The 72,089-nt window shown below is 45.8% G+C and overlaps 1 protein-coding gene across 1 annotated transcript; it reads right to left on the bottom strand.

Moving 5' to 3' along the window:
• Nucleotides 1–17,035: 17,035 nt before the first annotated feature.
• LOC144153245 (uncharacterized) lies at nt 17,036–68,845 on the bottom strand. Its single transcript, XM_077684893.1, has 2 exons — nt 67,449–68,845; nt 17,036–17,154 (listed from the first exon to the last, which is right to left on the bottom strand). Exons 1-2 carry the CDS (start codon nt 68,473–68,475, stop codon nt 17,036–17,038), a joined length of 1,146 nt encoding a protein of 381 aa, XP_077541019.1. The 5' UTR covers nt 68,476–68,845.
• Nucleotides 68,846–72,089: the final 3,244 nt, after the last annotated feature.

The following is a 72,089-nucleotide window of genomic DNA, read 5'->3' as shown; positions in this document are numbered from 1 at the left end:
ACACGCTTGTGAATGTAGAATATGACTTTATATGACTTTATCTTTATTTTGTTAGTTTGTATACTGTATCTACCTCCAAGTAAAGGTCGCTCCACAGAAGCGGTGCACAAGCGCACATGCGACGCTTCGCTGAGTGGCACGATAGTAGAAAAATGGAACGCCACTTGAAGGCGGGAAAAGAGGCAGCGAAGTCAATATAGGTACTAAGTAAATAAAATCAGCTGATACTTTTACCGTGCAGCGTAAAACAAAGGAGCACGCAGCATTTTTTTTGCGCTGGGAGAACAAGCGTAGCGGTCAGCAGCACGCCCAGACATCTGCGAACACTTTTCCGTCCAAGAAATGCAATTCCTAGACGTGAGATATTGTGGTAATTTGGGGGCCGCTTACTGCACGTGCGATATACAACAAATAGTCACCTGAGCTACTTGAAATGCTAGAACTAAATAAAAGTGTATTCTGGCTATACATTGTATACCATATGTTGCCAACGTGGCCGATAGGTCTCGAGTGCTAGGAATGTTATTTTGCAAGTCACAAGTTCGAATCCCCGAGAGTACATGGCTTTTTTTTTAAAGGTGACTTTTTCATTTTTCGGCTGATGTCTTCTGTGCTGAGTTTACCATTTTTGGGCCGTAACGTTCACTGCTCTACGAACTAGTTCACAGAACACGTGCAGGCTGACACTGACGCGCTAGCGAGTTCTCGTTGGCATGCCGTTGCCATAAGCACCGACTGCTTGCAGGCAGTGGGCGCATGCCGGAATCAACAGACCCTTGGCCTGATGTGAACACGCTTTTTACGATACAGGCATAGAGTGAGGCAAGCTACAAATATGTGGGAAAATCGCACGGCATTTGAGCGTCTAAGGTGACGCGGAGGGCGTTAATCCACTGCGTAGGTCTCAGCTAGAGATTAGTACGATTCCAAGCTGTCCCGGGAGTCTTATCTTAGGCATTTTACAGCCAACAACTAGCCAGAAGCGCGGTACGACGATTACTGAGATATCGAGCATGCCCATCCAACGATGCCTTCGGATGTCAGGTATGTTGTTTTATAGAACCGAAACGGAAATTTGTTTGAATGCTAACATTGGACACCGTCCAATCATGGTACATCTCCTGTCGTCACAGCCTTTAGTTGGTGCGGCCGCCGTAAACCGCGCATGGCAGTTTTACATGCCAGGCATCTTTTGCTCGGGGCTATGTCGGGCGTCCGTCTCTTGTCCCCACCTTTCCCCCTACACTATATAAAAAAGAAGTACCGTAACTACCCGATTCTAACGCGCATTTTGTTCCGGAAAAATAGGCCGGAAAATCGTATGCGCGTTAGAATCGGATATGAAACCGAAACTGCTGAAACACCGGAAATTTCGTCCCACCCATCGCCATCGCCATCTCAAGATGGCGCCAGAGCTTTTTTTGCTTTTAGCAACGATTTATCTGACGCAGGAAGCATAGACACCTAGGCTTTTCTATCGGAGATCACACAAGTCGTCCCATCGTTCCACTTGTGCACTTGATAACAGCAATGGCAGCAACGGCTGTCACGCGTTCAAAACGGGCGGTCGGCTGAAGTGTGTGCCTCTGGAGAAGCTCGCGGGATGGGCGTGAGAGGCGTGGGCCACGATCTCATCGACCATGGTTGAACGTTCGTTCAGAAGTGTGGCATCGCGAACGCGCTTGACGACACCGAGGACGAGATGTGGTCAACGGAGAGCGACGAGGACTGAGATGAGTGAGATTAGTTCGGGAAATAAATCGCCCGTTTCTCTCGCATTCGTTTTTCTTGCTCACAAAGTTCCGTGCGGGTTACAATCAGGGGTGCAAGTCCTTTTGTTTTGTTTTTTTTTTTTGCCAGGAAAATCGGGTGCGCTTTAGAATCGGGGGCACGTTAGAATCGGGTGATTGTGGTAGTTAGCGGCGCCCAGTTTCGATCCCACGACTCTCTGGCCGCAACGGGAGGTACGCGGTACTCTTGCCGCTACACTACAAAACCGGAACAGGAGCAAGTACTACGAACGCGCCTTATGTACTTGACTCATTCAAACTACGTTAAGAAGCTACTGATACAACGAAGGCGCGCGAAGCTGAGCGTCCACAGAAACTACGAAGTGAAAACTTTAGAGGAGGATGTTGAATTTCCCGTGGCAAAGCTGTGGCGGGAAACGCCACGCGCCTTGCAGCTCAACCAGCCCCGTCCGCAGCGCCTCTGTTGCCGACTGTGGCAGGATGCCCCTAGGGATTGGCCAACCAAAGAATCCATCACGAGACGAGGCGGCCACATACATTAGAAAACCACGTGTGGTTCAAAGCACCTGGGTACCAAATGGCGTTTCCAGCATGAACTTGATCAAAGGACACTTTAATTCTGTTGATTTATTTACGAGTGCATGTTAACCATACCCAAAGTCCCCATAACATAGTACTCACGTGTAGTGCTCAATATTGCGAAAGCAAAAGTGAAGAGCAACGATAGCACACCCAGACTACGCCTTTCGATATTGCTTCATTGCCTGGCCTCCGGGAAAAAATGCATTAGTAAGCATGTTGGTTAGCCTGTGTGGCTTCCAGCAAAAAATACAAATACCGCACGTGGGGGTGAAGCAAGCCTTTTCATCTATCTTTTCGACTGCGAAAAAGTTGAGCTGCATTAAACATCCCGGTTCTCGCTGTCTCCCGAGAGTACTGTACCTTTCGCTCGATGGAATACAGCTGGACACTGCGGCCAGGGCCATTTTCACGTAGTCTGCTAAAACTCTACAGAGATCATCGTATCTAACGGTCCGCCGTGGCCACTAAAAGAAAGGCTACGGCGTCATCATACGAAGGTTCATACCCCTATTAAAAGTTAGAAAATGCACAACAAAAAATGTACAAGGTATTTACAACTCAACCTTTTTATACCTTTTGCTGTTTTTTGTATTTATCACCAGTATCGGAATTTTGTTGCGTTCATGGTTCTTCTATACTGTTTCTGCCATTGTAGATTTCCACGCGTAGAAGTGGCAACGAACTCGTCGAGAGCAAGTTTCAGACGATGGAATTGAGCCACCACCGCTTCGATTTATCGTCTGTCTAGCAGCAGCGCAAGCAAAGCCCTAGCGCCGCCAGTTCGGGCATTGCCTTGGCTGACATCACCTCTTTCGCATGTAGTAGGTGGTTCTCGGCCCTATGCCGCTCTCTGTCCACGGCGCTAGGCTGATGAAATTCCCAAAAATTAACGGCATGTGGTCACTCATATAATTAAACTCACCTAGTTTCCCGTTTTGACTTTCTGGTAAACGGGTGGGCTAGTTGTAGGGAAGCGAATAATGGATGCCTTCTACGCTGACGCTGAATACCTAGAACCAGCAGCAAGATCTTTTATTGAGCGTGGTGGTTCCTACACTGCGTTTTTGTATAACGAGGGATAATGGAGAGTAGAATGCGCCAAATTTATCTAACAAACAACCCACCAGTCTTCTTCAAAGTCCTCATTCCGAAACAATTATTAGCAGGAGGTCCTCGGGTTTGTTAATGGATTTGGCTAAATGAAAGCCAAAATTACAAAAAAAGCACTTACATATTCCTGCGGTTAGCCTTCTCAAAAGAAAATCATGCGTGGCGCTTGATATCAGGTTCCAACTGACGTAAATCAGGATGGCCGTCGGAAATATGAGGATTGTCGAGCGCAACGTCAATATGACTGAGTGGAGGTCATCCCAAATCATAAAAGACCATTAGATCTGCGAAGAAGGCCAGTAGGCGTAAGAAAGAAGGCACAAAGTCATTCTGTCGGAGCCCCTCCGCTTGCACAGATAGAACTATCGTTTACTTTAGGAAACCCAGCCAACAGATAGCTTCATAAGCAAAGTGGACGCCGCTTTACACTTACCCAGAAATACTGCCACATTACAGACAGGCTCGTCGAAAATACCGAGCTCTGGACCATCGACTTACCAAAGAAGACCCCACCAGCTGCGAAGGATTCAAACCAATTATACTCACGACATCATACTTCACGAGATATACCCGCACAATATGCTGCCAACCGCAAATACTACCCGCAGACAGGCACCCTATACGACATAGTTTTGTAGTGCCACCACACGCCGGAAATCACACCAAATCCCAATCTTTCCTTTCAGCAGTGGACGGAGATGCTAGCCAGCTATGACCTCTCCTAGAAGAAAACGTTGAGTGAAGAGAGCGTAGTGGGCCGGTAGACTCCAAGCTTTCAGCGGCATCTTTACCTTCAAGTTTTAACCCAGCATCCCGGCTAATTCTGGGACTAGCGCCAAATACCACGTGGTGGTAATGGGCAGGCGAAAGTTAGTTGTAAAAGCCCATTGCACCTTCGCCGCCATCTCGTGCGTGGAAAGCGTTACAATTTTTGTGGCAGCACTGTGAGGAGACCCAGACCGGGGTGGTGAGAGGGCAGTTGACGACTTCGTCCCCTCGTTTCTTCATGCTGCTGCGTTGCTAGCCTCGCGCGCTAGGTATCACCGAAACGGGCGCGGGCATGCAGACGTATGCCACTGAGATAGTAAACCTGCAGCCGAAATCAGAGTTCCACACTTTATTGATGCTACGCCGATGCGACCGAGGGCGAACGCGACGAGTGGAGAAAAATATGACATAGAAAAACTTGACATAAAGCATGGTACACGTAGTTTTCAAGCGATTTAAGCGACACCAGCCACATTGTTCACCTTGATTTCACTCTGAAAGAAGCAGTGTGTCAGCTTTTTGATAACACGAAGCAAAAATACTTTTTGCTGCGATAAGTCTCTTGATGGGGCATCCTCTCTTTGCTGGTCCTCAGAGCGCTCATGCGAGATTTCGCCAGCTCTACGAAGTCCGCGCGAGCCCCACCGTCTTCCCTAGCGTACCACTTTTTCTATGGCAGCAGCGGCAACAGTAGTCCTGTTGTTGCGCATGCGCGCCTCTTGTCGCTCGCGAAGAGGCACCGAGGGAAAACCAGTAGAGTAGAAAGAGCGTTTCACTCGCCCATCGGAGCTGCGACTTGAAGCATTTAAATCGGAAAGAACTTGCAAAACGTAACCTCGGACGGCTCCAAGGGGTGCGCCAGATTGAGACTCTACTCAGTGATCGGGTACCCCTGACACCAGCACCTAGGTTCTTAATAAACGTTTTTGCTCCTGCTCAGCCTTCACCTGGCTTTAGTCACCTCTCCGCGTCCTCCTTTTTGATTCTAGCGATCTGTGGCTGCGCCGTCGCTGCACAACAAGAAAGGCATCAGCGCCGTATGGGTGGTCCAAATTTGTAAACGTAACACTTTTTCCCTCTTAATAAGACAACACTTCCTACGGGGAATGGCAATTCTTAGGTTTTCTTGTCCAAATACTACGTGGGAACTTTGGGTGTGGTAGATGAAGCCACCTCATAGTAACTGATTACGTGCACACAACTGTTAGTAGCAGTCACTTCAGCATCTCTGGTACAGCTATTTCCAGGGTAGTCATTGGCAGGCAGAAGGTCCTCACAACGCACGTTGGGACAGCTGGTACCAACATGCGGCGGATGCAATTTAGTGTTAAGAACTCAAGGTACTGTGCGCTGGTGAAGGTGGGACCATTATCACAAACAATCAGGTCGAACCGGCCATGTTGATCGCGTGGTGTTCCAAGGACTCAGATGGTAGCTTCTGCGTACTTACAGGACACAGAGAAAACTTCCATCACTTTGCGAAAGTGTCCACTATCACCAATATTGTGTGTCTCAGAGATGGTCTACCCAAGCCAATGTGAAGCCTTCACCAGATTCTCTTTTGGAAAGGCCACTACGTCTGCTTTACAGGTTGTGCAGCTTGGTGTTAAGTCTGCCACGGCGTGGAATTATCACTTTGTTGGCAGTGTTATTTTCAATGCCTGGCCACGCGCCATGGATCCTGACGATCATCCTGGTCTTCCCAATACCTGAGTGGCTTGCATGAAGAGTTGCAAGTACTTCAGAATGCGTGATTTTGGAATCGCGACTCTTGGTCCCTGGAGTACGCAATCGTAATGGAGACTGAGTGCTGGGATTTTGGTGGAAAAATAGTTTCACTCCGGACCTGCTGGCAGACTTTCTCCTTTCATACCGCAATCAACATGACCCAGTACTAGATTCACTGATTGTAGGGTTACACGGGCCGACGCAGAGCAGGAGTGCCCAGGATTAATTCTGACCACCTGGTGATCTTGAACGTACGCCAAAATCTCGTACACACGGGAATTTTCACTTTGAGCCTCCATCAGAAAAGCGGCAGCCATGGACGGGAATCGAACGAGGAAATGAAGGAGGGCTGAGAATTTGCTCGATCGTGAATAATGGCTTCAGTGAAGCTAGACATATGTTTTCTTCTTTGGCCTTTAAGAGTTTTCTGCTTACCTCGTCAGCATGGGTTGAGAGAGAAAGATTGGTCTTCCAGGCTGTTTAAGAGACGTCTGTATACGCTTTGTTTTTGCCTTTATTCGCTTAAACCTCAGGGTTTGCCAGGAACAGGATCTTCCACATTACGTCTCACGCGGCAGTTTACTACATGCGAGAATTTCTAATAAAGATTTCACATTCGGACGACTCATTTTTTTTTGCTGAATGTCCGACGTTGGTAAAATGGTCAGCATGCAAAAGGTAGCCTGTGAACAAAAACGTGGTATTGGGTGGTCCTCAGCTCTGGGGTTTCTTGGTTAAACTGTTTTAAGAAGAGGTGGAAAACATGTTCCCGCTGCCTTGAGTTGACGGCTAAACATTCACAAACAATATGCTATTTCTGCGCCGCACCTTATGCACGTTAAGGGTATATTACTACAGTTTGCACGATGTTGTCGCAACGTCTGTGTAAATAATATTGGCTTTCGAATTTTCATGAAACAGCTCCCATAACAGTACTTTAACACTTTGGGCCTTATAAGGGATATTTGGGCCGGAACACGAGACAGCTCGGTAAGACGCTTTCCCCAGCCTCTGCCCGTATAAATGCACGAATGGTGTGAAGAAGTTGGATGTCGGAAAATTTTCTGTTTCACAAATAGGGTAGGTAAGAAAAAATTAATCTAGCAAGAAATCGTCATCGAGCGCCAACTAACGGTAGAGGAACTTGTGTTTTCAAACACTCAGAAAACCCACGACTGCCATGTGCGGTAACGCACGCACGCGCGCGCACACATACCGCAGGTGGATGAGCGGCACATTTTCCTGCACCGCAAAATATATATACTGTAATGGACGAACTATACTTGGGTTTCCTCTGTTGTCTCACCTACGGAAATGCTCAATCAGAATACTCGGCGAGGGTCAGCTTCTCTACGGAAGCAGTGCTACTTCTAAAGCTCCAGGGTAGGCCATACGGAAGCTTAACTTTTACCGAAGTACCACTCACCACACCTGAAGTCAAACACAACTTTTAACTGCTCCCTACCAGTAAAATAAAAAGAAATGTTGGGACTAAATACCAGGGTATTATTACCCAGATCTTTGTGTCGCAGTACCACAGACGGAAAGGAAAATGTAAGCATTCATCGAATCCACAAGAAGTTTTTAAAAGCTGAGTTATGGTAACGGCCCTAATTAATAGGCAGGATGTATTAACCCGACGCGCCACGGAGGGCGGTATTAGCGGGCACCGTCATTATCAAGGAAGGTGGTGGCCTCGTTGCCACCTCCCAACCGGAAGGAAGCTGTGGCTGGCGGTGCATAAAGGAGATGACCTCTAGCAGCTTTGTCTATGACACACTTCGGGGCCTGTGACGTACACACACAGAGAAAAATAGGTGGAAGAAGAGAACAGAGAGAGGGGGGGAAGAAGAGAAGAGAGAGGGAAGGCTAATAGCTGGGGGAAGCACGAGCAGGCTTCTGACGGAGCAGGCACATGAAAGACAAGCGAACGTCCGAGCGCCCACAGCGGCCAGCCCCAGCTGGCGGCGTTATTTTAGTGTCGCTCTTACTCTCCCTGCCATTTTAAATACCGCTCGTGGTAATTAGGTTTGCGTGTATAGCTAGAAGAAGCCGAACCACTGCCCTTACCTAAGGTAAGCCTGAGCATGCACTCATCCTAAAGAGTTGGCTGACCTGCCACGAAACTTCCCAGCGAGCGTACTTTTCCGCCTGCCTGTCTGGTGGTCGTCGTTTCACGCGCCAACAATGGGCGGAACACTTTGAGAGCAATAAGAAAACTTGGAGATGGTAAACCCATTCGAGGGAAAGGGAACCTAGAGCGCCGGAGTTGTAGTTCACAGTTAGGGAGGGGAACAGGCAAACACTCTATTATTAGGAGACTGAATGGGGCTGAGGAGAGGCGTGTCGAACACGATCCCTGCCATTGAAATTACGGGCGTAATGGGTCCACCTTACAACATTCAAATGGCGAGCGTGACTGTACTACCAAAAGAAGCGCAAGGAAAAGGGGATTACCGGGAATTTTTATCCTATTCGATGTTGTTCAAAATAAATCATTGCTCTTTTTTTTATTGGGCAAGCACCTTATGAACAAAAATTAGAGGTTACGTACAGTTATTCAGGTTAAAACATAAACAACTATTGTTGGTAAATAAGTTCACCTTGGACTTTTTAATTTGATAAGGAATGTTCTAGACCATACTTCAAACGTTTAGTACTAGTCTGTGAAAGATGGCAAGCAATTCGCGCGCGCTCCACCTTAAATAGCCTTGAGTAAAATACATGGACCTCTAGGCCGAAACTCTTTCTTGGCCTTCCTTATCTGCCAGTGAGACTTCCTGCGGATTACCTCATGCCATTATTGTAGCCCCCGTGTCGAAGTTGACTAACCTTTCCCTATTTGCACCAAGCAGCCCCATTTTAATGAGCTTCTTCATTCATTGCTTCTAGCACGGCGCAAGTGTCTAGCGTTTTATTTTTTTTCGCCTTTATGAGTGTACGGGAGAGGGAGATGTCGGGCCGACACTACACATGGTCTATGATGCGAGCGGTAGTTGTGGGCTGTGAATTGTTTTACCGGTCCGCACCTAAGGTTTACCCTTTTGTTTTTAGTTTTATTTCTCATCTAGTAACACGACTTTTCATCACAATTTATCTGAGCAAGCTGCGCAATTTTCTAAGCGAACGCTCAGTTTTCTTTGTATCCAGAAGTTCAGAACGGAATTACCCGAAACAATAATGATTATTTTTAGTTTTACAAAAAGCGCAGGTTTTCCAGTTTTAGACAATGTTTATACTGTGTCCTAAACGAATTCATTGTAGTTCTGGCCATCATTCAAAAATAATACCAAAGGTTCATGACAATCAGTCTTTCTGATGTTTAAAATGACTATGAGAAAACAGAAACACTCCTGCGTACAAAGACAGAGAGAAAGAGAATCTATGATTTGATTACATGCAGTTTAAAGATTAAACTAGTGCTGCGTGCCCAGCCGGGGCTGTATAGTTATCTTTAAAAAATGGACTCCCGTTAACCGTTTGAATTAGATGTTTGGAAACGCTCTGGCTTCTATGAAAATAGAAATCTATGAGGTTTTGTTGTTCACAACTTGTACAAAAGAGGGAATTTACCCGGTGGCATACGAATGCAATAACAATTACTTCGCCGTATGGGAACAAGTTTGATAGAAAAATATTAACGTTGTAGAACGGCGTTTTTTTGTGTTTTATCCTCCCGCCGCGCCACAAAAAAGCGCTACCTGGAAAGCAAATCTTCTTCGGTGACTCAAACAGGACAGCGCACTTTCCAAATGGGTTCTTTTTAACGCAAGACTTTACTAATATCATACAGCGGTGTCGCTGTGGCGGAGGATTTTACCTTCATTTGACCGCATCTGCGGCGCACGGGACTCGCCGGGCCGAGGTCCGCTGAGAGCGCAGTTCGCTACCCGCCCGGCACCCGCGCCAGAGCTGCAGGGTTGGCGCATGCGCTGTCCGCAGGCTTCGCCGCCTGGCCTCGTGACTCGCCTCCTGCTCGCGTCCTTGGTCGTGAATAAAAGCGGTGCCGGGCCGTCTTCCATTCTCTGAGCACAGCGTGGTATATGGAGGTTTGAGCTGTAAACACAAAGCGGCGTCTGATCAGCCCACGGAAGCTGCTTCATCGGAGGAATGCCAAGCGCGCGAAACTGGCGTCGTACACTAAGGAAGAGGGAGCCGTTCCACTCGGAAAACTACGGAAGCGGGACACCAATGGCAGACAAAGGCAGGCTTTGAGCGAATAGCGTAAAAATACAACTAAATTAAAGGATAAACAAGTGAATCCAAGACTTAGTCGTGCTGAACCAAGCTTTCGCTGTGCATATTCGCGGTTAGCTCAGTTACGCAGCAGCCCTTTTTCTGTAGTGGTGGTCTAGATTTCTCTTAAATAGAAATTGTTTTATTCCACAATACGAGCTAAATTTTCCCACAGTATTGGCGTTTAATTATGGATTATACGGTAGTTGTTCAGAAACCTCAAGGCTTGAGCACACACACTTTAGGCTTAATCTAAAGCTTTTTTTTCGCGGCATGGCTGCTTCAGGCGGAATTGAGCTTTTGCACATGCCTGGGAAAAGTCTTTTTACACAAACATTGTGATTTGTTTCAAGAAAATTGTGTGCGGAATAACTTAATAAGTGCGTTCACCTTTCTTAGTTGTTGATGGTGTAGGATAAATGGCATCCACACGGTGCCTACACGACATAAGTCGATGTGTTTATATCGTAAATTATTTCCCTGCGGCGGACAATGCGCACGAAATAAAACCCAAACATTCTGTCGAAAGATTGCAACAATTATTCGAGAATGAATGTCCTTTTTCGCGAAAAGAATCTCTCGTTCTAAGCTCGGAGGGACTCGCAATTAGTGCAGCGTAGCAATATGTGGTCTAAAATAAATTTTATCGTATTGCCAAGTTCTGCACTCTTCTGGCAAGATATGTGTTATTTTTAGGAATATTTTATGGGATCAAATATACGTTTTCTTCAAAAACTGAATGTTGTTTGGTATATTAAGGGTCAGTTCAGCTTCTGGGCGCCGCATATTACCACGTGTCAGTCACATTCTCCGTCGCGTCAAACAGGGCGGGCTTTGCCTGTATTAGGACGAAAAGCACGTAGCAAAATGTGAAGCACCGAGCGAATTGTTTGATGCACGACGTGGATGTCCGCAATGCGGCTGATGCCCAACCTAGCCTGTGAAGCGATGGAAAATTGAAGCCGACCCTTTAGATTTTGCCTCGACAAGGCAGGTTTATTGTTTTATAGCAAATGTGGTGACGCAGATCGAAAAGCCCCGCGCGCTTACACCACGTTGGTATTACCAAATCACGAGTCTTTATCTTGCAGCGTGTTTTAATGTTACGCTTTGAGATACCTTTAGGTGAAGTTCATTAAACTGAGAGCGTAGTGGTGACTAAATGACCATTTTACTTCACCATAGACTCCGCAAGGCAAGTCAGCAATACTGGATGTTTAGAATGGCGATAATTGCCAGCGCCCAATCACATTAAAAGCTCTACCATCCTTCTCCAGCACAGTCGCATAGGGTATTCCGCCAACATTCAAGAAAAGTCTTTATAGCGGTAATTTTTTCTCCTCGCGTTTGGGCGAGTTCTTTGATGCTGACAAATGATTCGTCAGAATCATCGTGCAGACACACTTTCCTGTACCACGCCATAATGAACAAGGTTTTGGTTTGGTCAACACTCATTACTTTCAATCTGCCCCTCCCTTCTTTTTTGTTGAAGCAAATATTTGGTTGCTCGTTTTCTATTGCCTAAAGTGGAAACAATAAAAACGAGACAACGGAAGGCTGGCAGTTCGATTCTTCTAATCGCCCTCGTTTATGTTGGATAGAATGTGATCATGTCCGTTCTAAGTGAGGCAGATGTTTTTTGAGCAGTGTACAGCACTCCACGAAGCATTGTATTTATATTCACAACGGGTACTGCTTCCTGCCTTCAGGAAAGAAATAAACAAGCTTATGCCTTCTAAAACAGCCCATTGGGGTTTTTAATTCCTTATGTCTGACGGGTTGAAAATTTAAACGTAATAAATTACTAAAAATGTCCCATATTGACGCCATTGCACAAACTCAAGCGGCAATGTTTGTAAATTGGTTTATAGGTTTTATTAAACGTTATCTGCTCTTTAATATAATTTGTGTGTCTTCCCATGCGCCGTTCGTGGCCTTGAATGTACAGTACAATAGTAAACTTGCTGGCTTATTCTGTATTTTTCTAATATCCATGCTAAAAATTCCCACTGTGAAGCGCTATACAGTATATTCTAATCAACTTTGATGGGGGTGTCATCCGTGCTATTTACGTGCAACTACCCCCCTTGAAGTTAACATGTTGTTTGCATGTAAATTACAAGTATTTGTTTCATAGATTAAAATAAAGATAACTCTGTTTTTGTTTTTATTTTCGTGCACCAGCTCCCACTTTCTAGAGATATATATCGCCATATGTCGACAAAAGTGCATGGGGATATCGCCCTTTATTCACGTGGATCTATAGCACAACCAAAGGCCTTTTGTGTGGGTTGTCTGCCTGCATCTTTTTTCTCTCGAAGCGAAAGTTTAAATCAGGCGCAGTTTTTTCTCAACTATTCGGGGCATTACCTCTTCTTTGGCTTCACAAAAAGGCAGTTTCCAAGAAAAAGTTCTTGCTCTTTTCATCACCACGAAAGCCGTTCGTGGCTGCCATTGTTACTACGAGGGCCGTCAGCTCATTCAATGTAAGGTCGAAAGAATCTGCAGCTTTCCCATCTGACAAAACTTGTCCGCGCATACTGTTTCCCTTTGTGATTTAGGATTATCCACTGCTTTTAGTTTATTGCAGAACAATTGAAAGCATGCCGACTGTGGATATTATGCTACGAATACTACGACCTACTTATCGCAAAGAAGTCCTATCTTGCAGCCTTGCTTGTTTATACAGCAAGGAACATCCACCCTTTGTATATAGCCAACAGAAAACCGGCTGGGAGGTATGTAGAATGCAAGCGTTGAAGGCACGCACTTTCACACTTTATGAGATAGCGCCCACTGCTTTCTCTTTTTTGGCTGAGGTGAATATGGCCTGGGATTGCCTTTGAACCATCCCCGTAAGTCCGTATCTTTGAATTGTCAATACATGTGTTGACGTCACCGCCTAAGAAAAATTCCATGCCGAACCACCCTTACTTCCGGAAAAAATGTGCAGAGTGGAATCAACAAAACATTGCACGGTAAAAAAACATACGCATATTGGCAAAAAATTCGTCGCTACTACTGTGAAAACCCAGGCTATCCAAGCCAAAACACTTCGAGATACACTTAAGACTACTAAACCGTACTATAGGGCTGTTCTAGCAGTTTCTCAAAAAAAGTAGGAGAGCTTAAATCGCACGAGCAGGGGCGCTGGGTATCAAGATGAAGAGGTGGGTCTGTGCCTGCAAGGAAACGGAATTTCGCAAGAAAAATGGTCCAGTCGGCCTTAAGTTTCTGACGGCTTCGGTAATCTTCACTGGCATATAACCCAGTAAATGGATTGTTCGGCCGATATTTAGCCCTAAGGTAACGCTGCCTTAAGGTTGCTAAGAAAGGCGGGCCAAGCAACGTTAAAATTACCCTGCGTAAAGCTCGGAGACGCGAGTTATGTCGGTCGACCACTAAAGGTAATCGTAGGGCTGACGTGGAGTTCTGACACTCCTAAAAGTGACGTCAGGCTGCCGTGAACCCCATTAGCCGTCACAGCGAATTGCTGAATTGGCCGTAAGCCCTCGATTGTTGAAGTCACTTTCACTCTAGTGGGCATACGTTGTTAGTCCATCACAGCTGATGGGTATATTAAGTGCAGGTGCTGCGGTAAATTTAGTAATGGTAATTTTTGGACAGGCTCTGGCCATAGGGATCAGGTGCGACGTTCTTTTTGCTGATGGAAGGCAGTATCGTTTAAGAGTTTTAAAAACACTAAAAACAATCAGTTAGGTTTATAGAAATGCCGAAAAGTCCAGATGGAAACAAACCGCCTTGCGATAATGGCCCTCCCACCGGTCTTTTAAAAGGATACGCGTTTTTTTTTAAATATGATTTTGTTTCACATACCATTCAAATAATTTACCAAATTTGGTACAATCTGTTTCCCGGCTTTACAAGCAGATATTGGTGTTGAAGCTAGAGGCTTCGTCCTTCGAACATTATAGAGGCCACTAGGTTGCCTCAACGTCCTTCTATTGGCCTTCATATCTGACTATAAGGTCTTCCGCGCCGACACTGCACAGAGAATGAGGCGCACCGTAGAAGAGGTCTCCCGGCAAATTCGGACATCGTGGGTGTTTGTGTGTTCCGAAACCTCAAAATCTCCATTTTCTCAAGCTATTTAAATTTGTTAATTTTTGTTTCATTGGCTTCATCTCTGTTATTTCGCTTTTCCTCCGCCACCAATCAATACGCATCTTAGTGCTCTCCATGGGCTTGAAATTTAAGCTACCACTTTAAATCCCACAGCCTCAGTTAACAAGCCACTTCACTCGATTGCAGCAGTTTCAAATATCACATCACAAGCGGTAGGGTTCACACAAGGCCAGAAGCATTACGATAGGCAGAGTGTTCCAAATAGCTGTTTAAGAGACCTTATGAGTATGCAACGCTGAGAAATTATTGTAGGCTAATACAAGTGGACTTGCTTTTGCAAACCTTTCCGATCCAATAGTGACTGTTGCGCCAATAGAAGGTCTAGACGAGTCCAGAAACATCTAACAAGTTCGCCTGCAGAGCCTTACACTAGACACCGACAATTTTTATTCGGTCAGTGTTACCTTCCTTGCAAAGGTCTGCAGTTCCAAGTAGAACGTAAACAATACCGAAACTGCGCAGAAGCCTCTAGCTTCTTTCGAAAATCAGGACATGCGCAGACGGACTTTCTTCATCGTTTCGTCATCGTTGGTTGCTGAGCACGTTCATCAGACTCCTGTAGATAATATCTAATGCTTGAAATGAACGCTTTTGCATTTATTGTTTGTATAATTTCTATTATCCTTTACGGCAGTGTCATCTTAACTGAGCCTGTACTATCATGGATCTCTTGTCTGCGTCGCGAGGTACAATGGGCGACGATATAACTTCTGGCCGTACAAAACATATAACCTAAACCTGCGCAACATAAACGAAATCAAGAGTTTTACGTAACAAGTTTGGAGACATAAGAATTATACCATACATGAAACCGTAAAATAGTTATGCCACTATTATATATGCCACAGTCTCGCCGGTTTATGATGTAAACTGGCTCATTCCAGCGTTGCCCAGCCACATTTTCTACTTCCATTGTGTACCTCATCTTCATAGATTGCGTGATCTAACAGGCGGGCGCGGTATATGGCTATCACTAATCTTATTTGTCGCTGGTGAGTTGCCCTGGAGCAGTGAAGCAAATGCAATTTGCAGAGGCCCCCGTAGCAGTGTACATCAGGCTGTAGCGCTCAGAAGGCAGAGCTCGTGCATTGCCGTGACGACGTCTTTTACGCGCTCATTATGTCGTTACCTAATATTCCTTCTGTTCAGTGGGCAATATTTTTATGGGTCTTCGATGCTTCTGTTGGTTTCGAGATGAACTGATGCGACGCCCTCGGGGGGGGGGGGGGATAACAAGAAGGTCACCACACAGGCTTAAAGAACAGAAGAAGAACTAATATAAGGTAATAGTTATGATGCGCTTGTGGAAGAAAGAAATGAAGGAAAGAAAAAAAGGACGTTCCGGCGAAAAGGGCCACACAGAACCATCCGGCACATCCATGGTCACAACCTCCTATTGCTGTAGAGTGTGAAGCGTTTGTGTCTCTTCGTTTCAGTAAAATAACACCAAACTTCTAAAATTCAAATGCATTGCTTTTGCGTGCAAGGGTGGTAGCTCTACAAGCCCATGTTCTGTATTTTATCTTAGGTATATTTAAAAGTGTCGAATATATGAACCACGGCGAAAAATGCATATCCTCTTCTCGGAATACAGAGGGACAGCGTTTCGTGCTTGCTTTTAGTACCGGCCCACAACAACATCATGGTGGTTTCTGACACCTTCGCTCGCCGTCTCGTCACACACTACAAGCTAGGAGCGTCATTGTAGTCCCGAGTAAACCTTACAGATTTAACATCGATCAAGTTATGGGTCGATGTGAGACTACACAAAAGTATTCGTACCCCACAATAAAGTTCAGGAGAGTATTGGTTTGGGCGAGTTGGTACATCTGGCGTATTGAAGCGCAGCAAAGACGAGAACAGGAACACAGACGACGACACACAGGAGCGCTCCTGTGTGTCGTCGTCTGTGTTCCTGTTCTCGTCTTTGCTGCGCTTCAACACGCCAGATGTACCAACTCGCCCAAACCAATACTCTCCTGAACTCGCTCCTGTGTGTCGTCGTCTGTGTTCCTGCCCTTGTCTTTGCTGCGCCTCAATACCCCACAATAAAACCACCTTTCATTGCAGAAAGAAATGTGGTGTGAAGGAGATCTTTCTTTTTTGGCTTCCTGAACAGCTGTAGCTTCATATTGGCAAAACGAGCTTCAGTTATATTTGTCCTTATTTATTCGAACAATACCTTCAAGGCTTTTTAACTGGTAGTGTTACGGACGTTCCTCAGATCTTTTTAGAACGGGTCTTTATGGTAGCAACATAATTGAACGTGGCGGCGCGACAGATTGCAGAACCACAGCGAACGATGATGAACGATCTATTTACAGCTTATTTTTATAAGGACCAAGCCAGAACCCGCGCAGGCCCCGCACCCATAGATATTTGTCGTTCTAGGCTCGGATGACAGAGCCACTCTGCGTTGCCCTCTTTATTGTCTTCTCGTGACATGGCCCCCTGGTTGAAAGCGACCGTCCCGGTCGACGTCACCGAGGTAGGCGATGTTGTGATGACGAAAGGTGAGATAACAATGTACAATTAAGTCCTTGCCGCCACATAGGATCATGATGGTGTGGGCGATGCCTGGTCCCGCGACACGACCTCATCAAGGCACTGACGAAACGTCGAAGGTATCCGGAACCACGTCGGACTACTGAGCTGGGGACACGTCGAAGTGGTCTGGTCACGTCATCGGGTCGTGGCGGTTCTGGATCAGCTCATCACGTGCTGGGGATACGGGGTGGGAGGACGTCGTCGAGTGCTGGTAGCGGCGGGGCTGGGGCTGCCGACGTGGGTAACGTCCTCTCGACGATTGCACCGAGGCCGATGAGGTGCGAAGCTGGGGCCAGGACGTGGAGGGACCCGCACCCTACCAAACCGTATTGTGGCGACTGATGGCCCGAACCATGGGGAAGAATGATGAACGATCTATTTACATCTTCTTTACATGGCGGCCAAGGCAGAGCTCGCAGGCAGCGCGCACCCACAGATCCTTGTCCTCGTAGGCTGGTATGACAGAGCCGCGCTACGTTGCCCTTTTAATCGCCTTCTTGTGAGAATATGTTTGCTTGGGAATTAGCTCAGAAGAGGATGAAAAGAACGATGACAAACAAAAAAAATATTAGAAGAGGTACAGTTTTGCGCAATTCGCCACGTTTAAAACAAGTTTACTTCGCTTGACTCACTGTGTCGGACATCTGCATTTTACGACCCGGATTCTGAGTCTGTAACCCGGAAACAAGTGGTCAAGTCATTTCAAAGGGCACTTTTTTCAGATGTTGCCCAGTATTTGGCGGTTTAATTTAATCGCTCCTTTTGTCAGGGGTGACGGATAACACTGGTGTCCACGTGCGCATTGGGACAACGAAAATAAATCAAACAAATTGTGCTTAAAATGTTAAGCTTTCTGGTTTTATTATGTCTCGGTAAGTTGGTGTCTTACCGTCACCGATTGTGAGAATATGACATCTCAGAAAGCATTTATGCCTGGAGAACAAATTTCAACCTTCTTACCGAATATTTAGTATTGTAACCTGGTACTCACACCGAATCAATTTCTGGCGGCCAAAAAATCAACCACAAGACGGGCTTGCTGATTAAGCTGGTATACGATGAGGCGGAAAACACGAAAGCATAGTTCCATGAAGAAGTAGCTGTCAGCCGGCACTCTTGGCAGGCAGCGCGAACAGTGCTTTGTCGAGATACCTAAGGACTGCCATTTTAGCCTATGAAGAGAACAGCACGAAGAGTGCATAGTCGTCTACCGAAGAAGCTTTGAAAGCGAAGGACAGGAAGAGTGTTTAGCCGACCGATGGGAATAAGCGGCTTTCTTGGACAAATAGTGAACACTGACAAACGTGAGTATTAATGAAAACAATTTTCCTACTAAACTCAGAAATAAATATTTCGCAAAGATTTGTTGCAAGAAGATTTCCCACAGTGCGTTAAATCTCTTGGGTTTTCGTTCCTTCTTTTGCGATCGCCGATGTTTTCTTGGTGCCTTGCCGCTGCAGCCCATATATAGTGCGGGCACTTCAAAAGATACAAACGTAGTAGCACCCTTCACGAGGTGGTCATTTGCGCTTATGGTCCCCGAGGCTGGCGCATAGTTGAAAGTAGTTAAGAAACAAATTCATCTGGAAGAGTAAAAGCGAACAATTATTTCTTGACCAAAACCCTCTTTCGTAGTCAGGGAGAAGCCACCAGTTATGGATTGCGTTTTGTGCGAAGGGCACAACCGCACTGAGTTTGTGTGTACCGCAGAGACGAGGAATTTATAGCAGGGTCAGTTTAACTGCTAAAAAACAAGCAGATTCCGAACGTTCGCACCCCGCGTAGATAAAAGACATAGATGGACGTACCCCGTGGCTAGAGAAGTAAGGCTTAAAGCGTTCTACTGAACGGCTTGGGATCGAAGAAAACGGAAATAAACCAGGAGAAGAAGTTATGTAAAACGTTAAGCAACGACGCCTTGGCTATAAAGACACGTGTATGCATTACGATGTCTGTCAATCTTTAAAACAGTTTGAAATTGCGAATGTAGCAGTACTGAATGTAGAGTACAAATGTGCGGTCATAGAAAGCTAAATGATGGAATAGGCAGTCCAGTGTAAAGAGTTCCCACGGAAAGCAATACGGAAGAGAATATTAGATGTCCTAAGTTCTTCAGGTGTAACACCAATAAAAATCAAATACCTTATTTTAGGAGAAAGATGGTTTAAACGCGAAGCATCCTACAATGCAACATGAGTCAAAGTGAAAGTCCAAAATTCAAACTGCTTCTACCGTGTCGGAATGGCTCAATCGGGCAGAGGTACAATTGGTTCAATTATGATGATGATTTTGGGTTTAATGGCGCAAGGCCAACAAAGGCAAAGAGCGCCATGACAATGATGAAAGAGATGATAAAGATTTGTAAAGGAGGCACTAGTTTAAAAAACTTTGCTCAGGGGGTTGGTGTATAGGGCCATAATTAAAGCATAGTGAGTATACTAAGATAAATGGTGTATAGGTTCATATTAAAACAGTGAGTGCAAGCACCTAAGGTGTAAAGTCTCAGGTTCCACCACTGTTTTAAAAACACATAATGAACACAGGTGAGGTTATGGTCTATATGATATGTATTTTAAAAAGTCTACATCTGCTAGGTAACTAAAAACTTTTTTGTATGGGAACATTGGATGGTCTGATAAAAATAGTGAAGGGTGCAAGGGAATGTTATATGTGTAAGCTTCATTAAAATGACGTTTCCTTTCAATGATGCACATGTCACACTCAATAAGCATATGAAGGACAGAAAGCTGACCCCCACATCGATGGCACTGTGGCTTGTTTGCGTCTGTTAAAAGGTATGAGTGTGTGATGTGTGTGTGGCCAATTCTAAGTCTGCATAAGGCCACTTCTATTGATCTAGCATGTTTCTCAGAGGGAGGGTTTTCAATTTTAGGTTTAATGACATGTAATTTGTTGCTTATTTCTTTATCCCACTGTTGTTGCCAGTGCTCTCGCAGCTTCCTTCTCACATAAGGTTTGAGGTCTTCATATGGAACCAGCTTAATATCTATGCTTTCACGAAGGGCAGCAGCTGCTGCACTTTGGTCAGCGGCTTCATTTCCAGCAATGCCACAGTGGCCCGGAACCCAGCACACTGTGACAGCAAGCTTGAGACTATAAGCCGAGTACAGAGCTCTTAGAACAGCATTAAAAGTTGGGTTTTTACTAGCCTTCAGAGATGAAAGCTTTGTAACAACACTCAGTGAGTCTGTGTATATAACTGAGCTCTTAATTTTGTTTTGGAGAATGTGGTTCAAAGCTAGCAGGATACCATATGCCTCTGCAGTAAATATACTAGTGTTCGTGTTCATTGTTTTGGACAAAGTGAATATGGGGCCAATTGCAGCACAAGACACCGCTGCAGAAGTCTTCGAGGCATCTGTGTAGAATTCAGCTGCCTTGTATTTGTCCCTGAGTGACAGAAAGTGCTGAGTAATAACAAAGGTTGGCACATTTTTATTTTGCAGTTCTCTGAAAGATATGTCACACTGAATTGGGCAAATGTCCCACGGAGCAACCAACTCATTAATGGAGGTGCAGTAAACTTCAGCAAGAGGAACTTGTAGGTCCTTTGAGAGGCGTGACACTGCCAAAGGGAAGGGTGGTGCTATGGATGGTCGATTTTCAAAAAGTTTATTATTAGTGTTATTTTTCATAATTGCGTTCAAAGGGTGTTCCTTCATAGAAGTAATCTTTGCAGCATACATCAGAGCTGTGTAAGTGCGCTGGTATTCCAAACACCACTGATTAGATTCAACGTGAAGGGATGGAATGGGGCTTGTTCGATATGCACCTGTTGCCAAGCGAAGCCCCAAGTTGTATACTGGGTCCAACATTTTCAGTGCTGTTGTGGTTGCAGACTGGTATACAATGCATCCATAGTCAATTCTTGACCTTACTAGGCTATTTAGAAGTGAAAGCAGACACTTTGTGTCCGTTCCCCATGACTGATGCGATAGTACCTTTAAAATGTTCATCGTTTTCAGGCATTTCATTTTTAGTAATTTAATATGCGGTATAAATGTGAGTTTGTGGTCAAGTAAAATACCCAGAAACTTGTGTTCATTTTTTACTGGTATGGGCTGACCTTGTAATGTAATACAAGGAGGGGGATAGACACCACGCCGCCTGGAAAATACCACAACAGCACTTTTATCAGCATTAAACATAAACCCGTTCTTGTCAGCCCATGTAACCAGTCTGTTGGCACTTAACTGGATTTGGCGTTCACATACCGATAAATTACAGGACTTAAAACTAACTTGAATGTCATCAACATAAGTGGAGTATGAGACAGTTCGTGGGAGAACATTTTTTAGTGAACTCATTTTAACAAGAAAAAGTGCGCAGCTCAGTACTCCCCGCTGCGGTACACCATTTTCTTGAACAAAGGTTCTAGACAGCACATTACCCACACGAACACGAAATGTGCGATCAGAGAGATAGTCCTTAATAACGTTGAGCATATTACCAGTAAGGCCAAATGACTGCAAATCTAGCAATATACCGTATCGCCATGTTCTATCATACGCCTTCTCCATGTCAAAGAACACAGAGAAGCAGTGTTGCTTATGGATGAAGGCGTCTTTCACATATGATTCAAATGCAACCAGGCTATCTGTAGTTGACCTTCCAGACCTGAAGCCTGTCTGATTTTTGTCTAACAGACCATTAAACTCGAGAAAGTACAATAGTCGCCGATTTATCATTTTTTCGAGCAGCTTACATAAACAACTCGTCAAGGCGATGGGTCTGTAACTCGCAGCAAGACAGGATTCTTTTCCTTCCTTTAGAAGCGGTACAACGATAGCCTCTTTCCATGTTCTTGGAAAACGACCTGTTTGCCATATTTTGTTAAAGAGAGAGAGTATTGCATGCAGGGTTTCACTGTGTAGGTGTTTGATCATGTCATAGCTGATTCGGTCAGCTCCAGGGGCTGATGCACCACATGTCGAGAGTGCACTCATCAATTCAAGCATGGTAAATGGAGCATTATATCCCTCATTCGAGCGTTGGTTCACACGAAGGGGCTGACGCTCTGCTGACTTCTTATGCTGTAAAAATGTTTGTGTATAATGTGAAGAACTGAATACATGTTCAAAGTGTTTCCCAAGAGCATCTGCTTGATCTTTTACTGAGTTACCCACAAATTGGTTCAATTAGGTACAAAGGATAGGTACAATTGGTTCGATTTCGAGCACGGGAAGCGCTTTTTCTTTAGGCGTTTGATGTGCGTTCTCTGACAATCATCATTGTTTTGTGTAACCCAATGTTTAAAGTGACTTACCTGCGGTAAGTTTTTATGATTTTTAACTGTAGTTATATACGGAATAACTGGCGGTCAGCAAATTTACGATATCCCCTGAACCACCCAGTTCATCCACCACCCTTGCTCCTCAGAGGTAGGCGTAGTGTAGATCTTACTGATTCAAAACTAATAACTTGCGAACCCAAAGCTCAGAGGGCAGAAAGCTGCACGTTCAGGGTAAGAGCGACGATGCATACAGCCAAACGATAACCGCTGTCGCCAATGCTTTTCCCACGTCTGGAGCGAACTCGTTCATTCGCAAAAAAATAAAACGCCCTAGTAAAAATTCCTAGCAAATAAAATTTCCTACATATAGTAATTTTATAGTAAATAAAATTCCCTAGAAAGATAGGAAGGGTGCTACCGTGACGTCCGTACATTGCCTCCACGAACCCTGTGGTCCGGCGACGCGTGTATGCGTTAGCTGCCAGCGAGGATTTTGCGGAACTGGCATGCTCATTTGGAGCGACGCGAGTCTAATACAAAGCAGGATAGCGCGGTGGTGGACTGGACGTTATGCAGCGCCGTTATGCTCCCTCCTGACGCGAGTCGTACCGCTACGCTTGCGATTCTAATATCTTGGAATCGAATACCTTGGAATGTTTTGGAGTAGCGAAATGCTGTCGTCTCGAAAACAGCACATAACAGCGTCGGGATGTCAGTACTGGTTTTTTTTAACGTGGTTTTGCGCTACAACGGCATTTCTTATATGACTTGCCTCACCCGTATTCTTTCTCTAAATCCATTTCCTAGCATCGGCACATCCATCAGCACTGACTTTAGCCCTAAGCCACCACTTATCTCCCCGTCAACAACCCAATACGAGCATTAGGAGGTGCTGTTGTCCGGCCACTCTCTACATACCTATCTTCAGCTGGTAGACAGCACAGGCGGCACAGACTGGATATATGATTCACTGAAGAAGGAACCTACCCTGGGCAGCTCTCGGCGCGTTCAGGTTTCTTAATAAAGGTATTTCCTCCTCCTTCTCTTGCTCCTGCTCTTCTTCCTGTTCTACGGCCTCCTCCTACTCATTCTCCGCCTCCACCTGCTTTTTGTTGATACCCTGAGCTTAGAGCAATAACAATACGCCAGTTCAGCTCGTCTCAATAATGTCCCATCCGCTTGCTGCTTTTCATTCCTTCTCGGTTGTAAGAAGAGGATCGCGTTATTTTAAATGTGTATGTTCTCTGTTCATACTGGAATTATAAATGCAGTGTATACGCTAACACAGTGCGGGAAGTAATTTAGAAAGACCACACTCAACAACGGGATCGAGGAAACGCATGTTGAAATGTAAAATTGGTTGTTAGGCATGTTTTTCCCGCAATGAGTAAAAAAAACACAAGGAATAAAACGATACAAGGCCCCGCCTAAAAAGCCAGTACCATGCGAAAGGGGCTCACATTTACTGTTAAGCAATAAATTCAAAATGATAGGGATGTGACCCTCTTTTCCAGAAACTTACTGAAACTCAAAATTAGAAACATCAACTATAAATACCGTTGTAAAGGTGGAATGTCTTCAGTGGCATAAGCAACGGGTGTAAGTGCCCTTCTTCTGCGTAGTTCTTTAATTCACTTGAGCATTTCGTCTCTTTTTGGATTCTTCAATAAATCCTGCCAGCTACATCAGAGCCTATCAGGTAGTCAACTTAGCACCCTTCTGAAAATCCGTTTTGATTCATGTGTACAGCAGTTTCCCCATACTCTAATCAAGCTGGTCAAAAAGAACACGGCTGTGCATCCGGACCATAGGGAAATGATCTTTGGGCAACGAGCTTGTGTTGATAGCTTCTGTTTCTGTTTGATCTACGCTAGTATTGCTGGCTAGAGTGTCTAGAATGGTCCATCGCATTACACGCACTCGTTGAACATATATTTATGCCCGCCTTCCTAGCGTGGTAGTTTTGAGAGCACCAGAGACATGTACGCAAAATTTCTATTGAGGCCTCTTGAAGTTCAAGAGGTTTCGCATTTCAAAGACTATGATCCCACGTTTAAATCTGCAAAAAAGCCGTGGGCAGAGTATACAAAAGAGAGGAGCCGAAATTGTGTCCAGGGGAAAGTAAATTGTTTATATCCCCTTTGCCGCCGATGAACTATTCGCCGCATACACCTTTCCGTGTACGTCGGTCCGTACATTCTCCTCTTACCACCCTCACCGTTTGCGCTTGTTCCGCTGTGACTCGGAAGATGCGGCTGTTACCCTTACTTTAACACTCTGGTCCTCCCCTGCGATCATAATCTCCGATTCAAAGACGGCCATTCAAAATTTTGCTCAGGGTCACATTTCTCCCATGGCACTCAAAATACTTGTACCACAATCTTGGAAGAACGCGAACATCATTCTAATCCACAAGAAAGGTGACATGAAGGACTTGAAAAATTGCAGGCCGATCAACTTACTGTCAGTCGTCTAGAAAGTATTTACAAAGGTAATCGCTGACAGAATTTCAGTAAATCTAAAGAACAAGCAGGGTTTCGTAAAGGCTATTCAGCAATGGACTTATTCACACGATCAATCAGGTGACAGGGAAATTCGCGGAGTATACTGAACCCCTATATATTGCCTTCATACACTATTTGAAAGCATTTGACTCGGTCGAAACCTCCGCAACCATTCAGGCATTAAGGAGCCAGGCTGTAGACGAGCATTATGTAAGAATACAAGCAGATATTGTCCGTGGGTCCACAGCTACCATCATCCTCCTTAAGAAGAGCTGTAAAATACCTAGAAGGAAGGGCGTGAGACAAGAAGACAATCTCTGCCATGTAATCCACAGCATGTTTACGCGAAGTATTCAGAACATTAATTGGGAACAGTGGGAACAGGTGGGAGTAAGGAATAATGGAGAATACCTCAGTAACCTCAGATTTGCTGATGATGTTGCCTTGCTAAGTAACTCGGCGGACGAATTGCAAAGCATGCTTACCGCACTGGATATACAGAGTGGAAGCATTGGCCTAAAAATTATTGTGCAGGATACTAAAGTAATGATCAATTTTCTCGGGACAGCACGGTGGTTTGAGATAGGTGGCGAGGCAGTGGAAGTGGTAAGAGAATATATCTACTTTGGCAAAGTTGTGACCCCAGATCACAACTTACTCGAAATAATTCGCATGATAAGAATGGGCTGAATACATTCGCCAGGCATTCTCAGATAATGAATGGCAGCTTACCATTGTCCCCTAAGAACAAAGTGTCTGACAGCTGCACCTTACCTGTACTCACCTACGGGGAAGAAACTTGGAGGCTTACTAAAAGGGTTCAACGTGAATTGAGGACGACTCAGCTAGCAATGGAACGAAATATGACAGGTGTAAGATTAGGAGACAAAAAGATAGCGGAGTGGGTAAGGAAACAAACGCGGGTTAAGGATATATAAAACATAAATGTAGAAATTATGAATAAATGGACGTAGGAAGGGTATGGAATGCGAAGGCAAGATAACCGTTGGTCCTTAAGGGTAACAGAGTGGATCCCTAGAAAAGGTAAGCGTGGCAGGGGGTGGCAGAAAGTTAGATGGGCAGATGAGGTCAAGAGGTTTGCGGGGATAAATTGGTTGCAGTTAGCACATGACCGGCATAATTGGAGAATAATGGGAGAGGCCTTTGCCCTGCAGTGGGCGTATATAGGCTAGGGATGATGATGATGATGATGATGATGATGATGATGATGATGATGGCTCAAAATACTTAAAAATCCCCCTGACTCCATCACCGAGCTTGTGTGGACCCAAGCCACACGGGTGTGGGATGGAGTGAGGCAGCACACACAGCCTCTCTACAGTTCACCTTCCGAGTGGGTCTTAGCCGTGATCCCTTCAATTTAACACTGTCAGCTCGGGATAGGCGCCTTTGCTTTCTTGATATTATGTCTCATTACCACCTGTCCAGCTGTCTACTACGCTTTGCACGCCCGGCGATCTCTCATGCCAAAGAACGCCTTTTGTGCTTAGTGCAGACGTACACCCAGGCTTGCAGGCTTGCAGCCCTACATACTAAGATGAAGTGTATATGTCAAGAAAAGAGACACGCAAATGTTGTTTCAACTCCTGCAAGCACATTATTTTCCTCGCAGTTTTACGCAGTACAAAAGTGTGGAAGTAGACTTCACAAAAGAGAAAGACTTCGTGAGTGTTAGGGACGTAAGAGGAGTTGTGAAAACCGGAAACTAAATTGACGTATGTTGACGGCCTGACGTAATACTGAGTGTTAAAAAGGAATGTAAGGGATTTGTGCTTGTTTCAAAATCATTGATTTGGAGGTACTTCGCATGCGGGCATTCAAATACTTCTTCTAGGCACCTTAGAAGAACTGCCAACGCCCCAAAAATGAAAATTACACATCGCCCACTATTTACGATTTCCACTTGCGTATCGGTAATTATACTCGAACTTTTATGCGTTTAGTGTAGTTGCAATCACTTAATATAGAAAAAAACACTATTATAAAACGACAGCTTCGTAGTTCAGCCATTAAAGTACCTTGAGGATACCAACAAAACTGCGCGCATTGCGAAGCTACAAATGTTTTTCTTGCTGGTTCAGAAAGTGCCTCATGCTTCCACACACATACCTTTTGCCTAATAGTCCACTACAACAAATGACGACAAAATTTTTTTTCTAACGTGCGCGTTGCTGTAATTTCCGAATATAACGCTACTGACCTAGCTTTGTAGATAAAATCCGCACAAAGGCAATTGGTACAGAGGTGTACAACAGGACCACTAAATCAATTCCATGATAAAAAAAAAACTAAAATATAGAATTCAGGATTTCCTGAACATTTGTCGAGAAAGCGAACGAACACTATTCAAATAATGCAAAGAATCCAGTGCAAGGCGTTCGTATGTTTGTAATAAGGCTGCAGAAGAAAGTAGACGCCCAAAATGTGTGCAAAACGCACAGCTGTGGCCAATCCTGAGAGTGACGTCACCCCAAGGAATGGCACAGGCTCATTCCAACAGATGAAACGCCAAGAGCATGCTCATCCAGCCACAACTCTACCATCGATATATCTTGATTTTTGGGGCACGTTGGTCAACTAAACCGTAAAGTAACTACAAGTTAATGCTCCATATACAAATACAAAGACACCCATTAGGTTGTATTTGCCAATGGCGACAGGTGCTGCACTTGGAAAGAAATCGTGCACCCCTACATGCAACGATGACGATGGTTGAACGCAAAGCTTTCTCCTTACGCATTCTGTGGTTGTCGTATATATTATCGAAACTTCGACCATGCCAAAATGAAGCAGTCAGATAAACACTGGCTTCAAACCACCAGGGATCAGGTTCGATTGGCACCACCGGGAGTTGTCTTTTTTACTTCAGCATTTTCGCCTTACCTAAGATACTAGTAAAAACCCCCAAGGCTTCGCTTTGAGAAAAACCGGTATTTTTGAATACACACTTGTCTTCGGTGTCTAAACACCATCCCAACACTTCCACACCACAGCCACTCATGGCGTTATCCCGAGGACGATGCCACAAAAATCCGCCCAGCTTGCACTTACGCGCAAGACTTCAATGGCTTAGATATGGTAGGTCAGCATTGCCTTACACATAGTGAAGATTCAGTATCATTGTTTATTTCCATAGTTGCGGAGATAATCGTTATATGCACCGATGAGGTCATCGTCTTCTTCGCGACGAGTGATGGAACCAAATTCATTTTTAGCCGTGTTGACTTCCACCAGCTACACTGGGGAAGATTGCGTTAAGTGACGTATGGCTTCAACCACAGCGAACTTGAAGAATGTGTTCATAGGTGAGCATTGGAGGATACATCACCACGCATCTGTACAAGTTTGGAATTGTTTATTTACATGTTCCGTCATTGATTTGAACTGTGCTAGTAGTAGTCATCGTCGTATTCATCTCCATGGTGGTGTTCCTAATTACAAGCATTACATGCCCGGTTCCGCATGACGACAGCGCTGGAGCCTATTTTTTTCTTGGTGAAGCCACCACGCGAACCGGGAATCGGCGGTCACTGTAAGTCACACGCTCACAAGAACTTCGCATTTTCTCGCTACCTATGGTATTTTGCTAGTTTTTTTTTAATATTGCCCTAAGTCCCAGCGCTTGGCAGGAACGCTGGGCGGTCAGCGCGAGGCAAACGATCACAAGCGACCCGAATTTTATTAGCATTTTTTCTACAACACCAAACTTACGACGTGTGCAACAGCTCCGCTGTTTAAAGCTGTCTACATCTCGATGCCGCATCACCAATTGACAAATGAGTACAGCTTCGGCAAAACGAGCAAAAATGTTGGCATGCCTCCACACGGCCCTCAGATAGAGATAGCCACTGTGCTCTCCCCTGCCTCCAGTCGTCGCGACTACGTGACAGTAGTCACAGACTCGCAGGAAGCCTGTCGACATCTTAAAAAAGGTCTACTGTCGCGCACTGCCCCACACATCATCGAACACTCCAAATACCTCCCCGTGGAGTTCCACATACTATTGACTCCTGGCCGTTGTAGGTTAGCCGGCAATGAAGCGGCGCACAACGCGGCCCGAGAACTGATGCACCAGGTCCTTGCCCCTGGCCCCCTCTTCCCATCCTGGATGACCACCCCCTCTTCAGCTACAACGACATTGTCGCACCTTATAAGCTGTCTCGGCGCTTTCCCGCGACCTCACCCCTCTCTAACAAAGCCTGACGAAATTACTCTCCGTCGAGTTGAAACCCAGACCTTCCCTCACAATGCACTATGGCATTTGATATTCCCCACCTCTCTCTCACCACAGTGCCAGTTTTGCTCCGAAAGAGGTACCCGTTATCACAACGAATGGGAATGCTCTCACACACCCGTCCTCTCTCCCAATCTCCACCTTCCTGTGTACAGGTGGCGGCGCAGCTGTCCAGCGCTGAACCCGGTTTTCAGCTTAACCTGGTGAAGCGGGCCCGGACGGCCAGCCACAGCCAGGGACTCTGGACTAAGGAGTCCCCCCCCTGGTCTGCCACCACACAAGTAGTTGGATTGGTATTCAATAAATGTTCATTCATTATCATATCAGCACCACCTCTTCTCTACAAGGCAAATCAAAGATCCTCAGGTGGAGATCGCCAATGTCCCAACAATAAACGCAACAAAAAGAACTTTGCATTGCTGGACAGCAGTTTTTCATGCCTGTTTGCAGCAATGCTTTTTGTCAGGAGCACTAGGCTTTTTTTTTCACGAGTCAAAAAATTCATACTGTGGGGTTTAACACCGCAATGCTATACTGGGGCTGGGAGGCTACCCCAGTAGAACGCTCCATGTACATCTTTACCGCCTGGCGGCTCTTTAACGTACGCGAAACCTACGAAGCCACTGCAGCGGGGTTTTTCACGAGTCACTAACATGTCAATGAATTATGCATGACAGTACGGGTTGCACAGCTATTCCGTTTAAACCTGCGCATGAAGGATGGTGAAATCATTGCTGACAAAAAAGAAGACATCGGAGTAGTAGAACTTTTCAAAACGTTACCTACAAGTGTGTGCACAAATAACTACGGTTGAATTGAGCTCACAACGGGGATATGGTTCAGTCTACAGCTAAGCTGCCACCGTAGAGTCTTCGAAATATAACGCCCACAAATACAGCTGCAAAACTGGAGAACATACTACCGAAATAGAGAAAACGTTATGCGCAGCTCAAACACAAAGCATCATTCAGCGGTGTTCAGCTGACCACTAGAAACTTTCAGAATATTAAATAAAAATAACCGTTAAGTGGCATTGAGACATTTTTTAATTGCAGTTCAGTTGTTTGCGACGTGAAAGGGCGTCATTGTTTAAATGTATAACTACAATTTTCACAACACTATGAACCTGGCGTGCTACATTATCAACTCACGCTGCGGTCGGCTGCTTTGACGGGAAACGCTGTCCGGCCTAGCCCGATGCATGCACTCAGCGTTTTTTGCACGAACTGCTCTCTTTTCTGAGACGAGTCTTGCCTGGCCTTTCAAGATAATCTGCAAACATAATATTTGCAGGACGAATAGGTGTGGAGGTCCCATTATTCACACGCGCCTTGTCATTCATAATGCCGATTCGATGTGCATTTGTGGTTTCCTTAAACAAATTTTGAGGTCTATGCTGTATGCCCAATTAGCCTGACGTAAGTGCTCGGCGTCATACACCTTACCACCTTGGCGTTTTGGCCGACGGAAATTGTTTTTCCCGAAGGTGATGAAGCCTTTTGGTGGTAGAGGTATACAGCGTTGCTGTAAAGAAAACTCCGGTTTTCGCAGCACGCCTCGAGCTCACGTTCGTCAAGCCAAGCATACCCACATCGGGAGATTGCCCAACATTTAAAAAAATTCTTGCTCGGAATGAGAAAGACACGTCATAGCGTACGTCCCTGCTTCGTTCATCCTTATGTGGCCGTGCACATGCGCTTTGTCTTCTCGAACAGTCATGATTTGAATGTCGAAGCTCGTGCAGGTGACCATTGACTCCATCTGTCCCGGCCGCGGATGGTGCGCATGGCTGAAAAAAGAGACGATGCTTCGAGAGGCTCGGCGTGCAAAATATTACCTAGAAACTATAAGCCGCACTTCAGAGTTGCGTTTGAAAACATCGAGAAAAACGACCAACTCACGTTTGCCTTTCTCAGAATAACTTCATTGAAATGGCATGCCACTGACATCAACCACCCCACCACAACGATATCCAACTCAATCTTCCGTCCTTCACAGCTAACCTACAACAATTTCGTCTATGCAGGCTTGCGCGCGAGTGAAAGTTCCCTTTTTTTTCACTTCCCCCACGATCACTCATCATCATCGTGAAAAAAAGTTGGCTCGCCTGCAGGGCGTACTGGTGTATTACGGATTTAGTGAGTACAATGACGCTTAGATTTAAAATACCGAGGAAACCTTATAAGAAATTATGAAACAGTTCATGTAGTTCTTAAAACATCTCACTGATAGAAAGCGTTAAAGTGTTACAGAAGTAAAGCGACGTATGAATGGTATCAAGGGTTAGATAGTTGAGGGGGCGCTGCTGCCGATCGGTGTGCTATTCGCCCAATGATTTTCATCCAAACAGCGACGCAGCGTTGCATAGGCCAGCGTGACAGCTTGGCAGACAGGCCAATTTTCTAAGAACTGAACTTCCCATCTGTTAGGCGAGTTGTCTTAATAGTAGATGGTTTGGAATCTAGAATTTCCGTTGATTTGTCAGGCGCTTGGGCAATCCGCCTCACCATAACAATAAGAGCCAGTTCATGCACTTACTGTGGTATTTTTAAGCGCCAGTGTCCATAAACCAACGACGATGGCTTCCGGATTTAGGAAGGCACTCTGCGAGCCCGGCTATTGTGACCTGACATTATGCATCGTCTTCTACTTTGCCCTTGTGATGCTAGGAGCGTTTGGAGCCGCCTACTTCTCGCTCCCGTCCAACGGAAAGGCCACCACGTCAACAGTTCCTGCTGTGCTGCCATGACCAGGTCAGTGCTGGCATTCTCCTGCCTGGTGTTCCCACATCTCTGCCTTCAATCACCCTTGAGCAAAACAGAACCAAATATTGAAACAAGAATGCTTATTTAAATATATTCTGTCATGTAATGGTTATGTGTGCTTGCGGAACGTGAAGACGCCTGTTCTAACGTAGTAGTCGTAACTAAAACTTGCGCATGCTTTTGGATCACATCAAACTGGAAACCACTACACGAATACAGGTCTTCGAGTAGTGCCTACATAAGCAGGGCACATGGTTTTAGATGCGACTGCATCTCATTCAATCGCCTTGTCCCTCCATACGGCGTTGTTGTTGTCCGTCCACACCCCTCCCGCGTTCTCCTCACCACGTGAGCTGCGCTGTCCACCGCTCACCCCCTCTCCTCTCCGATAGCGAACACTCTCTCGCGAGGGGCATTGGATTGGATTGGATTCGATTGGATTGGCCTGTATTTGATTGGATTTGTATTGGATTGGATTAAAGTGGATTGTGTGTGATTGTGTTGCGTCATAGCCGCGCCACGTTGCGTCATAGCCGCGGTCATTCCAGCACCGGCGTTCCGATTTACATGGATGCGTTGAATGGAGCCCGACGTTACGCCGAGTGTTAAATAAAGAATATATCATACGCGTTGCTCACACGTTTCACGCAATTAGAGAATCAACCCAACGGAAACACCAAGTGAACCCCCAAGATGCGTCGCATCTCCAGAGGGTTCCCCTCGCGGGATGGTGGGGTAATTTTTTTATAGAACGGTGCACTGTAACACTTATTTCCTGCCGTAACAGGAGCCAAAACCCGGCGGGCACGAGTTGCTAAATGTTTCATGCCCTTTCTGATGGCATGTCCGTTGTGCTGGCGTGACGTTTAAATGTGGCCGTCAACCAGCGCAATGCGAGCGGTCCGGTGCCCTCAGATGTAAAATAGATTGAATTGTCGTGTTACACTAACAGTCAGATGCCTACGACTTGGGTGCAAAAGAGACAGCTGTATGTTTGTCCGCTAGGATAAAGCTGGAATCTTTTTAAATTTCAATCGGGTAATTGGCTAGGAAGTATGCTCAGTTAACCGCGTCGTTGGCTCACTTAAACAATCGGGCATTGTCTGAGGGCGTCCTGCTGTGACCCTGGCAGGACCCGCAAGGTTCAAACAAGGCCTTCAAGACAGTGATAGCGTCCTTAAAAAACAACGGTTTGGCAGCGATCTTGTAGTCGAATCCCGTTGTGGTGAACTATTGAATGTGTAGTGTACATGGCATAGGCATTTTGCATGTGCTTTTACTATCACCTCTATGCCAGCCATCAGTGTTGCGGAGTTACCACTACGGAATTGGAATGACTCCGGATTCATTCCACCCTTTCGAAATGCCGGAATGGAATGGGAACTGAATGAGGACAACGCTTGGAGGAATGGAATGGGAATGGAATTAGGCCCCTTTTGCCCGGAGTGGAATGGGAATGGAGTGAGGATTTTTAGACGATGGCGTCACCATGGCTAGCGCCTTCCGGCTACTTAATAAGTCTCTGGCGACGACTGCGTCGGTATATCTCAAAGGGGTCACCGGTGGCAAAAACATGAGCGCATACCCGACATCTCGAGTAACTGAATTCGCGCAGTCTGCCGCAGTGTGTGGAAGTTAACTTCGAGCGGCGCAAGCGCGTCTGGCCGGTGGCGCCGTTAGGTCGACACGTCGTGCTTCGGCCGGCTTTTTGATGCATGGCTTTCTCTGTACAACTGTCTGTTTCGCCGATGTCTGACCGGCGTCTCTCTCAGTGGCAGGCACCGCGTGACCCAGGCCAGCAGGCAGGGAATAGCACCGACAAGCAGGGGGGGGGGGGGGATACGAATGGCGCGCATCCTAACCCGCGGTGTTTCACACCGTGAGCTGATGCTGCAAAATCTTGAAGCTTAAAATCTAAAGTGTTTGCGCATGAAACATGAACCAACGAGTCTGCTTGGCATTCTCCTCCCACCCTCCGTTCCCGGCACGCAATAAATAGCCTTGGAAGCATCTCGCAGGAGTACGACGTCAACCTATCGACCGTCTGCCCGTGTGTTTCAGCGGGGCCTCGGGGCTCCAGCAAATTAAAATCAAGGAAACAAAACAAAATAGCGGGTGAGGGCCCTGTGTGCACGGCACCCGCCGTAAGCGTAAGAAGCGGGCTTCGGATATGTTACTGAGCTTTCTACCTCCACGCTCTGCTACAGCGGCTACGGTAGTGGGCAGCTGGGATATACCATTACACTAGATATTATGGAAGACAATGTAAAACAAACACCTGCCGAAAGGCGTTTGTTTCTAACAGTCGCGGCTAAAATAGCGCCCTTTTTTCGAGTGCTTTGACAGCTCCCAGCAGTGTGACACCGTGCTCTGCTTCGATCCGAATTTGCGGCCCTCTCCTCCAGTTGTGCCGAACTTGTTTGTTGTTTGGCTGCTTTCTTCTATTCACGTGGCCTTTGCCCCTGGGTACAAATGTAACTGATTACCGAAGCCTTAGTCCTCGGCTTGAAAGTTGGAGTATCACCACTATTCAAGTAGGAAGGTCCCATTTCACAATTTTGATCAGGTCTTTGTGCATATAGGTTGCTCGTTTGTGGAAACAAACTGCCTGTTCACGCTTCTTTATTTTGCTATGACTCCCGTCACGATATGGTTCTGTCACTTTAAATTAGGGGGTCCTAAATAGTGTCCTGTATTGAACAGATTGTGCCCAGGTAAGGCCAGGGCAATAAACAAGCGAAATGGAGGTCAACGTGGAAGCGGTGGCGACTTTCCTATGGTGAATGCAAGAACTGTTAACTGCTTTCCTTTTCGGTGCCCTTCCATATCTCGCATTGGTACAGTAGCGTTAGCGCTCAATCCTGTAAATTCAGTTGAAATCGAAAAACTGTGCTAATACGGGCTTGTTGGTACATACGTAATCTGAGAAGGCGACACGAGACTGGGCGGCGCTCAGTCTCCTGTCGCCTTCTGTGTTTTGTGTCCTGTGTCCTGTGCCTTTTCTGTGTCCTGTCCTAGCGCTGTTATCATACTAAGTCACTTGAAATTATTCAAGTCAGCATTTCAAATGCATGTACATGTGAGCGAGCTCCACGCGACATGCCTGTAGTTATCCACAGCATACTAATTACGCTGGTATGAGGGTACGCCAACCAGACAGCAAGGTAGCACGCCAGAGACTGTGCAACAAAACGGAAAAAGCAGACATCAATGTAATAGCTGCTTCATATCGCGTCGCGCAAGAAGAAACCATTAAAACATCCTAACATGCAAGTACTATAATAAGTAGTGGGATCCCTGTACTTATTATGCAAAAATGGGCAGTGTGACACTCCCCCTTTTTAAAACGATAGATTTTTTAGTGTGACCTAGCTCATTCTGTCAAACAACTAATACATTCCCCCTTAGACCGGTTGCTCGACCGAAAAGCTCTGATATGGTCTCTGCACACACGGCGCATGCGTTAAACCGGGGAGTGCAACTTAAATCTCTCTCTCTCTCTCTCTCTCTCTCTCACCCACTCTCTCGCTAAAACTGGGCCTCCATTGTGTTAAAACGCTTTGTTGAAAGTCACAGAAACAAATGGTTCTAAATCAGATTACACATGTGTCGATCATGATGGAGTACAAACGTATACCTTTACCTCATAAACCATGTAACGGTGTGCATTTAGATCGTCAGTAGTTGTGTGTACTTGGTGCGCGAAAAATCGCCGCATGGGTTCGTTCTTCGCTTGCGGTTTGAGCGCTTGAATGTTAGAAGATCGGCCTAGACGCACCGTCAGCGAAAGTGGGACGCACTTGTAGCTTTCGCGCTTCTCTCTACTTTCGTTAGGAAGGCACGGTAATTTTTTTTCTATTGGGCAGCTATTCTGCACGAGATATGCATCCAGCCTTCTACCACCTCCCAACTTCGGTGACATAGGACACATTTTGCATCATAATTTTGCAGTTTTCAACGAGTATGATAACATCAGATTCATGTTGCGTTTCTCGGTCACTCGACCGAGCACCTGAGGCAGTTTTTACGTGGAGGAATTAAACGAATGAACTTGAACTTTCCGTCCATTCCAGGAGTGGGAATGGGCCAACTTCTGTCATTCAGAGGAATTGAAAGGAATGGAATCCCGACAAGTTTTAATTCCCCGGAATGGAATCGGAATGGAATGGGGGTGCCCATTGCGCAACACTGCCAGCCATCAGGCCTGTCACCCTCTATTTATAATCTTTCCACCCTCCTTCGACCCTCACTGAGAGTAGCAGGTCAGAGACTATACGACCAAGCCATCTCTCTATTTTCCTTCCATTCGATAAACTGCTCTTTCTCTCTCTCTCTCTCTCTCTCTCTCTCTCTCTCTCTCTCTCTCTCTCTCTCTCTCTCTCTCTCTCTTTCAGTCGTAAATTGCAGACAAACATGTTTTGTCTCGGGCCCTCCGTGGAGGGCGTCGAGCTTCACAGGTCTTCCATTTTTACAGACTGGAAGAGCACTATTTTTTTTTTTGCCTTGTGGAAAAATTTCTTATTCATTTGGCCAGCAATTTGATTAGGTCATGAAGAAAGGATTACGGCGGGCAGCACTATAAGAGCTCGTCGATTCGCTTTCCGAAAAGTTTACGCTTTTATATTGTGTACATAAACATTTTAGTTTATCCATACCGAACTGCTTTCTAGGTGAGGGCAAAAATCCCCGGCCTGCTCTATTTGTGTGAAAACAAAGAGAACATGGTTAAACTGAAAACGGGCGATGTTGAAATGTCTCTCTTTAAATTGCAATATTGCTTTGATATTGCTCTGATTTTGCCCAGGTGCGTTGGCACGAGTGGTGTGTAGGCTAAAATTCGGAGACGGGTTGGGTGGACATCGTATTGTGATAAAATGTGTACGCGCCAAATAAATAATAGTCATTGCTAGATTCGCAGATCTCTTACAAAAGCACGACTGCAAGAAATCAGATAACACATACTTGAGGAGACGCTACAGAAGATATAGACGTAGCAACATGGCAACCACAGAATAGTAACTCTTTGTGTACTCAAAATACTCAAAAACTCTCCAATACTGTATATACTCCAAATACTACAAAAATGCTTAACAATTTGCAAATACTATAAAATTTCAGTTAGTACCACTTTGATTGGGTAGAATTTTTTTAAATGATCAAAAATGCCTAAAAAATTGCAAATGCTCAAAAATTTCAGCTAGTACAACTTTGATTGGGAAGCATTTTTTTAAATGATCAGATGTGCGCTACTCCTGACCTTACAAGGAGTAAAGTAATCCAGAACACAGTTATCTTTCTGTTTCAACAACGTAGTGATGTCTAGAAGTTCCCGAGCACATTTCAATTTCTCAATCTCGTAATTCTCCAATTCACAACGTCCATCCATGCAGTGGCGTTGGAGGAGAATCCTCGGGACGTCCGGTGGCAAAGCGGTCCAGGAAACGATGGCAAGGACAACAGCCCAGAAACTAAGCAGCACCTCTGACTCTACTGCTGACAATTTGCTTCTCACTTTGCTGCCACATTTACGCTCCCAAACTTCTCTGCGTTTTACCCCTCGGAATGCCCGACTTGCAGCTCCTAACAACGTCTGCCCTCACAATCTCTTCTCCGAATATTGACCTGATGTTCTTTAGTAAGTCTTCACAGCACCGGGCCGGTGCCACGATCTATGCAGCGTAGCTTGTATAAAATAAGAATCCCACATCGTTCTCTACGCGATGACAACTGGTTTCATGTGTGTACTTCTGAGTCACTTGAGAGACAACACAGATTACTTGAATTCTTGTTTCTTTAGTTTTAGCGGCGTGCCGATGCCGCCAAAATATTTCAGCCGCAGTATCACTGAAACCATGGCATACCGCACAACCAGGTTGTTTTCCGCACCCGCTTGAAAAAAAACATGTCGAATCGTGTATTTGTGCGACCATGTGTGACAGGAAAAATTCAGTTGCAAAAAGAATTCTGTCAAAAAAGCAAGAAAGGCAAGTATCGGTATCCACATATGAAAAACACTCACCAGAATGCAAACTTGCACCTGACATTAGGGATTATAAAGGATGCATGATGCCTTCACGCCACAATGATACCTTTGGAACATTATTTCTAGATATGGGGATTCTCGGTCTTAAATTATAATTTCAGTGCATCTGAGGATACAGGTCTTGTATTTATGGTGGCGCATTTTTTAAAAGTGAGCTTGCTATGACTCACTGATGGTACCAGAAAACGTTAACGCACTGAACGAAACACAACTTTAAAAAATGGGTTTCAAAAAACCACGATGAATATAAGCAAACGTACATCAAGCGTCAAGACGCTCCCCGTGGACGGAATCGAAACTGAGCTCCTCGTGTTACGAAGCTTACATCCAATCGACCTTGGCATTTCGACACTGCACAGTCAGTTGGGATTTCAGACAGAATTTTTCTGTTGTTGCAGTGGAGACTGCCTTACGTTTTACCGAACTTCGTCTTTGGATGGGGCTGTGATTTTTAATGTGGATCACCGAAGCGTTTTTTGCCGCGCTTGAGTTAACAAGCATCGGAATCGTCATTGCACTGATCCAATCTAAAAATAAGAAGGCGAAATATTGATGCTTATGCACACATACCAAGAATGTGAGCACATTAATAATCACCGTAACAATGTTTTAGAAATTAAAACGCAAAGAGCGCACATGAGGGTAGATTCGTGGGGGGAATCCGAGCTTTTCTCACTTTTCTACAGGAGTATAGGCATGCAAAAGCCTATAGCCCAATACAACGCATTTTAGAACACCCGTACAGGCAGGCGGGGTCCCGCAGCTGGAGACTAAACAAAGAAACGATGTTTGTCAACATCCAGACAATGAAACAGACGCCGCAATGCTGTACAGGCCGGTGTCATGAACTCTGGGCAACAGCGTTCAAGCAGCATTGCAAGTCCAGCTACTCACCTATCTTGTGCCAAATCAAATCGCATTAGAAACAAGCACCTTATTATGCCTGGATGTCGTTAGGAGGAACTATACCGCTTCATACTATATGGTAAAGCTGCATGGAGAAATTTAGGTTGGGCTTCCGGACTTTATAGGTTGCTGCGAATCCCGGGAGGCATTAGGATAATTAAACTTAGTCTGTTGCTCTTCCTCACACTAAATAAGCTACGCAAACAAAACCAAAACCTGCTGGTAGATAGCTTTAGCGCTACATTGGGGCAAAGCTAGAAAAAACCAGTGCAAAACGCGCAGGAACGTCCGCTATCGTAATTCACTGGCGATGTTTTTGCCTTCTGGATTGTTACATCGGAATGCGTTATGTTTGGGAAGCTCCTCTAAAAAGGCATTTTCTAGGTAGCTTTTGGATAGTTTGGCTACCATTTGAATTCCAGTGCCCTGTTTTTCTTGGACGTTTCACGTGTCATTTTGTGTGGTTCCTGTTTTAATGCTTGGTCTGCACTGTAATAGCCGGTAATACTTTCAAGTCTGCGCGAGGAGTGAAAAAAAACCTTTATATGGTACCGCTTCCAGGCTATCCGAAAGCAAATATTTTTTTCTCTTATGTCTGTGTATTCTCTTTTCCAAACTCGGACCTTGTCCACTCCTTTTTCTGCAATAACAGTAATACCTCGACCACTTGCATTTTAGGGTCACAGCTTTGCATGTTTTTAAATATATCAAATTGTTTTCGTTATTCTGTCCCTGCGATCCTTGGATGGCCTCTTTAACTATCAGATCTTTTGTTTTAAATACGCTCATTCTGCTTAAACGCTTTCCGTTCATTTCCCTTCTATTTTTATTCTAGGCATTAAATCTGTCTTTCTTTTGGGCGAATTACATCTCAGCATCTCGAAGTTTGCTTTACTGAAGCCGGTTTCTTTTCGCAATAGTTCCTCTACTACAGAAAGAGTTTTTGGAGTTTACGGTTCGCGGTATTCAACGTAAACCTTAGGAAATTATTGTTATAGTTACTTACCCTGATGTCACTACATAGTCGATTGTCCTTTCTCTGCTTTATAAGACAAAAGCACGCTGTTCGGTGTCACCCACTAGGCCAGCGTCTGCAAATGTAATAATATTTGTTGCTTCTCATTCCACACTGTATGAAGCTAGGATACAGCAGTTAATAAAGTCCCCACACCTGTTCCCTATTTTATTCGCCCGTCGTGCATGCTTTCTTTTTAGTGAATAGGACATGGTTCTCTTAACAGTAATCTGTTGTTTTCCATGTAGCCACTTATATCGTTTCTCTCCTGAATTTTTTATTTTGAGCAAAAACGTTTCTTTTTTGTGTTTGCCTTATGCTTAAAACTCTATGAACTTACAACCAGGAATTGAGCTTGTGGTGCTGGCAATTTGCGTTTTGCTGGCGTGACATCTGATTCCGTCTACAGGGAATTAAAATTTTAAATTTAAGCAAACACATTTTAAGCGTTTTCCACAAATATTAAAAAGCACTGAGCCAATGTAGAAAATTTAGAGCTGATAGTGCGGATAATATTATATGGACACATCATAAATAACAAAAACAAAAAATCCGCAAAATGGCAAAGCGTATACGCCCTGCAATTTCACAGTAGGGCAGATTTTGCGAAAGTTTCACAAGTAATCGATATATTGTTGTAGATGGAGAGAATTAGTAGTACAAAATCTTTACACACTAAAAAATAACTAACAAAAAGTTACGAAAAGGGTGAACCATGTAACGCCCTTCATTTTCACAGTAAAGCAGATTTCGCGAAAGGTCCAGCTATAATCGTCATAATAGCGAGAATAGAGATAACCTCATTAACAATACTTTGAAAACAAAAAAATGAGAAAAATTGTGTAAAAAAATACAAAAGAAAGTGAACAGTCTAATACCCTGCATTCCCAGAATAATTCTGCCTTTTGGAAAGTTACTAAGAATTTGCAGGAGTAGCGCAAGTGGAGATAATTGGTCGAACAAAGTATTGAAACGATAAAAATAAGAAAAATACGAAAATATTACGGAAAATGGCAGACCCTAAATTTCCGCGATAATGCAATTTTTTCGGTACATTTTATTCATTGTTTTAGCGTTAATGGAGATATTTGGTCGAAAAAAAATTTCACACGAAAAAGTGATAGAAATATAAGCCAAATTACCGAAAATGGGGGACCGGGTAACGCCCTGTATTTCAACAACCATGCAGAATTTTACCAGCCGGACGACTGGCTTGCAGCAGAAAAAAGTCGTTTGATGAAGGGGCTAACGTAGGCTCAAAGCTATGTATTTTTCTCTGTCCTCTATGTAACGCTTAGGTTGCTCAGTCAGTATCTCTGCAGTTAACACCGAATTTTGACAAGTCTACTAACATGGATTGGTTTAAGCGTGCAAACATCACGCAACGTCTGATAGCGTAATTCCAAACGAAACATTCTATTTAGGGGACCTGATAACAAAAAGATGCAGTTAACTTGTCTTGGCAACCGTCAGGGGCGGTCCCAAGGGGGGGGGGGGGGGGAGATGGGGGCGAAGAAGACGATTGCCCCCCCCCCCCCACTCCCCAGAGAGGTCCTCAGCTTCCTATTTTTTATGCATCCAACTTGTGCGAGGTCGCAAACGTGTTGCGACCGTCAGAAATGCGGGCACAAGTCAGCCACTGCACCGCCTAAGGGGCGCCAAATACCACTGTACCCCCAAGTGATCTCTGCGCAAGCGGTTACACCTCTAGGCGCACACGCCGGCATGGTTATCACTAGCGTCACAAAATAAGCTACGCTTAAGAGCATCGCCACTTCGTGCACCCGGAATCGTCTGGGGGCCATTTTGTTTCTGGCTTGCAGTGTGGCCATCTCTCTCAACGAAACCACCGCCGGTTGTAACGGGCAGAGCGCGACCGGCCGCTCTAGCGTCTGTGCAGCAGAGAGAGAATGAGGAGAGACGTCAGAAACAAAATGGCTGCGCCCAAATGAAAACAAATGTCACGGGGCGCCGACCGACCAATGAAAATCCTGGCGGCAGATATTTGTTTTTTTATTTATGCATTTTTACATATCTAGTAGTCTTTATTTAGTGACGCTAGTTATCACTTCCCCGCAAAACTGCCGCAAGGAGGAGAGCGGTTCTTTGTCAAGGCTGCTACCATGCCCGCCGAACCACGGGCACTTGTTTCCAGGAAGTAGCTTCCTTTGCAAGTTGCCGATGCTTGGGGCGTCTGCAAAATAGCCGGCCGGCCCCCATTTGGCGCCCTTACGGTTTCCTGATGCACGCTATGGCTATACGCTGCGTGACGGCGTCATTATATGCCGACAAGTGCTGGGTTACTGCGGTGTCCATGTGTCAGGTCGCACGCTTCCCCACCGGCCGCCTCTTCTCCAGCATCGTCACCGTTTCTACGAACTGTGTGTGTGTGCATGCGCGATGGGCTCAGGACGCATTCCGAGAAGAGGGCGCCGGTAGCTTCCGAGGCATCACGGGTGTGTGTTCTTTTGCCGTTTGCGTATCATCAGCACCCGTCCTTTCGAGACGTTCCGCGTGCGTCAAGACGAACGGTTTTAGGTCATCGACTGATTTGTAGTGTCGCTTCGACTTCTGACGTGACGTTATGCGCGGAGCGCAGCCTTGGTAAGAAGTCAGAGATCCTCGGAGGTGCAGTAAAGCCTCTTTGCCCCCAACTGATTTCGGAAAAGGGGACCGCTACACCTGCGTGCTGCGGAGCACCGAATAATTGCAAGTACGCTCTTATTTCTTTTTGTCTGCTTTTTTTAGTTTTTTACTGTCTTTTCTATACCGTTTTTTTTCGGTATCAAAATTCGCCCCCCCCCCCCCCAAAAAAAAAAAAAGAAACAGTTTCTGGGACCGCTACTGGCCGCCGTGGTAGAGCGTGCTCCTGGTTGCCGTCGCTGCATCGCACGCAGTTCTCTTGGGGCGTCGCGGTCTTCTATCCGTTGACCCGAATTGCTTGCGGAGGAGACGCTCTGGCGGTTGCTGTTTTGTAGGACCCCTTGAGGCGCAGCACGGATCAGGCCGCCTGACCGCCGTTCATCCCGGTCACGGTCCGCCCTCTTGACTCTCCGTCCTTTTCCTCCCGGGAACGACTCGCCACCGGCCGTTGTCGCTGGCAGCTTCCGATTGGCCGGCGGCCGGCGCAAGCTGGTGCTATGGTCTCGAGCAGATCGGCTCCGTAGCTGGTATCAAGGGATTTTGTGGCGTATCTGACGCTTGGCGTCTGCTTTGTAGTTTTTACTGTCGTCATCTCTTAACGGCGTTCGTTTTAAGGGAAGAGCACACAGCATCTCACCTTGTCCTCTTGGCTCGTTTGGAGTCACTATGTCAACCCTTTGTTCCAATCAGGCAACGTAGCTACATAACGGACCCATACAGAGTGGCACGCCATAACGGCGTAACACAGAAGCTTTGAAAAACAGGCGGTTTATATAGTCGTAACCACTCGAAACTCCTGAACCGCTGGCACTTGTCATGCATCTCCTCATTATTAAAAAAACTGCACCTACACTTGATTTAGAATCTTTGTAATTAACCAAGCGTTCTTGTAGTTCAGACGCTCGCTGGGTTGGTTTCTAAACTAAGCGAAAAAAGTGGCGCGGGAGACACGCGTTCACAATTGCGCAGTAAGGCTCCGGCAAGTGCGAGATAAAGGCCAGAACAAAACATTCCGGCTTATTTCCACTGACGTGAAACCTGGAGAGGTCCAAAGCATGCAGTGTATAACTGTATTTAAGGATTGTAATTCTCTCTCTCGCCATGCGACGCGCGCTGATTGGGCGACGGAGAAGCGCTCATGGGGGGCAATCGCGGGCTTGCTGAGGCGGTTACGCCCTCTCCTGCGTTGAACCGGATTTAACCAATAATGTATACTCCATCTGCCCCAGCTTGGGTTAGTGCTAGCAGATAAAGAACCTAAGTTGACCTCACGGCGTTACGGCGTAACGGATCCATACAAAGGATTCAAGAAACAAGCGGTTTATTTAGTCACAACCGTTCGAAAATCTTGAACCGCGGGCGCTACATCTCCTGGTTGTTTAGAGCATCAAAAATTGCAATTAAATTAGAGGCAGAATCTCTATATAAACGGCAGCCCCATCGTCCGTTTACTCAGGAACGTCCATTGGGATGGTTTTTAAGATAGTACGCGAAAAAAGCGGCCGCTAAAAACGACGCGATCCAAACTGTCCAGTAAGGCGCCGGCACTGGCGGGATGAAAGAGAGCACGAAAGGAACATGACTATCGTTCGCGATCTCCAGCCAGGGGCCGGGCGAGCACTCGGAAGGTGTAAATTTGAATTGCAAAATACAAACCTCCGTTCAACTGGTCAAGAGAGGAGTGAGACAGGGTGGCGGAGAGAGTTATGTGTACTAGGAGTGAGCGGATAAAGGCACCACAGCCCATTATGGCGAATCAGTGCTTAGGAATCCCGACAGCATTCACGTTGAGTGGAACAGCCTTAATTTTTGTCGCTGCGATTTGATCGCATGACAATATATCAGAATTTATGCCCCATACACCGATAAGGTCACCTTATTACTTAAGGTTAGTTATGTAACGCCTCAAACAGTGCACCACTTTCTTTCCTTCGTCGGCTTTGTCTTCGAAGAGACATAAGGTGCTACTGAACAGTGCGGTGGGCACTGGCCATGGTTATTCAAAAAAATGCGTTTATTCAGCATTAAAATTGAATATTATAAAAAAGGCCGCACTTCCTACCCTCTATTTACCTAGCCATGTCCCTTTGATTGGAAAACCTATCTGCTTTAACTACGTAAATGTTGGGAAATAATTTCTGAGAATCATCAGTGTTTCCTTTTCTTGGAGCTTTTCCCTTTGCGTATATTCTAAGTGGTAAGTACAGATTTGCAAAAACAACATTCGCAACAATTGACGCAAGTTACATAATGTATGTTTATCTGCAAATTATAAGATGTACTACCACCGGGGAGACAGATCACAGGAATCAGTGATGTTCAGCACAAGAAATGATGGGCCGAGTTGACCAAAACTAGAACTGCCCAAAACATTCTCGGTATTTGGTTAAAAAGAAAACAACCTTGCATTTAGACCCCATGTTTAGTAGATATCTTTAATTGATTACTTGGACCGCTCAGTATTTCAGGCATGGCACGTTCTTGGGTAGTTCGCTGGTTCCTTTCTGCAAGAATCCTCGGGGCAATTAAGTCTCCTTGTGTGGTTTGAATGGAAAAATATGGTGGTACTTCGCAACAACTTTATCCTCCTACCTTGTGTGCAGGTCTGTTTCTTAGCTTCCGAGCAGGTGTGTCTGTCGGGTATTACTGCAACGTACTTTTCTGGTGCTACACCCTGCTTGCATCTCTACGCTTTTATTTCTGTGTCTTACGGCGCGAATCGCATCAGCACGACGACGGGCATGAGCCACAGTTTTCCTATAATTACAGTTCCCTGCGGCTCGTGTGCACTTGTTCTGCTCACGTGCTATCCCGTTCACGTGTATGGCGGCATGCACAGTTCTACCAATATTGCGTTTCCAATTCATACATTTGTGAAATTTTTGAGCCGTAAACATTAGAAGCTCAAAGGTGTAGAATCGCTGGAGTTCTCCTAAGTGGGTATGTGCCACGAAAAAAGAAACAACAACGGTAACTACTTCTGTTCTGCCCTTACCAACAAGAAGTCATAGCATACGGCAATAAATGAAAAAGAGCGGATGCAACACAGTGATTTTCGGGTTGCTACCATGTAGTCTCAAGTTTAAACCCTATCAGATCACACACACGTTTTTATTAAGTGTTCGCAGTGATTAGTGTTATCTTGACCGGACAACAAGAAGAACGACGGACTCAAAAAACGAGGCACCTAATGCTTTGTCGTTTAACACTAGGTCGGCATACCGCAAGGTTTCTACTTGAATGCAAGAGATAATAATTGACAGACGGATACAAGTTTGGTACAAGATAAAAATGTAGTTTAACGCGCGTAAACTATAGCTGGGGTGTCAGGCACGCCGTGTTAAAGAGGTGCGCAGAATTTGGGTCGCCGTGAGACTGTTGACGAGCTGCATAATCTCGACGTACGCCTATGTTTAACAGCGGAGCTGTTGAAAGCTTTTAGTTCCGTGGTGAAGCGTTACGAGAAAGGTATCCTCATCGACGAAGTTGAATGAAGTGTTAGGCCCACAAGTGTGAGGAATAGTGGCGAATAGGCAAGAAGCCCATGAGCAGGTGTTCGGAGTGAATTCCTTAAGAAAGAAGTGTATTTAGGCAGGTCCAACGATGCAGAAAATGGCCATTTCCGCCCTGAAACCTGTAATGTTAGCACTAGACCACCCCAAAGTAGCGGCGGGAAGCAATAACAAGTGGCACCAGTTGGAAAGAAAAAAAAATATTCTGGTCACTCGCAGGGCGAAACACGTACTAGAAAAAAAGTAAAGAAGTTTCACAAGGATTATATTGATTGATTGTAGGGTTTAACGCGCCGACGCAACACAGGCGATGAGGTGCGCCGTAGTGGAGGGCTCCGGATTAAATTTGACCCCCTGGGGATCTTTAACGTGGGCCTAAATCTCGTACACACGGGTGGTTTCGCTTTTCGCCTCCATCAGAAAACCGGCCTCTCCGGCCGGGACTCGGACCCGCGTCCTCGTGCTCAGCAGCACAGCGCTTTAGCCATTGAACCATCGCGGCGGGTTTCACAGGTATTATAGTCAGATGGGTTTATTGGGAAGCAGAAAAAATAAATATACCTATAATCGAACTTAGGCCCCTAAGCGTGCAAAAACCTCTCAACGTCGCCTTCCCTAGCCGCATCACTATGAGAAGGGAAGGCCAAAGCACACATGGGCGTGAGAGGTTCGAATAAATAATAAAGTAACAAGAAACCATAACCTAATACTTCAAAATTACAATGTTCTAACAGTGCTAAAATGACGAGGCAGAGAAAGAAAGACAAACATAGGTGCCGACTGACCATCAGGTTAAAATGTATTCTAGGGAAACCAATAGATATATACACAAACATCAGGTCATGTGCAATGACTCCGTGCATCGATAACAACAGCTGCAAGATTTTTTGGTCGCCCTTTCCCTCTGACAGTCCTCACACGAGTAAGCTAATTTTCTTATCTGACAGGGATAATGATCGGTGGCTTTTTCAGTCCTCTCCCAATCTTCTAATGTGGAAACATACAACCGGTTCGCTTGTTCTTTGGTTGCTGTGTTCGTACAGTATCGTTGTGTCATTGATGAACGGGGTACACTTAAATTGTTAACACTGAGGTGACGAGTGGCTTCAAGGGCCGACTTTTTAGCGACGAAAGATGCTCTGAGCAAAGTATGTACACAGCTCCACGACTGCCCCACGTACACGCGATCACAATCAAAGGGTATCTGATACACGACTTCTTTTCTGTTAAATTCCACAAATCGGGGAGTATGGTGCGTATCACATTAACTTGCTGAGCTTTCATTTTCGTTTTTCCTTTTACACATGCGCTCAACGGTGGGACAAACTCGGCTAAGTTTACGTTTTGCGGAAAAACAACATTTGCGGTGTACTATCTGCCTATTTTAATACGGTGTGAGTGTCCATGAACGTATGGTATTAACATAATTTTTATTCTCGCGTCCCTAACCTTCCCAGATTGCAGAGGTGGTCTAAAAGCTTCGAAAGCTTTCTTGCACGCAGCTAAAACTGACAAGAAGGGAAAACATACTTTTAGTAACCTCGTAACTTCTCCTTCAAGGCTCGGACGCATCCTGTAACAGTAGGACTTTAGAAGAATGTCCTGTAAAGAGAAGGCTGTTAGAAGAATACAACCGTACTAACTAGCTCGACTTTATTCCTCCAATTTCGGCACAAGGGGAAAAAATTGAAGACCGCCGCTGCATGAAACAAAAACAGAAGGACCAGGGCGCAAGAAGCACTTCCCGGGGTCGGAATCTAACCTGGGGCGGTATTCTCGTGTTATGTACCTTTTGTGTCCCTTTAAAAAGTGTCCCTTTTGAGCGAGCCCTGATTGGCTAAAAGCAAACAACCGGATGTGACGTAACGCACATGCGGCGGACCTGCTGCGTTTGACCACGGCTTCTTCGAAAAGGCGATTTGTATTTCAAACAGACAGTTTTTGGAAACAGTCTTCAATGCGCCGATTATCGCCTTGTTGCTGGCTCGCCGGAAGAACAAGCGAATGAGAAGCAATTTAGACACTTGGTCGGCGGACGCGCGGGCTCAGCGTCGAGGAGCAAGTGTCATGAGCCCTTCGTTTTTTCTACACCGGTAGCTTTCAGTAGGCGGCCGGTAACGAAGAAACGGTATCACTGTCGAAGCCCTCCGTGAGCCTGTGTATCATACGTCGTCACCACACAGTGAAATAAAGGATCGTCTGCGAGCTAGCTAAGGGTAAGCAGGTGCAATGAAATAAGCGATCGTCTAGCTGTCGAGCAAACGACCAAAATTACACAAGTACTCCGCATGACATTTATAACCTTTTATTGGTACTTTACGCATACACATACCCGCTTAACGTTCGGAGATTTCTAGCGCAACATGTACGTCCTTAAGAAACAAAAAGCCCTCCACTTACACACTTTTTCCCTCGTAAAGCACCACAAAAATGTCAACGACGTAAGGCACCATTCAAGGTCCTTGGAAAATCCCGCGTCACCATGCCACAAGTGCGTCTATGCCAAAATACGTAACTGTATGGAGTCCTACCACGATAAAATGCGTAGCCGCAGCATTGTTTACACTTTACTGTCACAACAAAACAGCTGACTGCAGCTGCTATCTTCGGACGTTCCTCCCCTTGCGGTGAAAACTTTTAACGTCGTTACAAAAAAATTTATTCGCATTTATTTTTTCAAAATACGTTCAAACACACATAAAATCTGATACAGTTTTAGTTCTTAAAATGCGTTTTCAAGAACAGCTACAGTATTTGAATCATAGGCCCACTGTTTAATCGAAAGTACGTCCCGATGAAAGGGACGCAAAAGGGATGTTTTTGAAAAGGACAGTTACGAGAATACCGGCGCTTGGCCCCTCGCGTTATGAAACTGGCTTCTATGCGATTGCGTTGGTGTCATGATCGCTCGCGTGCTGTTCTCGGCAGTGCATGCGTCCGCGCCTGAAGGGGAAAGCACAGACGCCGAGCTCTCGAAGCCGGTTGCCGCGGGTTTTAGACCGTGCTATCGCGGTCAGTTTTGGGACAGTGTGATAGCCGGCGGACTAAATTATCCAGATTTGCCAGTCAATATAAACTTTCAGTGTCCAAGTTCGAAAATGCATGTGAGGCGCAACAGCCGGGTCTCCGACGACGGGAGAAGGGCTGTCAGCACTGCCGTTTCTCCGGCCTCGCAACACTAGTGCATGGTGCACTTTTTTTTTTCCGCCATCAGAATTACGGCTGTCGCTACACTGATCAATACGGCGTTTCCGATGTCTGCAGCACAAAGGGTTTGCAATGCAGCCGCTATGGTGAGTGCTCAACAACCAAAAAAAATTCCCCGCATTTCCCCGAGGGGAAGAATGTGAAAGTGCGAATGCACGAGTTGAATTTGCGCGGTTCGGTAATGTTCGCGAAAGAGAGATCACACACACACACACACAACTACAAAGAAAGAAGGATGCATTTATTCACAGACACCTATTTGTGTTGTCGTTGTACTTGACTGCTAGAGCGGATCTCAGCTTTGAAATTTCGTGTCAGTACTCCTTTAAGCGGGTGCATTAGCCCTTCTCACGCCCGATTCCTGGCCAATCCCCCACGTGGGTATGTGCCATGTCAACGGCCAGGCAGCACGCGCCCATCTCCCCCCGTTGCCAAGGAAGACGAGGAGCGCGCGCACCCGCAGCTGTTGCTATGCGGACGGCGGCGGAGGCTTCAGGCTCGCTTAAGAAGTGCATTCGCACTTAAAAAACTGTTTTCCCCCTCTGTCGCGTAATTCAATCCCGAAAACTTGAGTTTACGTGCCGAGCAAAGAAAGCATAGCCAGTACTTTGAGCAGTGTGAAAGAGTGGGAGAGTGACCGTATTTCCTTGGTCACGTGGTATAATGTCCTTTCTGTGACCGGGCGTTCTATAAAATTTAACTTACCTTTAGGCGAAATGGTCATGCATATGCAAGAAATATCATAAAAAAATCACGCCATTTTGCGTCGAACGACGACGATGCTTAAACGCGAAGCTTTCTCGAGATGGATTCTTTGGTTGGCCTATCCCGTACTGCAAGCCTGTGCTTTAACGGTTGTCCGCACCACTTTTCTTGAATGCTCACAGCAGCTCTCGTGTGTGCGCTACGTAGGCCTAATGTACAGTGCAAATCGATACCTGCTGCTTGACGCTCGCTTCACATTACGTCGAACTGGAGCAATTCGAGAGACGCCGGTTTCAGAACAAGAGGGACCCAGGTTTAATTCCGGCCGCAGGAATCGTTTTTTTCTTTCACTTCCCCCACGATCATTGATCATCATCGTCACAGAAGGTTTACTTTCCTGCAGAGCGTATTGGCTTACCACGGCATCAGTGATGACACTGAACCTTCGCTTTAAAATGTCCAGTAGTTTTAGAAACAGGAAGCTACTTTGATATTTCGAAGGCATGTGAGTCATTATGTTTGAGTACACCTACCGTGCACTTAGAAATAGGTTTTGGAACCTGATGACGGCGGATATTTGAAAGTACAATTTTGCACAAATGCCGAACATGGTTGCATACACGCTGTGCTGTGCCTTTGCAAAACGCGTGGAACATCACTGGGAGGCATACCTGAGGTTCCAGAAATAATTCCGCTAAAATCAGGTCCAATTATGCCCCAAGAGAGGCTTGCGCGGGGCGAAAGAATTCACTATATCCCGATGTAGGGTTGACTGAAAGGCTGAATGCGCCGTTTTATTGGGCCTTTTTTAAACGTTTATAAAAGTTGCATTGTAAATATTAGTGTAGCCGAACCTGAGAAAAGTGAAATATTTGAAGCAGTTTTTCAAGAACTTAGAAAAACCGTGCTACGAAATGCCTTAATGTGGGTGCACTAGTCGGGTTAACTACAATTGTAAGTGAACTGAAGCGTATGCACGTTTTTTGAAGCATGACATAGTGGCGCATACTGAAACAAAAAAAATTTACACCATCTTCCCGCGAAGGGAACACATGGGGTAGACGCGACGCATCGGGGGTTGCCGTTGCGTTTCCGTTATGTTAGCGATGTCAGCGTGTGGATTGCTGTTATGTATCCTATTTACGCAGCATGTTCACCCCCGATGCGTCGCATCTACCCCATGGCTCCCCTCGCGGGAAGATGGTGTAAATTTTTGACTGAGCGCAAGCTGCGCGCTAACGCACAGCTGGCACGGCGACGGGAGCGAGCGCAGCCGAGCGCAAGCTGCGCGCTGACCGCGCTGACGCACAGATGGCGCTGCGGTGAGAGCGGCGGAGCGCGCAGCTGCCGCAGCGAGGAGAAGGGGGGAGGGAAGCGGACTACACCGCGACAACGCGGGACAAGGCGAGTTAAAGAGATGCGTTGCATCTAAAATGCATATCCGGAAAGGTGTGTTTCAAAACTGCTTAAACGAACTTATCAAATAAGTTGTTTCAGGATGTCAATAATTTGTAAAATTAAAAATTTCTCAATAAATTATTGTGCATTCATTATTACGGTATTGAACATGAAGTTTATTTTTTAAGCCTATGGTAATATGGAGCATAGATGAATAAATGCAAGCGGAGTTGCACCTACACCCTGAGGTGTGTGGGACAAAGCATTAAAAGCAGGAGTTTTGAGTTGACTCAGATGCAGAGAAGTTAAAAAAACAAGCAAATATCAACTTTAACGCTCTTGTTGATGCAGATGAACCATCCCGGGTTTTGTTGCACGCGCGCAAGAAATCGGAATCTGTTCACCCCCCATTTCTTTCTCATTTCTATTTTTGTGGCTTCTTTTCTCGTTTTTTTGAGAGCGCTACATTTTCTAGGCATTTTCTTGTTTTATGTAAGGGGCAGCCGCCTTATATTAGATGCAGAGCATCTAATTCACTCGCCTTGTCCCTCCGGCGTCGTCGTCGTTGTTGTCGGCGTTGTCCACCCCTCCCCCATTCTCCTCGCCGCGCCAGCTGCGCTCTCCGCCGCTCACCCCCTCTCCTCTCCGATAGCGAACACTCTCTCGCGAGGGGCATTGGATTGAATTCGATTGGATTGGATTGGATTGGATTGGATTGGATTGGATTGGCTTGGCTTGGCTTGGATTGGATTTGGATTGGATTGGATTAAAGTGGATTGTGTTGGATTGCGTTGCGTCATAGCCGCGGCACGTTGCGTCATAGCCGCGGCAGACGCGCTGGGGACGGCGCATGTGCAGTACTCTCTCCTCCGCGGTTTCCTCTCCTTCGGGCGTGCTGCGCATATAACCGGTGTGCCCTTCTCCGGCGAAGCAACATCCACGCTTGGCTCAAACACCTAGAGTCCACGCCGCTTTGCAAGTAGGCAAACGTCGTCATCGACTGGGACCGGCTTACGCAATCCCCTCAACGTTATGCGCGCTATAAAACGCGGTCCCTTCGCCGCTCCGCCAATGCGTCGCATCTACACAGGGGTTCCCGCGAGGGGAGGTGGGAGTTTTTTAGTGAAAAATTTTGCACCATTCACATGAATCTTATTTATGTCATGAAGGGCCGCTACTCTAGCGTGCATTAATATTAGTGCTGCCTTGAATCGGCTGTGAATATCATGTATTAAGTGGCCGCACAATGAAACCTTCTAGAACGTCGTGCGCAATACCAAGGCAAAAAAAAAAGCTCCCTCAGGACGAAGGACATGTTAGCACGTGTCTCTAATCTGGCTGACTGGGACGAAACACTGAACGATGCACACGGTCGTCACTCGCGCATCCAATAAACTGTTTCCCAGTCAAGACGTAATCACTGTCACATCAGGGACTCGCGACCGCAGGGCACCAACTATTCCGGGAGCGTGCTGCGCTACGCTGGAGTGGGCTGTCAGAATGTCACTAAGCTGCTCGTTCCGGGCATTTTTATACTCATTTTGACCACATCAGTCCGCCCTGCGAGTAGTGGTGTGCCCGCTGGAGTAGCAGCCCTTCATGCCTTTCAATTCAGCATCAGGTCTAACTGTTGTAAGTAACTGTGCATATTAGCACGGATTCCTTTGAACTCTCAGTACCATGCAACTTTGGCGTCAGTGCGCAAAGAAAAAAAAAAGAATTGCGAAAGGTAGCATAAAGCATCAATCGAATATTTAGAACAGCATTAGAAGTCAACAAAACGTTTAGTAGCACGTATGGTGTAGTTGCCGGCCGTAGAACAATATTATATAGTATTTTGGTGGTCGCTCACGGCTACCCTGCCCCGCCAGAATGAATTACCATTGGCCGCAACCGCTTCAGGCTGCTCCCCCATCTCTGGGATCCATGCGCTGCCTGAAGCAAAGGTAAAAAACAAAAAGCCGCGTTCCCGGTGCGAACTTGGAGTTGCAAGGAACATGTTTTCGTATATTTCAGATCGAAAGACATATTAGGTGTTCCGTTTCTGCACATGTTGCTTGTTCCGTCCTGTCGCCGAAAACACAGCGTGTGCGATGTGTACTTTGCTTGTCTGGGGGACTATTTTGTAAAAAAACAAGAACATTTGTCAATAAACTCAGTACATATGGTTTTCAAGCGAAGCCGTTAGGTGCGGCCGCCTATATTATTATTAAACGATTGTTTTCTTTGTTTTCCTCAGAGCGTAACATGCACCAACTAGCCCAGCAAAAAACTCGCTTGATTCCTCAGTCTCGCCATTGATGGCGCGCCGGTTCGACTGCGTGCGCTTCAGTGCAAGCGAACTGACGAGTGTAATCATTCAGTAGATAAGGCTACACGGCAGTCTACACTACTTAAAGAAGTAGTCTATAAGACAGTGCAGGCTACGCTAAGACAAATTTCGAATTGATCTCTTTTCGTCAGCGTCTGGACGTAACGTGAAAAGTGCGTGGTATCTGATTTTCTAAAGTGCAATTTTCACTTGCTTATCACTACCCACATGTTCTTAACACAAGGACGTTATAGGGCTAACTGGGCGATTCTCTCCTGGTCCCGGCCGTCTCAGCTGCAGTGGTAAACAGCTGCGATAATCAGCCAAGCTCAACAAGTGGTTTTGAATGACGTCGTTACGTCAACCGGAAACGGCGATGCAGCAAACAGAAGCAAGCACCCATCTGAAACCTACTTTTACTTCCCTAATATGCGATTGTTTGGAATGACTTACAAAATGCGGCACCATAATTCTGCTCTCGTATAGGTGTTCACGTTTGCTTCATCTCCTGCGTATAAAGATTTCGGTCCGCGTTGCTAATGAAAGCTTTCTATCAGGACATACAATTAAAAGTTTCCCGTGTTCTACATAAAAAGGACCTAAACAGACATAAAAAACAAATTATTCTCTTCCAAGAGGTTGAAATAAAGAACTGCGTTTCTTCAAGAATGACTCTAGCTCGCCCCAAATACTTCCTGAGGGAGGCGGTGTCTGAAACCCCTGTAATCATTATAAAATGTAAATGGAGATAATTGGTAGGACAGAATTTCGAAAAACCAAAAAATTCGCCTATAACAACTCACTCCTACACAGGCGGCTTACGAATGGTACGCATTAGTACATAACTCTCTGAATTTCTGAAGGGTTTTTTTTATCATCGAAGCCCATTAGGCGCTTTATGGAAGTTCTGTCCCGCGTTATTACCACTGCTTTGTGTGTAGTGGCAGTACTGAGCGTATCCGTATAAGCGCGATGTAATTTTTTTCCCACTCGGATTTTTACGCACATGGATTTCTGTGCAGTTTTTGTTTTTGCTCACCTACCCCGCAAGAATAGTTTTTCTTCGGACATGATAAAATTTTCACTGTACACATTTATTTGATGGCTGTGTTGACACGGCTATTTGAAGTGCGCCGAAATATTGTTTGTTACTTCAAAAATCGGCAATCAATAGCCACTGCAGATCTTCATAAACTAGTTCAACCTCAATGTCTATTTTAAAGAGATGACACGTCAAAAACTTCAATTGCTATTAATTCGTCTGAATGTAATTTCGGAAGCATGAACTAACCGTACTTGTCCGAAACTCGATGTCCATGACACGCGAAATGTTGGCGCGGAGCACACAACATAATGTACTGCTGAAATAATAAAAAAAATTCTTTGAGGAAATGCTGCCACATTTCTCAGGAAACCTGCTTTCGGCGAAGTAACTGGCTAAGTTGAAGTTGGAGAACCGTTCTTAGGGTTCCCCACAGCTCAAAACTTGCTTGAGCGTGTGATTCGTGTGATAAGTTAAGATAAAAAAGCATCCGCTGGTACAAAAAATAAGTCTGGTGGAGCCGAATAGGAGAACGCATCGTAAATATAATTTCGGCGTCCAATCGCTATTTTTTACACTAACAAGCTGCTGGTATTTGGTTACATTTTTATTTACTTAGAAAATGAAACGTGACGATTTTGTGGTTTCTACGTGCCCTTTAGGAGAACTTCTTTTATTTTTACTAAAGAGGGAAAGTTTACTCTTATTTTAACGTTAGGACATTTTAAACTGTTCCTCACTTTTAAAGCAAAACCCCGTGTATGCTTTTTTTCGTTACTTCGAAGCGGTTGCCCCACGTGGTGTTACTCTTTTCTGCTATCTATTTCAAACGAAGCACTTATACTTTGAAACAAAAATTATAGCGGTGACAAAAAATTATTTTGCCGAAACATATTTTACGGTATGGGGTAGTTTCATTTTTACGGATTGCGCCAAAGCAAATAAAAAAAAAATCAGCTGTCCCCGAGACCTGCTATAGAAATGAAATACAGCTGTGGAAGAAATTAAAATAACATGACCAAAAGTGCAGTGGATATATCTTTGCGTTTCTACATGAAAAAAAAATGCAACACAAGAATTCTGAGACGAGTGTCTGTTAGTGTCAGTTGCATTGACTGCATGTTCGAGTAGAACAAAATACATTCCCAACTGGCAGTACCGAAGGTAAAGCACATAATGAGTTTATAAAGAGTCCACAAAGTCTTAGATCTGCAGAACTGTTTGTAAGAAATGTAGACTACGGATACCATAAAGAAACCATAATTATATCGACAGGAAGTACTCCCCTATTCTATTTTATTTTCTATATCTACCCTGTAAAAGTAACCATGATCTTGTTCCGTGACTTAACTTCTTCGCCGAGTCTTTAAAGATATCGCAAGTACGACACTGAAGATGCGACCTTATTAGAAGCAGGTGTTTTTGCTGGAATTTCGGAAAGGACCTTCATTTATGTCTTGTGTATGGTTTGATGATCAGCAGTAGAAACTTTCCTAACATCAACTTCCTCCGCTGTGCGTTGCTCCAGCGACAATGTCTATGCCAGTATTTTTGATATTTAGGCCCCACACATGTTTTTACAGCAAATAAAGCGCGTAGGGCAACTTCCCGGACACACTTTTTGTCGAAAGTTTATCTGCTGCAGTAGAGGTTGAAAATTACTGTTTTAATGGAACTAAATTTAATGCGGAAATCTGTTCTACAGCAATATTGGTAATCTCATGCTGAAGTATCCATTCCTCAGAGAACACATCTTTGCTGCATCGTGCCGTCTCAAGTAGCACGGCCTGATAGGGAACACAGGAAATAAACAAATAATAGCATAACCTTGTTCTCTCAAATTTTTGCTATAGCTTAAACAAAAGAGGAAGGAAAATGTTTCCGGCGACACAAAGTGATGCTAATGGTGGAAAGGACAAAACCATTGTTGTATGTTATTTGGAACACACTCAAGGCAGTTCCATTGAAAAGAGAAGTGGAAAACAAGACATAAGAAAACTGGAGTAAAAAATCAAAATAGAAATATTTACCTTTGCTGAAAAACAACGCTATGCATCTAAATAAGGTTGAAATCTTACTGCTGCAATGGGAGAAGTGCGGCTGAGGTTTGCTTGTGGTATTCGATAATACCGTACGTCAGTTAAAATTGCTTCACAATTCTTGGCATCTATTGCAAAGTTGACCCAAATAAATCAAAACACTGTCCCGAGGAACCTTACCTCATTTGCATGAGTGCATATCACGCGTTGTGTCGCGCTGTAATCGTCATCGCAAAAAAAGCAAAAGGAAGAGGACGCTGAGGTGGTCGCCCGCCAGCTGTTTTTTCTGGCTAGCTGGGCACAGTCTTACTCAAGGCATCTGCTCTATATAGATCTATAAATACGAATTGTAAATATACTCTTTAAATACTGCCTGCCTCGTATCATTTTGGTAGGTGCGGGGTATTGCCCCGTGATAATATACAGTTGACAAGTGTACATCGCGGAAAGCAGCGCATTGTTATTTACAATGTAAACACTGATGCGATAATATTAGCCACAGCGGTGCGAAACCAATTCGATTTTGTAACTAGCGATATCAGCAGGAAGGCTGTACCAGCTCCTGGACGTACGTGGTACGATATAATGAAAAAAAGCTTTGGGTGTTGCAAGAAAGGCTAACATTTTGAACATGATCTGAGGCGACGAAACGCATAAAGGGCGATTTACGAATGCGGGGCGATGTATGCTGTGTGGATGTATTTTATGGAATAAGCACAAGCGTTAAATTTGCGCCTTGACGTAAAGGATGTTAGACCGACGTTAGTTATTACTCTGTACACAGTGTGTGCTCACTGATAATTCGAAAAAAAAACACTTGTGGCATTATTTAGAATCAATTCGAGCTGATGACTAAACGTTTCTGTTGATGAATCGTGTATCGATGATGCACGGTCGAGTTGTGAACACACAACTAATATTATTAGCAGCCGTTTTAATGAAGTAGGGGAGGATAGAAAATTTCGCCTTATGTAGCCAACAATGCGATTCGTTTATTTGTTGGTGCTTTCAATCTGAAGATTTAAAGATAGGTCAGTAGGGATATGAATGCCCAAGTATTTATACGAGCCAACTGCTTGTAAAGCTAATAAATGTACAAAAACGGGCGGTGCGGGCTATAGATAACCTATTGGTCCCGGAGACTTGTATGCCCTACTTCGAGGTAAATGGTATACTAAATATCAGGAAACTATATAAGTATCGGCTGTCTTTAGAAATATATCGTAAGTACCAATGTCACAAACGTAAATTTAACAAGGAGTTTCATAGAACCCAAAGCCCGTATGAATTAGGAACAAACTTAATCGCGAAACCGTATTCAAAGACAAGTTATGGGGAGCAGCGATTGGCTTCCCAGATACCCGGTTACTGAATCAGTACCCTGAGATCTTAGATCTCTTACATATCGATGTTTCAAAACACAGTTTAAAAAAACTATGAAAGCTCTCTTCCTTGCGGAAAATTGATTTAGCAGTGCACTGTTTTGTCTGGTTTTATATAGAATGAAAACCTCCGAACTGTGTGGTCAACTTATGGTCTTTTGTGATTTCTGTTCTGGTTTGAATTTTGTCTTGTTGGTGTAAGCTACTTTGCTTTTGCTGTAAAACAATCACTATTATGGTATATTGTCTCCACTGTCCGAAAAATAAACTCTTTATTGCGTGTATCTTTTTAAGGGATTTCTCGGTGTGTTACTGTTGTAGTGTATCGACATGTTTTGTGCGTTGTTGAGCAATTTGCTTTCGTTTGTCAATATTTTTTATGCTCACAGTTAGTGCACTGCATGATGGGTTGTCTCCAGTTGTTGAATGGGCGTCGTGGCACCGTCAGGCGTTAATTCTGCTTATAGCCACGCCACCCAAGACAAACTTGTAATGATGATTGTCTTGAATAAATGAAAAAAAAAATGAAATGAAAGGATGCTGCCGCAAAAAAAACAAAACATGAGAGCCTGTTAAGAGTGATACGACGAATTCGCATTAATTTGAGTTTTGTAGTATTTCTGGTATTTGCCATGTAATGCGCCAATAGAAGGTGTCATTGACGTCGCATTGGAGTGCGTGTTGAACAGTGTCATATTATTTCCCAAAGATGGCGCAATCGTCAGCTAATAAATGTATTGATGATGAGATACGTTTGGGCAAATAATGGATGTCGACAAGGAATAGTAGTGTCCCAAGGACGGTGACCTGGGGTACAACTGAAATAAGGGGGGCTAAGAGCAGAATTGGTGTCACTCCATGCGCCAGTTTACAGGCGACACACGAGGAAAAGTTCACCCGACTTTAGAACGCCAGTATCGAGGCCAGTTTTACTTAGCCTGAATGCGAGTAGCAAGTGCGGAAGTTTGTCAATGCTTTAGCAAAAAAAAACAATGAAGTCGGCAAATGAATAGTTGTCCACAATAGAGTGAAGATTGTGAGTAAACAAAAAGAGCTAGGTTTCGCGTGAAAAACGCTTTTGAAAACCATGCTGTGTAGGCCAAAAAATGAATTGCATTTGAGAGAGCTGGCAAAATTCGAGTAAATATTCTGTTCAAATTTCTACATGAAATGTAGGTGATAGATGTTGGCCTGTAATTATAAAGCGGCTCTGTCATCAGATTCAAAGACTGTACCCCCTTTTTTTTCTTTCCCAACCTTCAGGGATGTTACTTTGTTCGAAGGACTGCTCCAAAGTTCATCCAGGATAATAAAGCAGTTTTGTTCAGTACTTTTAAAGAATTCTAAATCACTACCATCAATACCAACACAAGAAAAACAAGTGGTGAGTCAGTAACCTTAATTATTCAGTTAGGTTCAATTGGTTCCCCATTTGTGTCACTTAGCGTGATGCGAGACCCGTCAGCCGAGTTAACGTCATGCCAAGATTTCCATGGGGATATTTTTCAAACAATTAGTCATCGTATTTACCAGGAAGCTCACTTTGCTGTTTTGGCCGCGGTAGCATAAGCATTGACGTTTGAGCGGTACAAGCACCACTTATAAATACTGCGAGATGTTTTGGCGAGATGGGAGAATCATTTTTTTTTTGGTTAAAAGCGCCTAAAGTTACGTTTGTACCAGGGCGCGTTCGGATTACACGCTGTTTCCCGGCGAAGGAATAAAGCCTGTGTCGAATCCGTTAACTTCTTAAATAAAACCCGAGTACCTTCAAGCGATCGTCCGTCGAATCCCCTTGAGTAATCAATTACAAATAGGTGCAGCTGAGTATAAATATCTTTGAAGCTGTCGTTGTCACAGTTTTGATGGTTTTTCTTTTTAGAAAATTTTTGCTAGTATTGTTACCGCTACAGTTATAAGGGCATGATCACTAAACTTTAGCGCGTCTTTTATTTGAGAACGCAGTTAAGGGCAGTTTGTAAGAACTCAATTTAATACATTGGCGGTAGTTCACGTAACTGCTGTAGGTTTCGATACTACTTGGGTTAGGGGATAGGCTAAGCAGAAGTCTATGAAGTGCTGAGTACTAGATGTATTCGGTTTTGAAAGAGGCACTACGGCCGACCATTCAATGTCTGGGAAGATGTAATCATCCAATTGAAATCCACCAATAGAACATGTCTGTTATTGGCATAGAACTGGTTTTTGCGTCGTGAAGGGCGGTAACAAAAGTGGGCGAATAATACCTGTCGTGCCCGCCGCTATCAGTTCGTTATCGGCGAAAGAAAGTAGGCAATGGCAGTCCAGGCGATAGGCAACCAAGAAAAGCCCCACCGTTTATTTCGCAGCGGTTTAAGTAGCAAGTTTCAGGTCAGAGACACGTGTTTCCATACATAGGCCTGGCACGGTGAATCGGCGTGCCATGCAGGAGCGCAGTGGCGTACACTTCTTATTTTTCCGGGGGGGTGGGGGTGGGGGGGGGCAGACCTGGAGTGTGCCTCGAAGCGGCGAAGGGAGGGGGGAAGGAAGAGGTGGGGGGGGGGTCCCTATGAGATGACACGTCATCACCACGCTACAAAGAGGCTACCACTAATCATCATCATCATCATAAGGGGCACCTGCAGAAGTGAGGGCCTTTTACATTGTGTCGGCTAACTACGAGGTGTCCCCAAATAAGACGTCCCGCATATCTATGAACCGTGAACTTCAGCGGTTTGACGCATCCAGTAGAAATTTCTTTGAATAAGTGTTTTACTGGTCACATTTATTCAAAAATATTGCAAGACTGAACCATCAGCACAAAAGAACGAGTTGATTTGTTTTTCTTTTACTGGGCAGTTCGGGGGTAAAAAGAAAGGGACACGACAGGGGCGCTACGCGCTGGTATGTTCATTTCCGTTAAGAGCCCCCGAAACGGGTCTGACTTTGACCACTCATTTTTTTATCCGTGTGTGTGTTGAGCCAGAGCGCCCGACACAAATTCGCTGCACCTGGCGACGTGCCGATGGCGGGGTTGATTCGCGCCTAGGTCAAACCGCCCGCGTCAGACGTGCTGCGACTTGGCGGGAAAGGCGCCGCCGAGTCTGCTCTCCCTTTCCCGTCGCGACGGCTGGACCAAATCATGCCTGGGACGAACTAATCCCCGCAGACACGCAGTAAGTAGCGCCTGGAGACACCGCCGCAGAGTAGTCTTCCCTTTCCCGGTAGTGGCGGCTCGGCTGACGCAATCGCTTCGCCTCCATTCGCCAGATTCACAATGCGGCCAGTGATAGCTCCGACTGGAGGCATTGGAACTGCACGCGGCTGTAACGGAACCCTGGGGGTATAAAACCAGCCCGGAAGCAGTGGTGGTGCGGCGGCATCTCATCGAAGGCCCTGAGTTGAGAAGTGCTATCGCGCTTGTCATAGCCATGTAACAATCTTGCTACCTTTGTATATATTGTATATAAATGCTGCTTCAAATAATCGTCAGCTCGGCTACTTCGTCGCTATGGTCTGCGCCGCGTCGATGGCGGACTGGGCAGGGCAACGTCGCAAGAGTAGTGACTGAGCTTCGATGGCCAAGTCCCAACAGTGTATGTGTATGTGTTTCGGAGGCTTGGAGCGGGTATCGCTCGCAGTCGACGGCCGCAGTGCACCCAGTTGCTGCCGGTGCTTGGCAGCAGTTACAGCACTGTCAAACTGCTCTGGCGTGCTTTGTGACCTCGAAAGCAAAGCTTGCAGACAGGCTTTTCGGAGGCGTGATAGCTTGCACTGGCGTCACTGTATTCCCGTGTTGGTGCGTTGGTTGTACAGTGGAAATCTGCAGCTTTTGGTTCGAGAAGTGCTAATGAAGTTGACAGCTATCGATAAAAAGTGCGGTGGCGTCGTTATAGGCAAGCAACATGTTTTACGAGACGTTCCAAGACGTGAGATAAAGGTAAAAACCCAACGTTTGGCGATGGCGTTCATCATATTGTCGCGAAGCCGAGGTCTCTTGATGTTGTTTGTTCGTTTTTGCGTTCTGTGCCCGCGGCCAGGGCTCTTGCTTCCAAGTGTTGTGTGTGAAAGTGGTTCGGACGCGGCGATGCCCTGGCCCCCTTTTTTCTGACAAATGGCTCCGGCGTGTTTGTCCGTCGGCCGACCAGGGAGGGACACGGCTGTTGCGAGGGTTAGGTTACCGCGCGCAGTGGCGTCTCCGACCCCCCGTTGCGTCTACGGTCTACGGGGGCCGCTCTGTGCTCCGAACCCTCGGTCTGGTTCAAACGACCGCCTGTCTTTACCCCTTTTCGAGTTTGTGTGCACTACTTTATTCTCACCAGTAATTCTTTCGCCGGAAACGGGCGCCGTCGAGTTTGAACTTGGTGTCTTCTGTGTTTGATTTTTCCCTTTCACTTTGGCGGGAACATGGCTGATTGGAGCTAAGAAGCGTCTCCCCGATTGGCGTCAGAAAGCCTTGTTCCATTGCGTCCGCACGCTCCAGGATGTACTTTTTTCCCCAATACGTCCCCCACCGGACCACTTGAAACGAAAATAACGCTGCTCCTCCGGGTATTGAGCGCGGCGGGCGACCTGCACCAGGACTCACTTCAGAAACTCTGCCGCCCGTCGTCGTGCCCTCCCGTCGGGCGACCGAGATCCAGTCAGCCATGTCCCGCTAAGTACTCTTGATCTATTGACTGTCTTTCTCATTTATGTAATAAGTGTATTCGTTCTGATTCTTATGAGCTAAGTTTCATCAATGTTACCAGTAAATTAAATCAGCTAACTTTAAAACCTTTTTAACGCCTCGACTTTTCCCTGCGAAAGCATGCTACCGTAGCGGCAGGCATTGGACAAAATTATGCTGTTACAACATAAAACGGCCCTTTCACGAGGCCTTTCACAGTGCGAGCTTAAACTCGGCACAAGTTGCTAGCGAGGAGTGGTCGCCCCGCCAGTAAACAGCAGATGAAGGTAGGGGAAGAACAACCACCTAAATTCACCGTCGTCTTCAGCTTCATCATTACACGGTGGCATAAACGAGAAGCAGCGCATCGGGTTGCCATTCGAAAACAAAACGCTCGTCCAGCAGCAAGATGCCAGCGCTGTTCGACAAAATATGCGAGGCGAAACAAGGCGTCACACGCATTCTGCTGGGCATTATGATGTCCGATTAACAACCCACAACCTGCACGGTGGCGCTATATGCTCAGTTGTAAATGGACAGCACGAGGACACAGTCCTACCAAACCTGAGAAAAAAGTTTCAAAACGGGTGCCTAATAAAACTATGTGGTTGACACAAACCATGCAGTCAATTTGACGCAAATTACGTAAACTAACTGCGACTGTTTAAATGAGCGGTTCCGCTCACGAAACTACTCCAAAGTATGACATGCATCTATGGAAACTGCTTAAGACCGAAAAAAAGCGACTTCGGTGCGCGTAGTGCATGCATTGGGAGCAGCCCCACCACTTCCCCTTTAACAATTTGAATGAAGCAAGCGGAACGAAGCAGCTACGCGTTCCCAGGCCGCGCATTTGCGAACAAAAATAACTGTTCCAATCAACAGGTGCCGTAGAAACAGAGGAACTGTGGCCGCGCTTCCCACCGGGACCTAACCCCCTCGTTTTTCCCTTTTCACCGCGACCCCTTAGCGAGCGACCGCCGAAAAACGCTAACAGCGCCAAACAAGAACAGGCAAAGGAGGGAGGTGCAGTTTTCGTTGCCTGATTTTACCATCCTTGAAAGTTAAGGATAACAGCGCCACCGCTAAATGTCTGAAACTCGTACACGTGCGTCCAGACTTGAGTTTGTGATAGAACTTGTTTGCACTGCTGTACTCACGAGTGCAAGCACTCGATAATACAGTATTCATGAGTATTCGAATCATGAGTACGGTATACTCATGAGTACCATACTCACCAGTACACATACTCATGAGTACTCATGCTCATGAGTAGTGTACTCATGAGCACTAATACTCATGATTAGTGTACTCATGTGCTCTGTACTCAGGAGTAGTGGACTTACCCCTGTACTCAATCGTCATCATACTCACTTTTTTAATCTGGGTGTGTACTCACTCATCATCGTACTCACTCGCGAGTTTGAGTACAAATGAGTACAAATGAGTGTACTCACGAGTGAATGCGCCGACCTATGCTCCCGACAAAATGTCGCTTTGCTGGTGTGCTGCTGAAGCCAAGCTATGGTGCCCAGAAGGGCCACCCTTCTAGCCACCATAGCGAAGCGCAGCGCTACATTGTTGTCAACAATCTGCACACTGAGCGCGTCTAACTCACCGTGAAGAAGAGCGACACGGCCCTGCGTTTCCCCCTGCCCGTATTGAGGACGGAACTGTATTTCAAGATCCCAACCCCTATTGTAAACAATAGTTGGCGGACAGAACGGCCAACAGTCCGATATCGACGGGCGCAGAGCCGAGCCAAGCCCTTAAAAAAAACCTCAGGCGGGGCCGGAGGGGGCTCTGTCCCCCCGTAAATCCGTCCGAGGGGGGCACGAGCCCCACTGCCCCCCCCCCCCCCCCCCCGTAGTTGGCGCTTCTGCAGGAGCGCACTTTCAGCAGCACGGGAAACACATTCCGGCACAACCCCCTTTTACAAAATAACAGTGGTTTTGCGTGTGGAATTTAGAACATTCAAACATGAACAAAACATGAACCCTTAGTGGAAACGAACCGCAAACAAAAGCTTATTCATCAATACCGTAGCGAATTGTTCGCTTAACCAATCTACCAGACCTGGTCACAGTCACGGAAGGGGAGGTACTTACGTAGAAATCACAGCCTCTGAATCTGAAGGCACTGAAGCTGAAGTTGAAGCGGTGGGTGGCTCCCTTTCCGTCAAAACCAATTCGGCTGACTCTTTTTTGTTTGGAAACTCGTAGCTGCCTTCACGCTTCCCTTGTTGTGGCAAGCGGTTCAGCATTTGTCGGTTATGTCGCAGCGTGACCCCTTCCTCGTTTCGCATTATCTAGGAACGGGGAGTAGCGGCTGTCGCTATCACCGTTTCTCTGGCTTTTATATCCGTTAACCAAATAGAATCACCTGGTGTTAGTTTATCCAATCCCCTGGCCCTGTGGCGTTTGTTGTAGTACTGTGCTTGCAACTTTTTTTTGGCTCTGTCTTTGGTCGCAAGAGTAAGCAGCGGTGGCTGCACTGGCTCACGAAACTGCGGCGCTCTTATCCGAAGACGCCGGCCCATGAGGATTTCCGCCGGGCTAGAGCCGAAGACGCCTGGAGTTGTCCTGTAGGCATGCAGAGCCAAGTATGGGTCCTTGCATTTGAGTATCAGGTGCTTAATCGTTTGAACAAGGCATTCTACTTCCCCATTAGCCTGAGGGTTCCTTGGACTTGCAGTGAGGTGAAGAAAACCATAAACATGGATAAACTTCTCAAACTCTGTACCAAAGAATTGTGGTCCATTATCTGTCAGCACGGTCTTCGGAATGCCACAACGTGCAAAAATGCTTTTAAGCCTTTCTATAACCGCACCGGTTTTTGTTGAGGGAAGAAGGGCTACTTCCGGATACCGCGACAGGTGGTCGACAACAACAAGGTAGTGACAGTGGTTGACAAAATGGAAGTCGACCCCTACTCGTTCCCACGCGAAACTTGGCGTTAAGGTTGAGATGAACGGCTCACAGTTCTGGGTGACGAATCGCCCACAAGCAACACATTATTTTACTTGAGTTGCGAGTTGTTCGCCGAGGCTGGCCACCAGACTAATTCTTTCGCCAAAGCTCTTGTCTTTGAGATGCCCTGATGCCCATCATGGAGCTCGGTTAGTACTTCTTTTCTTGGGCATTGAGGTACTACCAATCCGGCCCTCTTCAGCAACACGCCAGTGCATTCGGCAATTACGGCACGTTCCTGCCAGTACGGAGCTAGGTAGCAAGGAAGTTTTGGTTTTTCTGTCCAGCCTTGGTGACACAATTTCAGCAAGACTTCACAAACAACGCCAGTCTTTTGTGCATAACGTACCCTGTTAACAAAATTGCCGCCTGTTTGAAGCCCTTGAACATAACATTTAACCAACGATGAGACTTCAGAGACAGTCAGTTCACCGGCGAGTTTATCTGCTTTCATCGGCGCTCATGAAAGAGCGTCCGCCGTAATCAAGATTTTGCCGGGAACGTACACAATTTGAAACTGCTATCGCATCAACCGCATTCTGAAGCGCTGCACCCTTGGCGTCAAGAAATCGATAGGCATTTTACCGAGCAAAGAGACAAGAGGTTTTTGGTCTGTTTCGAACGTCACATCGATACCTTGTATATTTTCGTTAAATCTTTCAGCAGCCCACGTTAACTCTAGTGCCTCCTTATCGACTTGCGCATAGCGCTGCTCGGTTTTGGTCAATGACCTTGAAGCGAACGCTATCGGGCGGCGCTCGCCATTACGTTGTTTTTGGAAAAGGACGGCACCGAGACCAAACGAGGAGCACCCGCCGAAAGAATCGTGGGAAGCCGTGGATCGTACATGGCCATACACTTTGCTGAGCAGACAAGAGCTTTCAAGCTATCGAAAGCTGTGTTCTGAGATCGACCCCAAACCCAATCAGTCTCTTTCTTCAAAAGCGCCCGTAGTGGGGCAGTGGTTTGCGCTAAGTTCGCCAAAAAGCGGCGTAGGTGATTGGCCATGTCCAGAACACTGCGAAATTGTGAAATATTCAAGGGTGGATTCAGCTCATTAATGGCTCTGAGTTTGGCCGGATCAGGCTGTATGCCTTCTTTACTTAGAAAGTGACCCATAAAGCTCATGCTTCGTGCCCCGAATACACACTTCGCTCTTTTAAGCGTCAGGTCAGCTGGGCCAACCTAGCTAAGGCATTTGATGGCCGAGTCATGTTGCTCTTTCCTGTCACGAAATACGAGAATATCGTCCATAAGGATAATGACGCCAGGACGGCCTGCCAGGATTTCAAACATTCTCCTTTGAAAGTACTCTGTGGCTGAGGTAATTCCAAACGGCAACCGAGTTAAACAATACCGCCCCATCGGCGTAAAGAACGTGGTCAGTAGTTCTGAGGCCTGGCTGAGTCGCACCTGGTGGAATGGAGAATTTGCTTCTAGTTTGGAAAACCACTTTGCGCCGGCAAGTGAGCCCAGTGCTTGGTCTACAGTAGGCAACTTATACCTTTCTCTTAGGACAAACTTGCCCAACTGCGTAAGGTCGACACAGATTCTTACGTCTCCCGAGGGCTTTTGTACGGGAAGAATGCCGGCACACCATTCGGTTGGCTCTTCGACTGGCCGAATTACGCTCATTTGTTGCATCTTATCAAGATTCCGCTTCACAGATTCCTGAAGCGATATAGAAATCCTGCGTGGTGCCCTTATTGAAAATGGAACTGCGTCTGGTTTTAGCCTGATTGTGTAATCCCCAGCCATAGAGCCTAATTTGTCAAAAACCTGAGGGCACAAAAGCTCGTAGTCTGATTTTTTCTGAGCGACAGAGTCAGCGAACTTAACTCCTAATGCTTCAAGAGCTGGCAAACCTAGAAGTACATGGCGCAAAGAACTAACTACATAAAATGTTTGGCGAGAAGTTTCTCCCTTCCAAACTATATCTGCCCGAAACTTGCCCAGAACATTTAGTCGGCCACCGCTCGCACCTGTCAAGATGTGGTCGGCCTTTTCTAAGCTCGTAGGGAGTCCAGGAAACGATGCTGGAATTACGGACACTTCTTCCCCTGAGTCAACCTTTGCGAAAACAGGCACTGCATTATCCAATAACTGAACGTAACGCGCCATGCCGACGGGCGCCTCCACCGCGCCTAGAAAAATTTCCCCAGTATACTTTTGTACGGACGACACTCGTACCTTTCGCTGGTTGTATGGAGAAGTCCCTTTGAGGCACACCTTGCCAATGTGTCCCCTTACGTCGTAGTTGAAGCAGGTCTGCGCTCTAGCTGGGCAGTCTGTCCTTTGGTGGGAGTGGCCGCCGCAGAAGATGCACTGTCTTTCGGAACAAACTGCTTTCGGCCGGGAGTCCTCGCTGCGGTGCAGTTTCCTGCGGTGAGCCACTGCGTCGACGTTGACGTAGGCACATGGCTTGCACGGTGTGTTGTCGTGAGCCTCGTTGGAGTTGCGAAGCTGTGCTTGTTGCTTCTGAACTGTTTCTTTCAGGCGGGCCTTCTCTAGATCTGTCGCGAGAGACAGCTTGGGGTCCATTTGGGGAGACTCGGAAAGATTTTCATCCCGCAGGCCCAAGACGAACCGGTCCGGGATGAGGCGCTGCTGGAATTTACCGAAGTCGCATTTTTCCGCCAAGACGTGTAGAACAGTCATGAACTGATCAATAGACTCGCCCGGCATCTGGTTCCGCTTGTGAAAGAAAGCGCACTCGTACGCAACGTTGGTCTCCTTGATGAAGTACTCGTCGAATTTCTTTTTAACCAGCTCAAACTTCTTCGAATCTTTTGCAGAAAGATGGAAGGTAACGAAGATGTCCCTTGCTTGCCGCCTTATGGTGTACAGCAGAGTGCGCACTTGCGCCACCTCCGAGACCTCATTCAGGCCAGACGCATATCGATAGTCGCCAGAGTGGAGTATCCACGCCGTCCACTCCGAGGTAGTTTCAAAGTCCAGCGGTGGTGCCTGCGGAAGGCCCGGCGGTGGTGGCGGTGGTGCAGTGGCCATTGCAGCCTCTTTTTGTGCCGACGTCTCGATGGCTCTTTTTTTTCCGATGGCGCTAAAGGTGGGCGGATCACGAAACTTCTGACACCATGTCGTAGCGGCGCCCGCCGCTATCAGTCCGTGATCGGCGAAAGAAAGGAGGCGACGGCAGTTCAGGCGATAGGCAAGCAAGAAAAGTCCCGCCGTTCATTTTGCAGCGGTTTAAGTAGCAAGCGTGACGTCAGAGACCCGTGTTTCTATACACTACCCAGGCACGGTGAATCGGCGCGTCATGCAGGAGCACACTTTCAGCAGCACGGGAAACACATTCCGGCCGAGTACCGTCGATGGTAGCATTCAGTTAAAATTATTGTGTAATACTACAGCTTTGCAGATACCCACACGATTCTTAAACCGCATTGCATGTTCAGCACAAACGACTCAAATTATTTTTCTACTGCCACGACGACACCGCCTCCTTGCCTTGCCTCTATTACAGCGGGAGCTGTAGAATTGGTTAAACGAATGCAAAATTAAAATTTTGAATTTCCTTAATAAAATGACAGTGTGCGTTTATTGAGATCTAATACCACGGTACCTCGCTTCTTATTATTTTGGTGACACGGCATGTTGTTCAAAGGGGCCGGGGGCTGTCACCTTACCAGCTTTGATTTCATGTGGACGAGCCAAGGTTATCAAACCCGGAAGGTGTTACGTGGACATGAGAGCAGCATCTATCCTTTAGAAAAGCCTTCTATGTTTCAATTTTCGGGACGGAAAGCTTGGCTGAGATTTGGGAAAGTGAAGCAGTTTTTTTTTTAACTAGGCATGTTGAGGGCTATCTTCAGTAACGTTGATGTTGAAAGCATGCATTATATTCTTCATATGAAGAATGTTTTCTTATATTCTGCAGCTGGAAATATTGGACAGCATCTGTTATGTCAAAATGGTCCAACGCTGTTCACACGTTCAAAGCAAGGTATCTCACTCTCAATACTTGCAAGAGCAACCCAAACATTTTGCTTCTATTTGACCTCAGGTGTTTTTTTTTCATTTGCAAAGCCATGACCGATTAAGTTATATGCTCTGGCCATATAGTGGAGTTCATAAACGCGAGACAGACGTGTAGGGTTTTGTTTTTTAGGAAGTCAGTTGTACATCGTACACCAACGTCGATGTCTTATAAGGCTTGCAATTTGTTTTTACATTTGCAGTCCACGTTCAATATCAGTCAGTCCTGCTTCAATACTTTGTTGGATGGCACGGGCCTGTGGAAAACTGTCCGTTAATTCGATATCGCTTACCTGCATTTGGTTTAACTGCTCTTGCAAAATCTCCAAAATGCTGATAATCTTCTTGTAATCGTCTTTATTTGTTGCAACTTCAGCAACACTGCTAGAACAAGTGTGAGAACCAGGGTTTGTTTCGGCGTCCTCGAACAACAACAGAAGTATGCACCCGTAGGCATGGAAATAGCAATAAATATCTATTGCTACTTTTCTTGGCGTACAATGGACTGTGAAGGTTTTTAACACGCCAACGCTACACAGATGATGAGGCGCGTCGTCGTGGAGGGCTCAGGATGAATGTCACCAACTGGGGATCATTAAAGTGCGCGGAAATTTCGGACACACGGGCGTTTTCGCATTTCTACTCCATCACAAAAGTGGCCGCCGCAGCCGGAAATCGAACCCGTGTCATTGGCTGAACACCACAACGCTATTGTGATTGATCTGATTGTAGAGTTTTAACGCGCCGACGCAGCGCAGGCGATGAGGCGCGCCGTAGTGGAGGACTCCGGATTAATTTTGACCACCTGGGGATCTTTAACTTGCGCCGAAATCTCGTACACGCTATTGTCACTAAGCCACCACGGCGGATGCTCGCGTACCAAGGGATGTTGTTACACACGTTTGATACAAAAAGAGGCGGTTTTGGCGCCAATACGGTCCCTTTGTTTCTCCAGTGCACACTGACAGTGTGCAGGAAACGCCCGCTATTTGTAGTCAACGCGGCGGGTACTGCCGATGTCGTTCTGGTGACGTACTTAATACTAGACGTGTTGCTCAGCCAAGGCGTGTGCGCGATAGCATATAGCAATGCTCCATAGCTTTAATGCTGTGGTGTGAAGGCAGAAGGCGACGAACCACCTACGGTACTGTCATGCTGGAACGTAGCATATGCCTGCAGCGGGAGCAGGACCTCTGGTCCAAGAAGAGGCAGTTGCTCAGCCACTGTGACCCCTTTAGTCCCCAAGTGCCGTGAGTGTGGGGTGTCTCGCAGCAAATATTGGCAGGCTCTAGTAAAAACTGTTGAAAATACATGGGTCCTTTGAGAATGAGAAATAACAAAATTTCCAAATGCAGCCCAAATTTTCTTCAAGTGGTCTACTTTGAGTATTTTTGGAATTAGCAATGCAATTTCAATGTCAAACATTCATCAGGAACCTGCTGATAAAAAGGTCTCAGTTCCCTGAAACCTTTCCAATGTGTAACCATTGTCGGCAGGGGGACTCCAGAGTACCGGCTCTGTAACAATACGATAACAAAATACATTCTGCAAATTTATACGTAATGCAAATAACTCCTTCCCCAGGTTTGATTACAACAATTTTTCCGTGTGGCCCACAATTCTTGTTATCTTGCATGGTTTAAATAAGTAACCGGTAGATTAGTATAGCAACGTTTACGCATCATTTGTGAGTGACTTTATCTTCTGCTATCATTAAAAATAAGGTAGCATCTAATATCACGGGAACCACGGGAATTACCGTCAAATATTTCTCACGGCAGTCGCCTCATTTGCTAAGGTCACCACCAGCACAGTCTCAGGGAAAAATACTTTCCGAAAACTCGTTCCTACAGCTGCTCGTGTGGCTTTGTTATTAAGAAAAATTACTCATGTGGCATTATGGTGTAGCACTTGCTTTGAAACTAGCAGGCTAAGTTTGGAGTCCGTCAGAAAGATTGATGTTTTTTTCTGTCGTATTTTTGAACTTTTCGATCATTATGATTTTCCAATACTTTTTCTGTTCTCGTTATTGCTAGACCAAGTGATCGGCGACTCTAAAAAAGGTAGGATTACGCTCAGTCTAGGTTGTGTTCTTTAACGTTGGGCTGTATTTGGTTAGGTTCGTTGCAGTTGGGCGGAATATGGGCAGGCTATGATACGTTAGGTTTGGAAGAATACTTTGGGTAGAGTAGGTTCGGTTACATTAGCTTAAGGTCTGTGGGGTAAGGTTACGTTAGGTTAGGTTGGGAGGGAATACTCCTCAACGAACTTTAAGCCAGCCAGCATTCATGGAAACTGCTTTGAGAACTTTCAAAGGTAATACTCACTGCTGGGGTGAGATTACCCGCAGCCTAAAAATACTCAGCTACGTGATTGCCATTATCAATGTGAGTGTTCATCGTTGACATGGTTTTGCAGTTTGTACATCCTCTGACGGAAGTCGTGAGACCTTATCTATGCGTCTACATGATATGATACAATTTGGAACTGTAATAAAATACCGATCAAGGTATCATTTGGTATCATCACAGTAGCCAATAAAGAACTACATGATTGATAATGATAACAAAAATCATGGTGATGATGATGACTGCGATTATTATGATGATCATAACGATAGACACTCA

This window comes from Haemaphysalis longicornis, unplaced genomic scaffold (genome assembly GCF_048455015.1).
Source record: "Haemaphysalis longicornis isolate Haplotype H1 unplaced genomic scaffold, Haemaphysalis longicornis Haplotype H1 scaffold_9, whole genome shotgun sequence".
NCBI lineage: Eukaryota > Metazoa > Arthropoda > Arachnida > Ixodida > Ixodidae > Haemaphysalis > Haemaphysalis longicornis.
The sequence above is the reverse complement of the archived record's forward strand: the minus strand, read 5'-3'. Positions and strand labels throughout refer to the sequence as shown.

Coding starts and splice junctions, on each gene's coding strand:
- LOC144153245 (XM_077684893.1), bottom strand. CDS start 68,475: ATGGCCACTGCACCACCGCCACCACCGCCGGGCCTTCCGCAGGCACCA. Junction 17,155..67,448: donor GGCCGACCACATCTTGACAG/GTGCGAGCGGTG, acceptor TCCTGGCCCCAG/CTTCGCACCTCATCGGCCTC.